The 54644-nt window shown below is 46.3% G+C and overlaps 1 protein-coding gene across 2 annotated transcripts; it reads right to left on the bottom strand.

The window, feature by feature from the left end:
• Positions 1-32527: 32527 nt before the first annotated feature.
• Positions 32528-48820, bottom strand: LOC114602690 (vesicle-associated membrane protein 8). 2 transcript variants are annotated; one of them, XM_028741209.2, is made up of 3 exons: positions 48711-48820; positions 37323-37484; positions 32528-33926 (listed from the first exon to the last, which is right to left on the bottom strand). In XM_028741209.2, the coding sequence occupies exons 2-3, from the start codon at positions 37461-37463 to the stop codon at positions 33783-33785; spliced, it is 285 nt and encodes a 94-aa protein (XP_028597042.1). In that variant the 5' UTR covers positions 37464-37484; positions 48711-48820; the 3' UTR covers positions 32528-33782. The 2 variants fall into 2 exon arrangements, with proteins under 2 accessions (XP_028597042.1, XP_028597041.1); XM_028741208.2 differs by having other exon boundaries at positions 48594-48752.
• Positions 48821-54644: the final 5824 nt, after the last annotated feature.

Here is a 54644-nt window from a genome sequence, read left to right as displayed (position 1 = left end):
TTTGTCTGTTTTCTGTACACCGTGCATAATTGTATATACAGTGGTACTCAGGGACGCGGACTTATAAAAAATATTGGGGGGGCCCGGGAAAGCTCATGAATAATAAATAAGCTCATGAATATGCAAATAAAGTGGCGCCGCCTCCTCGTGAGCGAATAGGGGAGAGCGTGCTGCGCCTATTAATCAGCTCCAAAGGAAATTGGGTGGAGCTTTTGCTCGGGAGGGAGGGCAGGAGGCATGCAGCCCGCCCCTCCCTGTGCATTTTGGGCTGGGGGAGGGGCGGCGATGGCGCTCTGCTGGAGGGGCGCCGGAGATTATTGGGGGGGCGGAGCCCCCCCAAACGAATTTTTGAGGGGGCTCGGGCCCCCTCAAGCCCCATGGAGTCGGCGCCTATGGTGGTACTGCACCTCGGTTTACGAACTTAATCTGTTCCGGAAATCCGTTCTTAAACCAAAGCTGTTCTTTTTTTAAAAAAAATAATATTTATTACCTTTCCAACAATTTAAACACTACAAAAAAAAAGAACAATACAATACAATACAGAAACACTACACAACACCAACACACCAAACTGACAAAACAAAACAAAAACAGTTTAAAACACATCAAACAATTTCAATATCCTATCCTTCATTCACTTATTTCAACGACCTCCTCACACCTCCCTTCTTGTATTCCACTTCTATTAATTGTTTCAGCAATTCCTTTCCATCTTCCTCTGTTTTCTATCCTATAATTATCTTAACACATTCTAACCTTATTTTTTCCTTTAATATTCTATAAATCTATTTATACTTAATTCCTTATAACATTTCTACTAAAGCCATATAACTTCATTCCAACATTCTTCTAACATTCATTAATTTTACAATATTTCTGTAAATAGTCTTTAAACTTTTTCCAGTCTTCTTCCACCGACGCTTCTCCCTGGTCTCGGATTCTGCCAGTCATTTCCGCCAGTTCCATATAGTCCATCAACTTCATCTGCCATTCTTCCCGGGTGGGTAAGTCTTGTGTCTTCCAATGCTTCTAGATCCAACACTTCAGTGTTTTCAAGAAGCAGCCATTCTCTCAGCCAGCAAAAAGCAGCTGATTCATAATAAAGTTTAAGGTCTGGCAGGGCAAATCCACCTCCTTCTTTGGCATCAGTTAATATCAGTTAATAAGGTAAAGTTCCCAAACCGGGACACTGCTTTCAGTTTTGCGGAGTTCATAAACCAAATAGTTCTTAAACAGGGCTGTTCTTAAACCGAGGTACCACTGTACCTCTGTCATGTCCCCTCTCCCTTGCCTTTTCTCTGAAGCCCCAAATGCCACAAGCCTTTCAAATGAGGAAATTGCTCCCTTCCCTTGATCATTTGGGTTGCCTTTTTCTGAACCATTTTCCAGCTCTGCAATGACCAGAAGTGGACACAGTATTCCCAGTGTGGCTGCAACATACCGTAGATTTGTATAAAAGCATTCTGATCATGCCAGCGTTATTTTAATCGTAAAGATCCCTAGCATGGAGTTTACGTTTTCACAGCTGTCACACTCTGAGTCAACATTTTAACGCAGCCTTCAGCCACAATACAAGTATATCTTTCCTGGCCGTCTCAGATCCCATCAAGTGTGTATGGGAAGTTAAGAGTCACTTTATTGCTTGCTTACATTGAATCACATTTGCTATGGTAATATCCGATAATCTGGTCTGGAGAGATCCTTTTGGAGCAACTTGCAAACCTGTTTTGCTTTGACCACCCTAAACAATTTGGTAGCAACAGCAAATATGGCTACTTCAATGCTCATTCCTCATGGGCATAGCGGGGGGGGGGGCGCAGCTGCTAACCAATAACTGACCAATCACATTGCAGATTGCTCGGTTCTGCCCTCACTAACATAAAGCCTACCCCCACCAACATAAATCCTGGCTATGCCCATGTCACCCCTAACTCCAAGTCACTTAGGAACCAGTAAAAAATCACCAGCCCCAATACAACTCATTGGAGAACCCCCACTTTTGAAAAAGAAAGTAGCTTGTGTTGGCTTGAAAAAGGGGTTCTGTCTCCCCTCTCTTTTATGACACATTGAGATCGGAAAGCCTGGTGGAGTTGGTGTGTGTGTGTGTGTGTGTGTGTGGAACAGACATTACTTTTTTAAGGTAAAAATTGAAGTGCCAATACTCTTACTTGATGCAAGCATAAAAGGTGCCAGCACAAAATGGCTGCTATGAGCAGCAAAAGAAAGAGGTGTTAGTACTCTGCTCCAGCATGAGTTGCTGTTGTTGGCATCGGTCTGTCTTGAGAGACAACGGAGGAGTGCGCCCTTGGGGGTGAAGTCAAACTCTGGAGGATTGCAGCACCTGCTGTGGCTGTGGAGACCAATATTGGAGACACATGTTTTATTGCAGCTGGGGCGGATGAAGGCATCCAGTGAGTACTGTCACCAAGAACAAGACCTGGGGACAGGGAAAGGGACAGTGGTGCAGCTTGGTGGCTCCATGCAAATACTGAGGCAACAAACACTTAGATTGGCACCCAGACTCAGAAAGTCGGTTGCTGTTTTAGAGGGTGCCTTTGGGTAAAAGGGGACGCGGGTGACGCTGTGGGTAAAACCTCAGCGCCTAGGGCTTGCCGATCGCATGGTCGGCGGTTCGAATCCCCGCGGTGGGGTGAGCTCCCGTCTTTCGGTCCCAGCTCCTGCCCACCTAGCAGTTCGAAAGCACGTCAAAGTGCAAGTAGATAAATAGGTACCGCTTTCTAGCGGGAAGGTAAACGGCGTTTCCGTGTGCTGCGCTGGTGCCGGCTCGCCAGAGCAGCTTCGTCACGCTGGCCACGTGACCCGGAAGTGTCTCCGGACAGTGCTGGCCCCTGGCCTCTCAAGTGAGATGGGTGCACAACCCTAGAGTCGGACACGACTGGCCTGCACGGGCAGGGGTACCTTTACCTTTACCTTTGGGTAAAAGGCCTTTGGGTAAGAGTCCCACTGTCATTGATAACTAGGAGTAAACGTTCAGACATATACATGTGCACACACTTGCACATAGACAGACACTAATAAACGCTGCCTCGCCTCCTGCCTACGTTGTTTAAGCACAAGCAATTATTTCCAAGCCGTGGTATTTTGGAGATGTTCCTGGATAGCAGGATGGTGGGACAGATTTCCTTGGCAGGTGGTGAGCTTTCCTTTGCTGGAGATACTCAAGCAGAGGCGATCTGACAGGGGCCAGCAAGGTTTACCTCGCTTGGGCCAGTTCACTCCAGCAGAGATCCCTCTGTGGGCCAGATTGCGCATGCACATGAGCGCTCACGCCTGCGATTTCCAGCATCTGTGCAGATGCAATTTCTGGCGTTTGCGCAGACGTGATTTCCAGCACTGAGGAAGTGAGTCCCAACACCGCGCTATGCCAGTTAAGCACAGTGCACAGGGACTCACCAAGCGGGCGGCTCGGTTTGGGGGCAACTTGTGGGCTGGTTAAATGGCCCCCGTGGGCCGCTTGTGGCCCATGGGCCTTAGGTTGCCAACCCCTGGGTGAGAGAGCTATCTGTTAGAGAAGCTGTGGTTGCATCCTGCATTGTGGGTCTTGGACTGAGCAAAAAGTTGGGGTAGATGACCTCCAGCGTCCCACCCATCCCTGTGGTTATAGGAGAGCAGGCAGGTGATACTGCTTTTAGGGATTTCTTTGATTTTACATAGAATGCAGCCTTATCTTGCCTTTGTTCTCCCGTTGTTTACTCTTTAAAGTTGCCCAGTTGAACAGTTGTGGACCACCGGTATGAAATTTACGGCATGTAATGCCTTAAAAGAAAATATTATGAAAATGATTTATAGGTGGTACATGACCCCAGTCAAGCTTGCAAAAATTTACCACTTGTCTGATAACAAATGTTGGAAATGTAAAGAGAATGAAGGCACATTTTTTCACCTTTGGTGGATGTGCCCAAAGATTAAGGCTTTCTGGGAGATGATATATAATGAAATGAAAAAGGTATTTAAATATACCTTCCTGAAGAAACCAGAGGCCTTTCTCTTGGGCATGGTCGGCCAATTGGTGCCAAAGAAGGATAGAACATTCTTTATGTATGCTACAACAGCAGCAAGAATACTCATCGCAAAGTACTGGAAGACACAAGATCTACCCACCTTGGAAGAATGGCAGATGAAGGTGATAGACTATATGGGACTGGCGGAGATGACTGGCAGAATCCGAGACCAGGGAAAAGAGACGGCGGAAGAAGATTGGAAGAAATTTAAGGACTATCTCAAGAAACATTGCAAAATTAATGAATGTTAGAATGATGTTGGTTTAGAAATTAAGTGGTTTTCAGCTGTAATGATTAAGTAAAAAGAAAAGAAAGGTTAAAAATTAAATGAAAATCAAGGGAGAGGATTTGCTGAATCAATAATTAGAAACTGGAATACAGAAAGGGGAGGTATGAGGAGGTCGGGGAAGTAAGTTATAAGAAAATAAGGGATTGAAATTATACTTGTTTTTTTGTTTGTGTTCTGTTTGTATTATTGTTTTTATTTTATATAATTTTTGAAACTTTAATAAATATCTTTTTTTAAAAAAAAGTAAAAAAAAAAAGTTGCCCAGTCTCCTGAGAGGGCAGATACCCAGAGGACCTTCTCGGGTCACCTGCAAGGGACTGATTCTGCATGGGAGCAAGCTAATCTGCGGTCTGTTTCAGTTGTGGTATTCAGCATCCTTTGTCTCCTCCCCCCTGCCCCCGACTTCCCTAAATGGCATGTGGCCAGCCGGGCAACTCAAAGCACACCCTTTCCCGAGGAAGCTTGACTTACGACATTGTACTCCCAAGTGACACAGCCAGTGGAAATTAGGTTGACGGCTATGGAGAGAGTTTTCTCTCCGTGGGGGGGGGGGGAGTATCCTCTCCCAACAGAAGCTTGCCTGACATGCTTTGAGCTGCATATACACCACACATTTAAAGCCCATTTCCCTCCACCGCCATAAAAAAAAGAATCCCAGTTTGTTAAGCATGCTGGGAACTGTAGCTCCGTGAGGGTCAAACTACAGTCCCTGGGATTCTTTTTTGGGTGGGGAATGTGCTTTAAATATAAGCTAGTTTCAACGAAATTTTATTGTTGATTCAAATCAACAATAGAAGCCGCTGCAGTACCTTGTCATGGACTGAAAAGCAAAGAGACATTTAAAAATGGAAAGCGTACTGCTGGTGGCCAACAAAAGAGGTTTAAAGACTGTCTCGAGGCAAATCTTTAAAAAAGTAGAATAAACACCAACAATTGGGAAACACCTGCCTGCAAGCGCTCCAATTGGGGAACAGCCTTTACCAAAGGTGTCATGGGCTTTGAAGACACTCGAACTCAGAACGCAAGGGAGAAATGTGCTAAGAGGAAGGCACCGTGATCAACTTCTTCCCGGAAACCAATGTCCCCACTGTGAAAGTGTAGCAGGAAACCGCACCCCCCATCATTCAGTTTGTACAAACTTCACACACACTCACACTCACACACTACATACGCTACGCTTCTGTTATAAATTCACAGAAAATCAACCATACATTGGATTTGCATTGTTCCACTTTTATTTTACTCTATGAAGGAAGGACTACAAAATGGGGAAGGTTTGATACAGCCCAGCCATAATCCCTTCACCGTCCCAGCACATCCACAGGAGCCCTGCCCAGTTGCTATGCCAACCCTGATGGTCCTAGACAGAAGACCACCAAGGTCACAAAGAACTTGCATATGGGAGTGGATTCAGCATGGACTGAAACAAAGGACAATGATAAGATCTTCCCTCAGGGGGCAGGAAACTGCGACTACCTTTTGTCATCAGAAAATGACTCATGGGGAGGGGGAAAGGAGGAACCAGCCAGGTGACAGGACACTCAGGTTACCACCACAACTCCTCCTCCCTCAACCCCTCCTTTCTGTAATGTATGCATGATGTTTCTGGGGGTGGGCTTGAGCTACAGGAGGGGTTTTTATAAGGTCTGGCACACCATCTTTCTGGGTCTTTCCTCTCTCTTGCAAGTGAGGGGAACACCCTGTTGCAACAGTTCAATAAAGGCCAAGCCTACAGGCTGCTGATTTGCTCCAATTTACTCTGGTTGGTGTCTTTACTTTTTGTCCAAGGGAACCCTCGGATTTTTCCGGTAACAAAAGGACGTGTGAATCCAGAATTGGCCTCCAAAGTTACTTACAGACTCATTGTTAAAACCGTGTTTATGGAAGACAATCTTACTTGGCTACGAGTGATCGCCGAAGAAGAAGAAGAAGAAGAAGAAGAAGAAGAAGAAGGAGGTATCAATGCCACAGTCCTTGTGGATAAGGCTTCCAGGGTTGTTTCCCCTGCCAGCCTTCTATCACACCCCCAGTCTCACTTTCAACACCCCCCCCCCCATGCAGAGCCTCCCACAGTGCAGGCAGCTATATAGTGGCGCAGTATGTTGGGGGCACAGTACTTTCATTAGGCCAGCCAAAATGCCTCAGAGTAGCAAGCCAAGCTTTCAAGTTCCCTAGGACACTTCATCAGGCTGGATGTTAAACAAAGCAGAGAAGGGAGAAGTTGACGGATGGTGAAGCCATGGATGGAGTCGCAGTCTTAAGATGGAATGCAGGAGAAAGGAGCAGACTTATTTTGATTAGGCTCTGCTAGATGCTATGCAGGTTTCAGGTTGCATCTGGCGCTGCTAAGAAACCTGAATTGTTGACCTTTGAAATACGAAATCAGGCTGTTGCTAGGATCTGTCTCCACTTTTTGGTGAAAGACACAACTTCCTTGGTAGCTGGAAAAATTTACACACACACACACACACACACACACACACACACACACTGTCAATTGGTCAATTCAGCTTCCATTGTTTTTCCCTTTCGTGTTAGGGCTTGCCAGCACTGGAGCTAAATGTGGATTCATCCTGGCCTGTCTTCCCTTTAATGCACATTTTGTCACCCTAGGTGCATCCCAGTGTTGTCCTGGACCTTTCCCTGGGAAAACTATGGGGCTTCTGGAGGCATGGATTCTTGGAAAGTCTGAATCAGAAAAACCCTGCATTTAAAGGGCTCACCTGTTGTTTAATGTGGACAATAAGCTTCCTGTGTTTCCATTAATTCTCTGTTGTCCATATGATGTTCTCCTCCCCATCATGGCCTTCCCCACTCCTCTCCTTGTTGGAAAAAGTGGGAAATGTCCTAGCCAACACTGGGATAGACACGGTTTGTTCTGGTGGTGAAAAAGCCTTTGTGTTTCCCACCAAAAACAACCAGGAACCTTGCAACACTTTGAAGACTAAGGGCCTGTCCATACCTTATCTTAATATGGACTGTGGACCCCTATGCTTCCTTTAATTCCCTCTTGTCCATGTGGCGTTCTCTTGCAAGAGATTTTGCAGTCAAACTCAACAATGCATGTCTATGCTCGTTAGGAAATGAAGGAGTACAGAGCTGTAAATTGCGAGAGAAAGCATGGCTCAGTCACACACCCTCACCTTCAGGGAGGGAGGAAGTAAGTAAGTAAGTAAGTAAGTAAGTAAGTAAGGCCAGTTTCCCATTCTTTTCTCTCCCTCTCTTCTCTTTGAATCATCTAACAGAACAGACATTTGAAGCTGGGGCTCCAGACTCATACCATGTATTTGAGACTAACTTCTGTATTTATAACTAAGAATACCTTACCTGTGTTGTTTCTGCTGCAGCACTGAATGATGCATGAGTGAGACCTCTAATTATTGTAAGGCATTTAAACTTACTTGAGGGTTGTAGTCTATTCTCTGTGAGAGGGATAGGCGCAGGGGAGCACAATTGTGAGCACTTAATAATGGAACATTTAAAAGGCTAACAACCTCTATTTCCTGGGCTTTGCGAACGCTGCACATATTCTTGCATTGCAGGGGTTTGGACTAAATGTCCCTTATGGCCCCTTCCAAATGTATAATTCTATAATTCTGTTATTTCTGTTTTAAACTTTGCTGGAGGTTCTTTTGACTAGAGCAGTGTTTTTCAATCTTTTTTGGGCAAAGGCACACTTGTTTCATGAAAAAAATCACGCGGCACACCACCATTAGAAAATGTTAAAAAATTTAACTCTGTGCCTATATTGACTATATATAAAGCAATTATCTTGAATAGGAATCAAATGAACACAAAGAAAGTAGTTTATAATTACTTTATTATGAATTAGTAAGTAAACAGAAATAGGAAAAATTATAAAATACTTTATTTTTAAATCTTTCGAATTTTTCAATTTTTCCCACGGCACACCAGGCAACATCTCGCGGCACACTAGTGTGCCGCGGAACAGTGGTTGAAAAACACTGGACTAGAGAGTGAGTCAAGTTTTAATTGACTCTTTTGACTAGAGAGTGAGTTTTAATTCAGCCAGTCATGTCTTTCTTTCTTTCTTTCTTTCTTTCTTTCTTTCTTTCTTTCTTTCTTTCTTTTTGCAGTGTCTCACACACGTGGGACTTCAGGATTAACTGGTATTGCCCAGTTATTTCCCAGCACCTCCAACTACTGCTATCCCACATTTCTTTCTCCCAAAATCTGGAGATTCCTAATGCGTTTGGTATATCTAAGTCAGATTTTCAAGGTGTAGGGAATATCCCGATTTAGGAAAGAGAAAGTCTGGGAGAGTGGTGGTTGGTGGAGAACGAGGCATGGATGAGGGGGGATTAAACGAGGCACCAAGGGATTTACAATCCACATTAAGCCAAGGTAGGGACAGGCCCTAAAAGATTTATCAACTTTCATGCATCAGATGAAGCATACTGCAGAAAGTTAATGCCGTGATAAACCTGTTCGTCTTTAAGGTGACTCAAGACTTTGTTGCATTTACTTTGCATGTGTGAGAAGATCCTGAGAGTTTCGGTTCCAGTCTCGCACCTGTCCCTGCTTATCTATGGTTGTGAAGCAGAAGATTGGTCCGCCAGGGTTCCACATTCAAACACATACATCACACCTCCCCCCCCGCCCCCGCCGAATGAAACACCACCAAGGATCAGTTTCACTGAGACCAACGTACTGCACAGCAGAAGTTGTTTACTATGCAATTACCCTCTCTAGCAAAACTTTCCACTTCTGGAGCCGAAATGGAAAGTGCCATCGAGGGAACATGAACAGGGAGGAAGACATTTACTTCTCTTCCTAAAAACGTGAAGGCAGTTTCCCGCAGCAACCCACTGGGAACTCAGGCACAGCCAGGCACAGCCCAGTGCCCAGGCTTGTTACAGATGCCAAGGTCAGAGTAGGGCAGCTCTCACTGGATTTGTGAGGGATTTCTGAGTACAGATGCAAAATCAGGCAAGGTGAGATCTTCTGCTTGAGCAGCTGGTGTTCGAAAGGCATACAACAGACAACAGACAAAACAATCTGGCTAACTTTACCCAACAAAGGTTTTTTTAAAAAAGGTAAAGGACCCCTGGACTGTTAAGTCCAGTCAAAGGCGAATATGGGGGTGGGGCGCTCATCTCGCTTTCAGGCCGAGGGAGCTGGCATTTGTCCACGGACAGCTTTCCAGGTTATGTGGCCAGAATGAGTAAACTGCTTCTGGCGTAATGGAACACCGTGGCGGAAGCCAGAGCGCACGGAAACGCCATTTACCTTCCCGCCACAGCGGTACCTCTTTATCTACTTGCACTGGTGTGCTTTCGAACTGCTAGGTAGGCAGGAGCTGGGACAGAGCAACAGGAGCTCACCCCGTTGCGGGGATTCGAACCGGCGTCCTTCCGATCGGCCAGCCCAAGAGGCTCAGTGGTTTAGACCACAGTGCCCCTCACACATGCAAACAAATCTAACTTCTGCCAATTAAACACAACCATGTCCTGCTCCCCCCCAAAGCTACTACCAAGGAAATATAATAAAACAAACAGAAAGATAACCTACCCAAATGACGCTGACATAAAAAACCCACATACTGTACACACTAAGTATAAAAATATAAATTTATTTTTTTATAGAGATATTTATTGAAGTTTCAAAAAAATAAAATAAAATAAAAAGAACCAAAAATACAAACACAGACGACAACAACAAGTATAATTTTGATCCCTTATTTTCTTAATTCCTTACTTTCCTGACCTCCTCATACCTCCCCTTTCTGTATTCCAATTTCTAATTATTTAATTCAGCAAATCCCCCCCAAAATTTCTATTATTTTCAACAATTCTTTTCTTAATAACATAATCATTACAGCTAGAAACCACTTAATTTCTAAACCAACATCGTTCTAGCATTCAATAATTTTACAATGTTTTTTAAGATAGTCCTTAAATTTCTTCCAATCTTCTTCCGCCGTAAAAATATAAATTTACCACTTCCTCCCCCCCCCTCTTTTTCTTCTTATCCAACTTTATTCTGTATACAACACTAATGTCTCACATTATATGTAACTGATATATGGAAAGACTTTACCTGAGAAAAGAGACGATGCACATACTTTTGTAAACAAAGAAAATATTTAATAAAAATTAGTATACAAAAACGGAAATGGCACACAGCATTTCTTCAGACATAGACATTGAACAGCAAACATCAGCAATGAAAATTAGGAGACGTCTTATTTTAAATTGGGCATTCTTTCCTGGAGGGACTTAGGGAAAGGTGGAAGGATGCATTTGAGTCTCCAGTTCACATTCAGCAGTGGGGAGCGGGGAGAGACTTCTGTCAGGCTGATTCCCACAGATACTTGATTGTGTTTGATACAGTGCAAAAAATATTTTCACAGTTTATTGAACTTAATGCCATACTTTGGGAGACACTTTAACTCGCACAGATGGAACATGTCTCAAATGCTTTGCTCTGTCACATGATCTGGCCCTGTCCTAGAGTCACAGTCTTTGGGTCAGAGGTCATCAGCTGCATAAATATGGTTTTGGACACTTCCTTGAGGTTTCCAGATGTCAATGTACTATTGAATTATGTACCAGTCCTTTGGAACCTGGCACAGGGACAATGCAAGTAGCTTCTAAGGATATTCAAGATGGTTAAAGCTATAACGCTTCAATATTGGAAGGGAAGGACAGGTCTACCCCACCCCCACTCTTCTTTAAGATGTGTGCATTTCTAACTTTGGACTTTTTGTTCAGACCGGTATCATTCTTCCACCCATCCAGAACACTGTGGCTTGTGTGTGTGTGTGTCTGTGTGTATGTATGAGAGTCACACAGACAGACAGACAGACAGACAGACAGACAGACAGACAGAGATGGTCCATCAACCTCATCCACAGAAAACAAAACTCTGGCTTTCTCTGGGAATGTTTGCAAATTGAAAAAAATGAAGAAATCTGAGAATGGTCTTTTTTTAATTGGTTGCAATATTATCAGATTAATGACTACTTTTAAAATTCAAAGGTTTCATGGATTGAAGTTCTGACTTTTAAAAGATTCTGCTTGAAGGAAGAGAAAAATGCATTTCAAAAATGTATAAATTGTCAGCTTCGCCTTTGAGCCAGTGCCACCGACCGGGCTCAACCACTTCTGCCCCGACTGGGCCAGGCGAGCTGGGGTAGCACTTCCAGAGACCTTCTTCCGCAGAAACAGGTCTAAGTGCTGTGGACTCACAACTCAGAGCTGTGAGCACTGAACTCACTTCCAGAAGACAGCCATGCACAGCAGAGTATAGCAGAGCATAAATCACTCGGACGACAGTGCTGAAGAATATCTTCTTTTATTCACTAACAGCTACTGTACTATACAAACTATATACAAATGGAGACGCTGGACTGCACTGAGTGTTACAGCTGCTTTCTGCAGCGACCTTATCTACACAGAGATAACACTCAGTCTCCCCTTTGAAGTGAGGCTGGAGCGGAATAAGTACAGTGGTGCCCCGCAAGACGAACGCCTCGCAAAACGAAAAACTCGCAAGACGAAAGAGTTTTCCGTTTTTGAGTCGTTCCGCAAGACGAATTTCCCTATGGGCTTGCTTCGCAAGAAGAAAGCCCATAGGGAAATCTCCGGGGACCTCTTTTAAAATGCTGGCGGTCAGGAGCAAAGACTTTCGCCCACCGCCGGCCTTCAGAAGAGGTCCTGGACCTCTTCTGAAGGCCGACGGGGCAAAAGTCTTTGCTCCCCCCCGCCTGCCTTCCCGGGATAGCGGAGAAGCGCAGCACGTTTCTCCGCTATCCTGACGGCTTTTGAAGGCAGGCGGGGGGGAGCAAAGACTTTCGCCCCCCGCCGGCCTTCAGAAGAGGTCCTGGACCTCTTCTGAAGGCCGGCGGGGGGGGAAAGTCTTTGCTCCCCCCCGCCTGCCTTCCCGGGACAGCGGAGACTTCTCCGCTGTCCCGGGGCGATCTTAAAATGCTGGCGGGTGGCAGCAATGGTTAAATCAGTAATGATACAACGGGCTAAGGATCCAGGACAGACCTTTCAAAATTGTGTGTCGTGACACATTAGTGTGTCGGCTGCAGTGTGTAGCTCCCCACGCTTCTACCAGGGATGGAAATGTTAACCTCTGGTTTGCTTGTAGAACTGAATTACTGTGTCTTGAAAAGTGTGTCACCCACATGAAAAATTTGGAAAGCTCTGATCTAGGCCATAACATAGAAACAAATGTGTAGTAAAGGCTGTGGAAAACAGAGATGAAATTTATGAAAATTATATGAAAATGATGTATAGATGGTGTTTAACACCTAACAAATTGTCTAAAATGTATAAGAAGGTTCCTAATAACTGCTGGAAGTGTAAACAAGTAGCTGGATCTTTTTTTCATATATGGTGGACTTGCAAGAAAGCAAAGGTATTTTGGGATATGATATATGATGAGATAAAAAAGATGTTTAAAGTGATTACACACCAAAACAAACACACACCCTGAAGCTTTTCTTTTAGGGATTGTAGGGACAGAAATTCCAAGAAAGATGATTAAGCTGTTTATACAGGATTTTATAGGATTATATAGCTAACAGCTAGGATGCTCTATGCACAAAAATGGAAAAAAGAAGTAAAGGTAAAGGGACCCCTGACCTTTAGGTCCAGTCGTGGCCGACTCTGGGGTTGCAGCGCTCATCTCGCTTTATTGGCCGAGGGAGCCGGCATAGAGCTTCTGGGTCAAAATGGAAAGAAGAAGTAAAAAGGTAAGGTAAAGGTACCCCTGCCCGTACGGGCCAGTCTTGACAGACTCTAGGGTTGTGCGCTCATCTCACTCAAGAGGCCAGGGGCCAGCGCTGTCCGGAGACACTTCCGGGTCACGTGGCCAGCGTGACAAAGCTGCATCTGGCGAGCCAGAGCAGCACACGGAACGCCGTTTACCTTCCCGCTAGTAAGCGGTCCCTATTTATCTACTTGCACCCGGGGGTGCTTTCGAACTGCTAGGTTGGCAGGCTCTGGGACCGAACAATGGGAGCGCACCCCACCGCGGGGATTCGAACCGCAGACCTTTCGATCGGCAAGCCCTAGGCGCTGAGGCTTTTACCCACAGCGCCACCCGTAGTTACCACCAAATAAGAATGGATAAGTAAAGCATTGGACTATGCGGAATTGGCAAAGCCCCAGAGACGTAGGAAGGTCAGGTGGTACCCGGTGCGGAAAATTTCTTGATTTATATATATTTTTTGCCTGCAAATATGGTTAGCGTTATTTCATATTTTCTTACAAAGGAATGTGGATTCTGAGCCTCTGATAACAAGTAGGTGACTATGGACTACAGGATGGATTGTGTTTTGGCTTGTGTTACTTTATTTATATGTATTGTTTATTTATTTCATAAAATTTATTTTTAAAAAACCTGCAAAGTGGTTAAACGAAACAAAAAACACAAAAACACCACAGCAGTAAAATCAAGAAAAATTAACAATCCTACTTTGAAACATACAAAAGCTAAAATATTAAGATTAAAATTACTTCAGCTTCCTAAGCATCTAGGTATGCTTGCCTAATGAAGAATGCTTTTAGCAGGTGCCCGAAAAGAGTCTAGCAAAGGCACATGCTTTGCTGAAATTTCAGCCTTCACGACATAGGAAAACGGCCAAGTAAACAGCTATTTTCATGGAGGAGGGTCAAGATATTAACTGATATGCATGAAATTTCATATGTAGCTATATAATCCCTAGTGTAGTAAGATAAGACCTTTGGAGCAGGCATGTTCAAAATTTTTTTTTTTTTAATGAACTGCCCTAGTAGGGCAGTAATTGTTCCTTGATAATTTGTCAAACCCCCCTCCCGTTATGGCACATGGGGCGGCCTGCCCCCGCCCCCCCTTTCCTACACCCCTGCAAATCCCATCTCTAGCAATGAGCAGACCACACTCTGTTAAGTAAGATTAAAATGCTTTACTTACTAAATCCAAAGGTCTGGTTCATGTTTTATTCCATACAGTAGCAAGGAGAACACAGGTAAATTACTATTGGGTGCAAAATACAGAATGTAATTTCAAACATGCAGTATGAACTTGGATCAAGTTAAGATATGTCTGTCCTGGTAGATTACAAGAGAGTGAGAGAAAGGGAAAAAAGCAGCTTCACTTTCCCTCTCGGGGAGGTAAGGGAGCATGACCTAGCCAAGTCTACTAACAGACCTCTCTTCATGCACTAACTAGCACAATTATGTTTGACTGCAATTTCCCACAGCTATGTTACTGGTTTGGCGGGGGTGGGTCAGTCTGGATGATGCCCTGAGTCCCCTCCAATTCTTGGGATCCAGCATGCAGTGAGGATTAGAATCTAACAGAGGATTCTAGGTTTGAAATTGCCCAAGAAAGATGTTAAATTATTTTTGTATGCCACAACGGCTGCCCGAATATTACTTGCTAAAAATTGGAAAACACAAGAACTACCAACAGTAGAAGATTGGCAGATGAAGATGATGGATTTTTTGGAGCTAGCTGATCTGACTGGAAGAATCCGCGACCAGAAAGAAGAGGAGTTTCAAGAGGACTGGAGGAAATTTAAGGACTATTTGAATAAATATTGTAATATAAAAAATTAGAAATTACTTGAAAGAAACAAATAGGCCTAGGATTAAACTAAGTTATAATTAAATAAATGGGATTTAGAATATTAAAGAAAGTGAATAAGATGGATCATAACTGGAAATTGTTTTAGTTTAATAATGATATTGGAAAGCTGTTACTTTCAACTACAAGGAATCTCAGAAGGGAGGGACTTGAGGAAGTCAGCCAAGATGTTTAAAAGGTTGGATTTGTAAAGAATTAAGTTTGTTGTTATTGTTTATCTGTTTATTGTTCCTTTTTTCATTCATTGATGCATTTTTCTTTTTTTGTGTGTGTGTTATTCTGCTTTGTGGTTTTTGTTATAATTGTGGAAAATCTAATAATTTTTTTTTAAAAAAGAATCTAACAGAGTATTCTATTGCTGAACCAGTGAGACATGTCCTTAAGTAAAAAGTAAAGGTACCCCTGCCCGTACGGGCCAGTCTTGACAGACTCTAGGGTTGTGCGCCCATCTCACTCAAGAGGCCGGGGGCCAGCGCCGTCCGCAGACACTTCCAGGTCACGTGGCCAGCGTGACATCGCTGCTCTGGCGAGCCAGCGCAGCACACGGAAATGCCATTTACCTTCCCGCTAGTAAACGGTCCCTATTTATCTACTTGCACCCGGGAGTGCTTTCAAACTGCTAGGTTGGCAGGCGCTGGGACCGAACAACGGGAGCACACCCCGCCGCGGGGATTCGAACCGCTGACCTTTCGATCGGCAAGCCCTAGGCGCTGAGGCTTTTACCCACAGCGCCACCCGCGTCCCCTAGCTGGCCACTTAAATGTCCTCATCAGCATCCAAAAAGAATGAGCTACATCTGATTGTGCCCTCCAGGCCAATGGGTGAATCCTTCCTTCCCTCTGTATCACCTAGTTGCTAGCGAAGAGAGCAATAGTGTTTGTAACCTGTGTGGGCTGAGCTGGAAGAAGCTGGGAGCTGGAGAAACAGGGACCTGCTTGCTCTGTGCTGGATCCAAAGCTGTGACTAATGGAGAAGCAAGATCCGTTGGGGTGTAAATCTGCGAGCCCCTCCATCTTACACTCAGGTTGTATATTTGTGTAAATAAAACCATATACGGTATCTAAAGACACCACAGGCTTTGGTGATCTTTATTCCAAGGAAACCAATCCTAGGGAAGCCCCCGGAGGCTATTACCAGTCAGAGATTAGGGTGGCATGTTACAGTTTAGTTCATTGGATCCATTTTTGAACTGCACAGAACTGTATTCATACAGCTTGTGTTTGGGATTCAGTTCAGCTTAACTATTTGTCAGCTGTAGGAGGAGAAAAGTTGGTTACATATGCGGCAGGATGCTTGCCCTATCACTGGGGCCAGAAAAGGCAAGGTTCCTTATTAATGCATTTTTTTTAATTAGACTGAGACCTAATTGCACCTCTTTACATGTCTGACAACCAGTGGCGTAGCGTGGGGGGTGCAGGGGGGCGGCCACACCGGGCACAACATCTGGGGTGGGCGCTCGCACTCGCAGCTCTCTGCCCCTACGAAAATCCACGGGTTAGGGGGCGCAAATTACTTGCCTTGCCCCGGGTGCTGACAACCCACGCTACGCCACTGCTGACAACCGCATGATCATATTGAGAGCTGGGAAATTCCAGTTGCCCAAGATAACTATTTGCTTTATAGTCAAAACTTCCTGCTGCCAATTAATATTGTTTTTAAGCCATGCTCTTTGGTTTTGATGCTGACCCACTGCCCAAACACAATGAATCATCATTTGCTCCCTTTTCATATGTAACAATTCTCTTTTCTTTGCCAAGCCTTGGTACTGTGCCAGACCTTCCATCCCACTTTTAATTTTATTTTTGCCTTTAAAATTTTCAGTCTGTTAGGATTCCACCCCCCCCCCCACTCCCCAATCAGTTCAAAACATTATTCAGAAAGATTGTTCCACGTTCCTCTTCGGAAGCACCACTTTCTGCTTCTCACACGGCTATTAGGGCACAGGAGTTCTGCCAGGGAAAAAACAATGGCATCCCTATTGCCCACAGGGCTTAATAGGTCCTGCACCATTGTGCGGGGGGGGGGGGGCGCAAGAGAAGCCAAGAGTGAGCCTCTCATTGCGTCTCCCTCCACCAAAGCTGGTCTGTGCCATGGTGTCATTTAATCTATTTTTGTTTTAAATAACAGTGTTCAAGCGGTATGATTTGTGGGGAGGGTGTTTGGGGCTGATGGGAGTCGCAGTCACAGTCCAAAACATCTTGAGTACCAGGTTGGTGAAGGCTGTCCTGAGCGTTTTAAAAAGACTTGTGAGCCATGACCACCACATAATGCAGCAGCAAAATTCCATAAATGAATTAAGTGCTGTCAGTCCCAGATCTAGTCAATTTCCCAGAGGTGCAATAATTTCATTTTTATTGCTTCAATTATTTTATCAGAGATTTTGATATAGTAACAGCAATTACAAAGAAAACATTTCAAAATACTAAAAAGAAAAAAGAAAGGGATAGCATTTGGCAGGCCGTGTTTAGCACAATTACTTTAAGAGGTCTTGTCTTGCTTATCTCTGTTGAATCTTCCAGATGCACCAGAAGGATAGTGAGAAAGTATTGAGAAAGATGGAAGAGGACAAAAAAAACCAGATCTCTCACATTCCTCCGATGTTCATTTTGATTGATGTAGCCAATAAAATCAAACCACATGACAAAGGAGGTGTCCCTTTCACTTTCACCTTGTGCCATCCACAGTTACTGAGACAGGTGCTTCAGAAGCCCAAGGCACTATGTAGCCTCATTTTCATTTTCATTTTCTTATGACATTGATATCCCACCTTTCCTCTAAGGGGCTCAAGCTGACATAGTTCTCCAGTGAGTAAGCAGTCCAAGGTCACCCACTGAACTTCAGGACTAAGTGGAGGGTTGAACCCTGCTCTCCCACGTCCCAATCTTACCTCGAAACCACATTTTGTCCTGATTCTGCTCCAAGTCAGTTTCATGAGGTGACCTTGAGGTATGTGAGAGAAAGAAAAACTTATCTTGGATCCACTTTCTTATTTTAATCTACAGCAGTTCTGTGAGGAGGCTGCCCATAGAATCACAGAATTGCAGGGCTAGGAGGGAGCCAAAGGGTCATCCAGCCCAACCCTTTGCAATCACAGCTAAAGAATCCATGACAGATGGTCATCAAATGAAGGCGAGTGCACCACTTTCCCAGGGAGTTTGCTCCACTATCAAACAGTTCTTCCTCATGTCGAAACAAAATTTAAAAAAAAATATTCCTTCCAGTAGCACCTTAGAGACCAGCTAAGCTTGTTATTGGTATGAGCTTTTGTGTGCATGCACACTTCTTAATCTCCTTTCTTATAAGGTATATCCATTGGTTCAGCCCCTCCCCCTGGAGCTACAGAAAACAAGCTCGCTCCATCTCCCATATTCTTCTTAATTTCCCTAGTTTATTGGACTTTATGCCCCTTTTCGTTGCAACACCTAGTGACCCAGAAGTTAAGCCGCACTGACAACAATGTGGTGCTTAACTTTGAGCACCGTACAACGTGCAGAAATAGCCCCCAACCAAAGCACCCTTCTCTCCCCCCAATAGAGCAACCTTCCCCAACCTGGCCGCTCCAGATGTTTTGGACTGTAACTTCCATCAACGCCAGCCATTCAGCCATATGATGCTGGTTCCAATAGGAGTTGCAGTCTTAAACATCTAGAGGTCAGGGTAGTGAAGCCTTATGTCGAGGGATACTCAGTCCAGTGATCTACAAGGTTTCTGAGGCAGTGGACATATCTATGTTCATCATTATTACATGAACATGTGTACATTGTGTTTCTCTCCAAATGTCTTTAGCGCATGTCCTTACCAGCCTCTTCTGCCCAGTCTAAAAGACGAGAACAGAAGAACTCCAGAGCTGGTGCCTCTCAAACCCTGCTTCTTGTTGCCTCGCTCCATAATATCTACACAGATTTCCATCTTTGGCAGAGATCAGACCAGCTGCTCAGAAGCAGGCTGACCCCTCCTCTTGACCTGACAGTTTCGTAACAGCATTCCCAGCAGAAAGTTGTTTCAAGGAAACTGGCTTATGGGAGGCCTGCAAGGGGGACAGGGACTGTGCAAGACAATTTCTGAAGAATCAACAAAGGGGCTTTCCCTAACATAAAATCCTGGATGCCTGGACTTCTAGTGCTAAAGGCAGGGTCAAAACTAGGCTTTATTTCACCCAGGTTAAAGACACAGTTTGGCACCCCTTACAGTTTGCCAACACACACACACACAGGCTGGGAGCCTCAATGGCACCCCTCTAGAGGCGGCACCTGGGGCAGCAAACCTGGCTAGCCCCCCCCCCCCCCGCCGCCGTAGCTGCAGCTCTGCTAAAGGTGCTAAGCATACTTTTCGAAGCATGCAAGCAGCCTCTGTGAAAGTCTTCAGTGGTCAATGGAAGAGCTGTTGGACTTTCTTCATATCTCCCAGTCAGATCCCCAGCAGCATACAAACGTTTTTATCCACACTTAATTCTACTTGTTTCTTTTCAATATTGTGCAAAAATGAAAATGGAATAAGTGTAAGGTACTTGTTGAGTGAACACCTCAAACTTTTTCTGTCCTAGGTCAGAAAGGTTCCTTTCTTTGTACAAAGTGTGCAGGAAGGTTTGAAAGGGTCTGCTATTTATTGTGCATTCATTTATTTGCTGGTGTGGTGGTGGTTAGACAATATTGTGTCAAGCAAGTGTTATCCCATAGTTTCTGGTGCACTTTCCCACCACTTTCCTGAATGCAAAAGTGTGGTTTTAAATGTAAGTGGGTTTGTTTCAAATTGACTTTAATTGTGGAATCTGAATTTGCTAGTTGTAATTGAATCCCATCCCAAAACAGCAGGAATGCCGCCCCCCCCCCCCGCAAGACAAAAAGATTCTAGGACATATGCCTCACTGCCAATTTTAATACCCAGAAGGTGGAAGAACCAACAAGGGGCTCATCTGTCTTGGACCTGGACCTCACCAGTAGGGAAGAACAGATAAATGAAGTGGAAGTACTGGGAAACTTGGGAGGAAGTGATCATGTGCTCCTGGGTTTCAGGAAAAAAAGGGGAAACTGAGTGTAAAAAAGTAAAGGTACCCCTGCCCGTACGGGCCAGTCTTGACAGACTCTAGGGTTGTGCGCCCATCTCACTCAAGAGGCCGGGGGCCAGCGCTGTCCGGAGACACTTCCGGGTCATGTGGCCAGCGTGACATCGCTGCTCTGGCAAGCCAGAGCCGCACACGGAAACGCCGTTTTCCTTCCCGCTAGTAAGCGGTCCCTATTTATCTACTTGCACCCGGGAGTGCTTTCGAACTGCTAGGTTGGCAAGCGCTGGGACCGAACAACGGGAGCGCACCCCGCCGCGGGGATTCGAACCGCCGACCTTTCGATCGGCAAGCCCTAGGTGTTGAGGCTTTTACCCACAGCACCACCCGCGTCCCTGAAACTGAGTGTAACCGGAGACAAACTCTGCACTTTAAAAAGGCCAGTTTCAAAAAGCTGTAGGAGCTACTGGATGTGATCACATGGTCAGAAACACTTAATGAGAAGGAAGTCCAAGAAGGATGGGAGTTTCTAAAAGGAGAAATACTGAATGCCCAAATGCAGGCAATACCAACAAGAAAGAAAAGTGGGAGGCATCTAAGAAGCTTACAGATGAGCTGGGAGTTAAGAAGAACATGTATAAGAAATGGAAGAAAGGGGAAATCACAAAGGAGGAGTATGCACGAGTAGCCAACAGTTGCAGGTTTCAGTAAGGCTTTTGACAAAGTTCCCCATGATATTCTCGTGAGGAGCTGGTAAAATGTGTGTTGGGCAAGGCAACTGTTAGGTGGATTTGTAGCTGGTTGACTGACCGAACCCAAATAGTACTCATTAATGGTTTCTTGTCATCCTGGAAAGAAGTGACAAGTGGGGTGCCGCAGGGTTCTGTCCTGGGCCCGTTGATGTTCATCGTATTTATAAATGACTTGGATGAAGGAATTGAGGGGGTGCTCATCAAATTTGCAGATGACACCAAACTGGGAGGGGTGGTCAATGCTGCAGAAGACGGAATCAGGATTCAAAATGACCTTAACATATTGGAGAACAAGCTCACAAAATGAATTTCTGTAGGGACTAATGTAAGGTTCTGCACTTTGGCAGGAAGAGCCAGGTTCACAAATATAGGATGGGGGTCACCTGGCTTAATAGCAGTTCATGTGAAAAGGATCTAGGGGTCTTGGTGGATCACAAGCTTAACACGAGTCCACAGTGTGATGCAACAGCAAAAAAAAAGAGCTAACATTCTAGGCTGCATCAACAGAAGTCTAGTGTCCAGATCAAGGGAAATAATAGTACCACCTGTATTCTGCCTGGGCCAGGCCACACCTGGAATACTGTGTCAAATTCTGGGCACCACAATTTAAGAAGGATTTTTTAAAATAACATTTTATTAATTTTCCAAAAATAACAACACAAACATCATCAAGAATTTTTTTAACCAAGTCAGGCACAATTTAAGAAGGATGTTGACAAGCTGGAAGGTGTGCAGAGGAGGGCAACCAATGTGGTCTGGAAACTAAGCCTTGTGAGGACCTCTTGAAGGAGCTGGGTATGTTTAGCCTGGAAAAGAGGAGACTGAGAGGAGATATGATGGCCACCTTCAATATCTTAAGGATTGTCACATGGAAGAGGAGACATGCTTGTTCCCTCCTGCTATGGAGGGTAGGACTACAGGCATTGGCTTTAAGTTACAAGAAAGGAGATTCTGACTAAACATTTGGAAAAACTTTCTGGCAGTCGGAGCTGTTCGGTGGTGGAACAGACTTCCATGAGAGGTGATGGACTCTCTTTCCTTGGAAGTTTTAATGCAGGCTTGCAAAAATCTATCATTTGCCCGATAATAAATGCTGGAAATGTAAAGAAACTGAAGGTACATTCTTTCACCTTTGGTGGACGTGCCCAAGAATTAAGGCTTTCTGGGAGATGATATATAATGAAATGAAAAAGGTATTTAAATATACCTTCTTGAAGAAACCAGAGGCCTTTCTCCTGGGCATGGTCGGCCAATTGGTGCCAAAGAAGGATAGAACTTTCTTTATGTATGCCACGACAGCAGCAAGAATACTTATTGCAAAGTATTGGAAGACACAAGATCTACCCACCCTGGAAGAATGGCAGATGAAGGTGATGGACTATATGGAACTGGCAGAAATGACCGGCAGAATCCGAGACCAGGGAGAAGAGTCGGTGGAAGAAGATTGGAAGAAATTTAAAGACTACCTACAGAAATATTGTAAAATTAATGAATGTTAGAATGATGTTGGATAAAAAGTTACAGTATGTGGTTTTTAGCTATTATTAACAGGTAAAAATTTAATGTTACAATATTTTAAGATTAAAGACTAGGATAAACAAAGAGGGAAAGGATTTGCTGAACTAACAAATTGAACTGGAATACAAAAAGGGAGGTGTGAGGAGGTCCAGGAAACAAGCAAATGAAAGATAAGTGATGGAAAGATGGAATTGTTTTTTAACTATTTTTATTTTGTATTTTTCTTTTTTCTTTTTTCATTTTGTAATATTTTGAAAATTTTAATAAATATCTTTTTTTTTTAAAAAAGGAAGTTTTAATGCAGAGGTTGTATAGCTATCTGTCATGGATTCCTTACCTGAAATTCCTACACTGCAGGGGGTTGGACTAGATGACTTTTGGGTCCCTTCCAACTCTAAGATTCTATGACTTTAAGAGCCCAGTCGCACAGAGTCAGTCTCAGCACTGCTGCCTGGCAAATGCCTGTGCCCACAGAACTCCTTCCCATTTAAAAACTTTTTGATATGTTAACAGACCAGCCTTAGAAATGCCAGCAGCACAATCAGGTGCCTTCACTTGCTCCAGCTGCAACAAAACATGTCTCTCCTGCACTGGCGCCACAGCCACTTCATTCCCAAAGGCACACTCCTCTGTTGTTTCCTGAGTCAGACAGATGCCAACAACAGAATAAAGAAACACAATGGGCCAGGTGGGTGGCTGCTGCCCCCACTGACATATTTCCTCATCTCCATCCATAAGGGATAGGAAATCTGAGCACGATGCTAGCAAGGGCTGTGCCTGCCTCAGCCAGACCCTCCCTTTATTATAAAGGTAAAGGTACCCCTGCCCGTACGGGCCAGTCTTGACAGACTCTAGGGTTGTGCGCCCATCTCACTCAAGAGGCCGGGGGCCAGCGCTGTCCGGAGACACTTCCGGGTCACGTGGCCAGTGTGACATCGCTGCTCTGGCGAGCCAGAGCCGCACACGGAAACGCCGTTTACCTTCCCGCTAGTAAGCGGTCCCTATTTATCTACTTGCACCCAGGGGTGCTTTCGAACTGCTAGGTTGGCAGGCACTGGGACCGAACAACGGGAGCGCACCCCGCCGCGGGGATTCAAACCGCCAACCTTTCGATCGGCAAGCCCTAGGCGCTGAGGCTTTTACCCACAGCGCCACCCGCGTCCCTCCCTTTATTATAAGGCTGGGCTATTATATGGGAGTCCCAGGTCGCTAGGTCAAAGGTGCTTTTGGACAATGGCATCTGTCTCCACCTGCCTTCCCCCCAGAGAAGCACTGGCTGCAGGGGGTGGGGGAAGGGGAAGAGGGCATCTTGATTTTGAGGATCCCATTTAAAACTCGTGCTGCCCCTGTGATAGGAATTTTGAGGTCTTAGAAATGACAGGAGAAAAACAACATTCAAATTTCTGTTTTAGACCGCCTTTTTGTGATGTAGGTATGATGTATCTGAGGGGTGGTCTTAGGTTACACCCCTTCTGTGATGTATGTATGATGTTTCTGTAGGGTGGTCTTGATCTAGAGGGTGGCAATTTCAAATGTCTTTATAAAGCCTTGTGCGCCATTGTTCTGGGTTCCTCCTCCCTTCTGTGTGTGGTGAGTGAGGACCCTGTTGCAGCAGATCAATAAAGATCAAGCTTACTAGCTGCTTTGCTTCTCCATATTCTCTGGTTGGCCTCTGTTATCTTCTCCTACCAATAGGGAACCTAACGTAAGGACTCTATATGGGCTCTTGGATACCCCATAAGGGAAAAGGGCAAATTTTGTTTACAACACCCCTATATAAAGTGACACCCTTAGCTACCATGTGAGTGAGTGTGAGTGAGTGAGTGGACTGTTAAAAGGTTGTAATAAAAAGCAATGAAAAGCACAGGCTGACAATTCAATTAGTTTAAATACTCATTTCGTATACTCAGTGATTGTTCCTGGTAACTGGTTCACATAATTGGCCTTAACAAGCCATCTTAGCATTGTAAGTGCACTGCAAATTGGAGTGATGGACACCAATTTGGATAGCTTTAGAAGAGCTGAGGCTCCAAGACTTTGGCCCCCTCATGAGAAGAGAAGACTCCCTGGAAAAGACCCTGATGTTGGGAAAGATGGAGGGCACAAGGAGAAGGGGACGACAGAGGACGAGATGGTTGGATAGTGTCTTTGAAGCTACCAGCATGAGTTTGACCAAACTGCGGGAGGCAGTGGAAGACAGGGGTGCCTGGCGTGCTCTGGTCCAGGGGGTCACGAAGAGTTGGACATGACTGAATGACTAAACAACAACAGAAGAGTCTCCCAGCCATGAGGGCTCTGCTCTGCCTCCATTGCCGAGGCAGCAATGCTTCGGAATACCAGTTGCTGGAAACCACAGGAGGAGAGAGTTGCTCTTGTGCTCAGAGTCTGCTTACTGGCTCGCCATAAGAGACATCTGGTTGGCTGCTGTCTTCTTGTGGGTCAAGAAACCACTGTCTCTATTCAGACCAAAATGACCAGAATCAAATGCACTACTGCTGTCTTAGCAACATCAAAGTGACCTCCCCAGGGTGCAAGCTTGGGCAGTGTGTATGGAGGTCCTGGGTTGCCCAGATTACAGGACCCCATCCTCAGCCCCGCTGATGTGGTCCACAAAGTAATACATTTGGCACCAGATTGGCTGCAGCAGTTGCCAGGAGGAGGCATACAAGACGCCACCCAACTGTCTTAGGGACTCCTCTCGTTTCCAAGCACAATTCAAAGTGTTGGTGCTGACCTTTAAAGCCCTAAATGGCCTCGGTCCAGTATACCTGAAGGAGCGTCTCCACCCCCATCGTTCTATCCAGACACTGAGGTCCAGCGCCGAGGGCCTTCTGGCGGTTCCCTCACTGCGAGAAGCCAAGTTACAGGGAACCAGGCAGAGGGCCTTCTCGGTAGTGGCGCCCGCCCTGTGGAATGCCCTCCCACCAGATGTCAAAGAGAACAACAACTACCAGACTTTTAGAAGACATCTGAAGGCAGCCCTGTTTAGGGAAGCTTTTAATGTTTGATGTATCACAGTATTTTAATATTCTTTTGGAAGCCGCCCAGAGTGGCTGGGGAAGCCCAGCCAGATGGGCGGGGTATAAATAATAAATTATTATTATTATCTGCCCCTCCCGTCTCTTGTTGTAAATAAAAAATATGCTCTTTTCCCTTATGGGGTATCCAAGAGCCCATATAGAGTCCTTACATAGGTTCCCTATTGGTAGGAGAAAATAACAGAGGCCAACCAGAGAATATTGAGAAGCAAAGCAGCTAGTAAGCTTGATCTTTATTGATCTGTTGCAACAGGGTGCTCCCCTCACACGCAGGAAAGGAGGAGGACCCACAAAAATGCTGTGCAAGGGCTTATAAAGACTTTTGAAATTCCCATTCTCTAGATCAAAACCACCCCCAGAAACATTATGCATACATCACAGAAGGGGTGTAACCTAAAACCACCCCTCAGATACATCCCACCTACATCACAGAAATTTAAATGTTGTTTTTCTCCTGTCACAGTTTATCTCCTGTCTGGCAAGTTACTTGATTGGATTGCCTGGGGAGCCTGGCCAGTCTTTTGTAGTGGTAAAATACTTATTTCCTGGGTCAGGTCACAGGCTCACACCCTATTCATATCTTAAATGTGTCCTTAAGACAGGATTTGTGAGGAAAGAGGAAAGAGACTGTTATGTACTGAAGTTCTCACCCTGGGCCAGCGGGGGGATACTGTAGATAGTTTTCACTCAGGTCCACGTCAGTTATTTTAGGCAGGAAACCCTGGGTTGTTGTTGCTACAATGTTGATAGCTGGCTGCCTATAAAAGCAGGCCGGCTGACCTGTTTGCTGTTCAGTTTTCTGTTCAGCTTACAAAATGAAGAGCTGCTTTGGAGAAATCGCTGTGTCGTCTGCCATGTCTACCCACTATTTAACAGAGACAATGGGGAGACTTTTCCAGTTTGACCTTGCAGAGAAAACATTTGGTCAGTTTAGGAATCAAAATGGTTCCAGGTTGGTCTTCCTGTGCTGACCTACGTATGTGCGGTTATGAACATTGCCATATATCTAAGACCATAAAACTCCTATCACACTCTGCATGTACAGAAACTGCTCCATCCACCAACAGCCTCTCTTTACATGTAGGAGAAGTTCCTTAGTCACAGAAGGTTTGAGACCCATCATCTGCCCCCACCTGGTTCAGCTGGCCAGTCAAAGCTATTTCTGGGGTGTGACCACTGCCGCACGCTGGCAGCTTCTAGGAGCCACAGGTGATAACTGAATGCGGGGTGTGGACAAACTACCCCAGAAGCAGCCCATGTGTCCCTCACCACAGTGAAGGGACAGGATACCCAAATCCTGTCTGTGAAATCACCCCAGGCTTCAATAATTCACACCAAGCCTCAAAACTGTCCAAAACTCCTTTTGTCTTCTAAAAATCCAAAACAGCTTTTCTCTGCTCTCCTCTGGTCTATCACAAGATGCTGTGCATAGGCAAAATGTTACTTTTAAAGGCTAATGAATAGGCTCTGTTCATAGCAGGCCTGAGAAACTGAACCTTATCTCATTCGGCTGCAACATCTTGGACATGCTGAACTACCAGGGCTCCTCGACCCACCCCCTCGGCTTCTCATTCCCCCTTTCCTGGGAAGGGTGCCAAGAGTCCCAAGACAGCTTTCTGTTCATGCTCTCTGTTCATGCTCAGGGGAACACATCATGGGGCAGGACTCCTGAGGGAGGAGAAAGGAGGAGGGAACTGGAATGGGTATATATAAACCCTGTGCACATGACTGTGAACCCATGCATGCTTTTGTGGACTATCACACTTGCTCCTTCTACCAGTTCGTGGGTGGTAGAAATAAAAGCTTTTTCTCCGAAACTATTCCTTGAGTGTCTGTTGACTCCCACTTCCCTTTCCCAGGGGCAATATTTTTCCCACCCGAGGGCAAAGCCTCATAAGGCTACAACAGGTACTACTGCTCCCCTAACATCCTGACAATTAGCTGCTTTTCTTTTAGGAGAAAGAACCTCCCTCTCAATATCTTGAGGAGCTGCAGATGGTTTTTTTAAAGGAAGGTTAGCATTGCAAACACTGAAACCCAGAGTTTAGCAGCAGCGTGGTGTGGCTTTCAGGACAGGCAGGTTCCGATCCACCCACTTGACCCATTTTCTCACTTGGTTAAGCAGGTTGCAGCTATGCACCAAAAACTGGTTAGGGTGGAGGTTAGCTAGTCAAAAAGACATACATGGAGGCCCAAGTGCACCTTTTCAATGGAAGGTACATTAATACTTGCAAGACACGTTCCCCTTCTTTGCAGGTTTGGGGAGATCCACAAGGCTTGCATTGAAGTACATCAGCCTGCTCCCCAGTGACTTTGCGGAAGGGGGTGGGATCCAGTTAACGTCTAATTCTGTCTTCTAGCAGAGTACAGCCTTCCCTGACAATCCACACCTTGCCAAGCTCTCTGGCAGAGAAGAGCATTTCCCAACTCTGAAACCTCAGATTCTTTAACTGGATAATTTCAAGGGCTAAGCCAGCAATCTTTTGTACACAGAGAGAATCTGCAACTGAGATAAAGGCTGAATCTGTCAGAAGTAAATCAGCATGGTCCTAAACAGATTGACTCAGGAGTGAGCAGGCCTGCTTTGGACCACAGACAACCATTAAGCCAAAGCAAACACAAGTTGTTTACAAGTTGGGCAAGACCCCACTCCCTGCTTATTTCTCAATTGCACATGACCCACCCAGTTTTCATTAGGCAGTGTGTGTGTGTGGGGGGGGGGGGATCTTCAAAGCAACCAGGAAAGGCAAAACAAAATCTAGTACTTTTCTTTAAAAGGAAAGAATGCCCTAACCAAAGCCAAACCTCAGTCTGTGTTCTACTTTACCAAAAAGGTTTTACAGTCAGAAGACTTAAGATGCAAGTGTAAGTTCACAGCTTTGCAAACAAGAATTTCCCCCCTTTAAATCTTTCATTCGCAATGTGATGTTCTTCAGATGTTTTGGAATAAAACTCCCATTGGTTCCAGCCAGCACCTTGCAGAAGGCTGCTTTAGATAACATGGTTTCAAACCATGGTCCTCCCAAGTGGTTTTCTTTTTAATAGAAAAAAAGGTGTCGGTGCTCAGCATGAAGTTGTTACAGTTAAGTGCTGTACTTCCACTGGCCTCCCCCTACGAAAACCCATTTCAAATTTTGATTTCTAAAACACCCACATTTAAAAAAAACCCCAACATTATGACGTTTTTCATTGGCAGTTCAGTTTAAGCAAGCTATTGACACAAACACAAAACATTATTCACTCCTGCCTAGAATGTTAACACAGAAACACTTTCATTTAGTACCGGTACTTTAAACCATCCTCACAATGTTTTTTTCAGAAACCATTTCCTTGGAGTTTTCATTCTTACCAGCAGGGGGCACTGCTGTCCTTTTAAGTTACAGATAGGTAGCCGTGTTGATCTGCCATAGTCAAAACAAATTTTTCCCCCCTTCCAGTAGCACCTTAAAGACCAACTAAGTTAGTTCTTGGTATGAGCTTTCGTGTGCATGCACACCAAGAACTAACTTAGTTGGTCTTTAAGGTGCTACTGGAAGGAATTTTTTTTTTGTTCTGTCCTTTTAAGTTAGCCAATGCTGGAATTTGTTCCCCAAACCATTATCCTTTCGTATTACATTTGAGATGTTTTCAAATTCTGCATTTAAAAAACAAGCCCCTGAATGCCTAGCATGCTCAACATCGCAATTTGATGGGAAAACATACCGGTAAGTGTTGTAAGAAAAATATAGCTCCCTTTCCCTTACAGGATATCCAAGACCCCATATAAAGTCCTTACAAAGGTTTCTTATCGGTAGGAGAAAATAACAGAGGCCAACCAGAAAATATTAAGAAGCAAAGCGGCTAGTAAGCCTGATCTTTATTAACTGTTGCAACAGGGTCCCCCACTGCCCCCCCCCACAGGGAAGGAAGAACCCAGAACATTGCTGTGCAAGCTCCTATATAGACTTTTGAAATTGCCTCCCCTGTAGCTCAAGACCACCCATCAAAACATCATACATACATCACAGAAAGAGGTGGTCCCCAGCCCAGCAGAAATTGGAGAGTGTTGCTTCAGTCCTGTCAGCCAGGATACCTGATAATACCTTATTTGATTGCTTTTTCTGGGTAGCCTGGCCATTCCTTTGAGATGGTAAATAGTTCCTTAATCTTTTACACATATCGATAGTGTGCTCAGCTTAACAGATACTTGCCAGACTGTATTTACAGGGAGGTGTAAGCCCCTACAGTCCAAAGACAACTAGAAAGCTTTCCCCATTTCCTTCCTCCTTGCAGAGAAATATTTGTTTTTTTAAATAATATTTTTATTAATTTTCATCACGAAAAATAGATATACATTACAACTTAATAATTTTTTTCATTTTTGGACTTCCATCAGCCTTTCTGACAATCATCCGAATTAATCTTTTTAATTACACATTTCCTAAATTTCTATTGCCTTTTAACCTACCCTTCCACCCGTTTTTCTTTCTTACAATATTTCTTGAGTTTTTACAGAGCTTCTTTAAATGCCACTAACGTTATTTCATTATCACTTATACATCCCCAGTACTCCTCTAGTTTTCCCCAGTCCTCGATAAACTTTTGATCTCGTAGGTATCTGATCTTCCCTGTCATTTTATCAAGCTCTGCATAGTCCATCAGCTTCATTCTCCATTCCATAGGTACTTGTTCCTGTTTCCATCTCTGGGCCAGTAATATTCTTGCCGTTGTTACTGCATACTGGAAAAGTTTACAATCCTTTCTATTTATTTCAATTCCTTGCAGAGAAATATTTGAGGTCAATTTGGGAGAGTCAAAATGGCTCAGGATTGTTCTCCCGTACTATTTCAGGCACATGGTTTATATATGCACCATATTTTTCGCTCTATAAGACCATAAGACGCACCTAGTTTTTAGAGGAGGAAAACAAGAAAAGCTTGGCACGGCTCTTTAAAGATAGAGCGGTTCTTGCTGGCTTTTCCGGGAGGTGGGAGAAGGGACTGATGGGCTGCCCTCCATCTCTTCTCCCACCACCTGGAAAAGTCAGAGCAAGCTGCGCAGCTATCTCCGAAGCCAGCACAGCAAGGGGAGAGCTGTGCGCCTCTAGTTGTGCTGGCTTCTCAGCAAAGCAGGATGAGGGACGGAAGGGAGCACAGCTCTTGCTCTTGCTGTGCTGGCTTCAGAGATAGCTGTGCAGCGCCTCTTCAGTGAAGCGGGAGGAGGAACGGAAGGGGCTCTGTGTAAGGGCTCCCTTCTGTTCCTCCTCCTGTTTTGCTGGGAAGCCAGCAGAACAAGAGGCGCTGCGCAGCTCTTGCTCTTCTGGCTTCAGCAAGAGCTGTGCAGCCTGCATTCGCTCCATAAGACGCACACACATTTCCCCTTACTTTTTAGGAGGAAAAAAGTGTGTCTTATGGAGCGAAAAATACGGTATGTGTTTGCCTTGTACATTTATGAGCATTTATTTTATATATATATGTGACCTTAGAATTCCTATAGGTAAAGGTAAAGGTACCCCTGCCCGTACGGGCCAGTCTTGACAGACTCTAGGGTTGTGCGCCCATCTCACTCAAGAGGCTGGGGGCCAGCGCTGTCCGGAGACACTTCCGGGTCACGTGGCCAGCGTGACGAAGCTGCTCTGGCGAGCCAGCGCAGCACACGGAAACGCCGTTTACCTTCCCGCTAGTAAGCGGTCCCTATTTATCTACTTGCACCCGGGGGTGCTTTCGAACTGCTAGGTTGGCAGGCGCTGGGACCGAACAACGGGAGTGCACCCCGCCGTGGGGATTCGAACCGCCAACCTTTTGATCGGCAAGCCCTAGGCGCTGAGGCTTTTACCCACAGCGCCACCCGCGTCCCCTAGAATTCCTATAGCAATAAGTAAACCCAAAGGTGAGTGCACATACATGAGAGACACAGATACAATTGCCACACGCAGGACCCATTCCAGTTTGGACACAAGGCGGAATTCGCTGACGTTTGGCATGGTGTGTGTGTTTATTGATTGATTTAAACAATTTATATATCGCTTAACTAAAATAGTCTCTAAGCCTCTGGGCCTGCCCCCCTCCCCTGAACAAGCCCAATGAAGTGTTCTGCAGTAGACAAAAGCTAGCACACTATTTTGTAAAATCTGTCATGTAATCAGTGCTTTTTGGGGGGGGGGTTACTCAATGATGGGGCGCAGGGGGCGCTGTGGGTAAAAGCCTCAGCGCCTAGGGCTTGCCGATCGAAAGGTCGGCGGTTCGAATCCCCGCGGCGGGGTGCGCTCCCGTTGTTCTGTCCCAGCGCCTGCCAACCTAGCAGTTCGAAAGCACCTCTGGGTGCAAGTAGATAAATAGGGACTGCTTACTAGCGGGAATGTAAACGGCGTTTCCGTGTGCGGCTCTGGCTCGCCAGAGCAGCGATGTCACGCTGGCCACGTGACCCGGAAGTGTCTCCAGACAGCGCTGGCCCCTGGCCTCTTGAGTGAGATGGGCGCACAACCCTAGAGTCTGTCAAGACTGGCCCGTACGGGCAGGGGTACCTTTACCTTTTTACTCAATGATACACAGTACTGGCACCTATGATTTCAAATGTTAAAAGCGTGGCACTTACTGTAACAACTTCATGGAGAGTACCGGCACCCTTTTTCAAAAAGAAAAAGAAAAAGAAAAAGTACTGGCCCTAATACAGATTTTGGGATCTGAGAGGCGTGTGGTGTAGAGGTTAGAGCAGTGTTTCTTGATCTTGGGCCACCAGCTCTTGTTTGACTACAACTCCCATCATCCCTGGCCACTGGTCCTGCTAGCTAGGGATGACAGGAGTTGTAGTCAAACAACAGCTGGGGACCCAAGATCCAGAAACACTGGGTTAGTGTGTTGGACTAAGACCTAGGAGACCAGTGTTCAAATCTCCAAAATGGAGAAAAGTCCTCCACAACGATGTGAGAGACTGATGAAGTCATACAGAAAACAAGAACCTTAAGTTATTGCTGCTAAAGGTGGTTCTACAAGCTGCTGAATCATAAGGCGTGCTTGGTTTTTCACACATGGCTTCTCTATTTTGGATTTATTTCTGTCAAATCATGACGTGGTGTAGTATGTCATTTGTTGTTGTTCATCAGAGGTTGTCTATACCTAAGACCTGCTAAGGAACAGCTTGTTGTTATTACACTGACATATGTAAAACCACAGAATTCAAAGAGGGTGTACTTTCCTTTTCCCATGACACACACAAAAATTACACACACACACATTTTTTTTTCTTACAGGCCTACACAGCTTCCTCTCCTTTTCTGTCAGACCCAAGGTCCATCCCACAGTGCTATGAAATGAGTCACAGAGGGAAGCTTCTTCTAAACGGATTTCTGTATTAGCCAATTACTTATAAATACATTTATTACAGTAAGCAAATCTGTGTATGCAGGGAGAAACAACGAAAACAAAACCATCAGCTACAGCGGAGACCCTGCAAAGATCCAAGGAACTTGATCAGGAAAGGCAGAAGCCTACAGGCCACAGTCAGGCAGAAGGCCTGGAGGGAGGGCCAGGGCAGGCAGAGGAACAGGGGCAGAGAGGCAGGTCCCCATGCTCTGCCATTCAGGGTGGCACACCCCAGGAGAAAGGCCTGTCTCAGAATCAAGCTCTAAGGCAGCCTGGGCCACCCGGGCATTCTCCAGATGTTTTGGACCACAAACCCGTACCAGCCCCAGTAGCGATGGGAGTTGTAACCTAAAACACCTGGAGGGTACTTGACTGGCAAAGGCTGTCAAAGGGAACTAAATACACAACAGTGAATGAAGCAGAAACTTAGAGCACCTTTAAAAAACAAACAAACCTGCCTCATAGTTTTGGGGTTTTTTAAAAGCCACTTATGGACAAACGTCTCCTCTCCAAAGTGTTCACAGGAGACTTGGATGCCTGGACAAGTCACAATGCCCACCCCTGCTTTTAAAGGGGAATACAGGCATTTCCCCACCCCAAACATTAATTACTAAGAAAATCTCTATACAAGGAGCATCCCCCATAGGGCTTCTGGGGCTCCCCAAACCCATTCTGGCCAACAGGGAACGCTGATCCCTTCCCCCAAGCAACGTTCGTCAACACTGTCACCTAATGGAGATGGGAGTGACCCAACCAGGTCCCTCAAGGAGGCTGTTTGGGAAGGAGCAGCTAAAGGCACATTGGGAATCAGAACCCTCCAGGGAGAGAGGAAGGGAATCTTAGCAGCTGCCAAGCACAGATAACAGGAGTTGCATCTCAAACAGTTGTTGGCACCAGTATCTGCAGGCTGGAGTGGGGGGTCAGCGAGTCCCAGGTGAATTTGGAAACGTAGGGAGTGTGGAAACGGAGCTCTTAAGGTCTGGTGGCAGAGATTCTTATTGCCCTGAGGCTAAAGAGAGAAGGAGCTGGTGAAGAAGGAAAGGGCAGTCTAGGGAGGGGAGTGTGTCTGTGTGTTCTGAAGGAGCAGTCAAGGACCCTGATGGCTGTGCTCAGCCAAGGGCCTTGTGGTTCCGATAGTAATTTTGAGGACTAAGAGAAGCAGGGGCAGACAGGAGCCAGGGTTGGAGTGAGCCGAGAAGATCCAATGCCAGGAGGAAGAGAGTTAGGTTGGGATGACACCCGTGGCAAAGAGAATGATCAAGATCAGGATGATGGCCACAATGACGCAGATGATGATGATCATCTTGGCATTCTTCCACCAGTACTTGCGTGCCACCTTCTGTGAGGTTGTCTTGAAGTGTTCCGACTACAATGGAGAGAGAGAGAGAACTGTGAACACAGGAGGAGAGAGACCCCCCTCAACCACACACCAACCCATGTGGGACGGGAAAGGTCTCCTCACAAAAAACAAACAAGAATTAAGAACGTGAGATGAGTCCTGCTGGATCAGGCCATGGTCCATCTAGTGCAGCATCCTTCTCACAGTGGCCAATTAGGTGCCTGTGGGAAACCTGCTAGCAGCACTCTCCAGGTGCCAGTTACAGCGCTATGAGAGACGGAGGACAACCTTCCTCCATGCCAGCATCATTTATACAATTCTATCGTGTCACCGTTTCGCTCAACTTAGAAGTCCCAAACACTGCAACCTTTTCCCCCAGGGGAGTTGCTCCATTCCCTTTATCAGTTGCTTGCCTTTTCCTGGAGCTTTTCCAACTCCGCAAAACCCTTTTTTGAGGAAAGGCAGCCGGAAGTGAACATAGTATTCCAAATGCAGTTGCACAACAGATTTGTGTAACTGCATCAAGTTACCAGCAGTTTTATTTTCAGTTCCTTTCCTAATTTCTCTAGCATGGTACTGGGGTCCCAATATAGGTCAAACCCAGCAGTTACAAATTTGGCACAGAAATGGGACTGGCAGCCAAGCTATAATCATTGTGATGTGTTCAGAACGCCTAGTCCCAGTTATTAAACTGGCCACCTCGCTGCGGTTTCCAGTCATCAAAGGCAGCCCAACACACAATGCATGGCAGTAATCTATCTGCTGTTTGCATCTTCTGCAGCTCTGTCAGGCCATCGATAGCAGCCATTCCATCAGGCTGCTGCAAGAGAGATGGAACTGCAGGGCCTCTCCATCAGCTCTGCTTGGCTCTGCTCCAAATTCTTTTCATTCCTGCTGCTCAAGACCTCCAAAACTAAGGATTAGTGCTTGTTTTCCCCTCCCCTCGACCTATTTCCTTTTGGGTTGTAAGCCTGAGGCAATCTTCTCGTTTATATTTGTAAGCTGAGCTTGAGAGCACTTTTTGTGTGTGTTGAAAACCGGGATAAAAATGCCAATAAAATAATAATTAGCAAGTGTGTCTCTGTGTTGAAAGTGTCTCTGGAATTCTGTAAATATTTTATAGTTAATATTTTTATTCTGCTGTTGTGTTACCCATCCTGGGAGCATTTGTTGAAGGGCTGGATAATAAATTGAAATAATTAATAATAATAATAATAATAATAATAATAATAATAATAATAATAATAATAACGGCAGCTCATGGCACCCTGTTTTGATCAGGTACCCCCAATTAAGGCTGCTGAGCAACTTTCCAGCCACCAAACCCAGGTGACAGATTCAAAAGTCAGCTAAAACCTTGCACATTCCTGTGCGCTAGTCTTAGGTGGTACGGCCAACTGCTCCGCCTCATTCCAGGAAACAGCTTAGCAAGTTGTAAATACCAAAGGTAGAATAAAGGGCAGAGGGTGGTTTGGGCCTTCCTGGGCTGCTCAGGGATTAATCAGCCACACTACAAACAGCTCCACCCTGTCCACTATGCTTCTTAGACACAGGACCTCTGGTGCGCTGCCTGAAAGGAGCTGGGCCTTGTGCCTCGCCCACCCTCTGCCTCAGCACCCACAGGCTGGTCACACAGACCAAATTGTGCCAGATTCTGACTTTTGAGTCAGAGGAGATCTCAGTTTAGAAGAGCCCAAATTGGCAATGATAAAAGGACAACTGCGATCAGCTGTGTACCATGGAGAAAACCTGCATGTTATTTTCAGAGCAGCTGGGAAGAAAATGTGCTGGGTGCAAGTCCCTCTCTGCGGTAAGGAGGGATTTTAAACCCCGTCCCAACAGGACAGGCGTGCAGGCTACTTGTAGGGAAAATCACACTTGAAAGCCAAAGGAGCTAAACATTTCGCCCGCTCTGAATTCTGAGCAGTGGTTGGGCTGAGGCACTGTTATCAGTGGATAAGGAGGAGGAGTTTTAATTTGCAGCAGAAACACTGTGAAGGCAAAGAATGCCTCCGTTGGCTGTACAGTGGGCTACAAACACACGTCTAAATACACCTATAGAGTTAGAACATGCTTGCCACTTGCAACATCCTTGAACTTGTGTGGAAAACCAGAGGATCATACCAGGTCACACCTTATGGTTCTGATGGCACTCTTGCCAGAGCCCCAGCAATGCTGAAAAAGCCCCTGCTCTATCCATGAGCAACTTCCCCTTCGAGCTGAAGCTCTCAAGCTCAGAGCAAGTTTGCTGAGGGCAGGGGGTCTGCACCCTCCAGATGCCTCCTCCCATCATCCTGAGGCAGCATGGCCAATGGTCAGGGATTATGGGAGCTGTAGTTCAGCAAAACTTAGACAGCCACAGGTTCCCTGTCCTTAGGCCTAGGTCTGTGTTTCTAACTGGAAAACATCTTTCCTTCCAATGGAAACTTGCAGATGTGGCACAAGCAGAGATAACCAGATGTACAAATGTAAGATGGGGGACACCAGGCTGGCACATGTGAAAGGGATCTAGGGGTCTTAGTAGACCACAAGCCTAACGTGAGTCTGCCCAGGAATGGAAGAGTACCACTTTACTCTGTCTTGGTCAGATCTCACTTGGAGTTTTGTGTCCTGTTCTTGACAGAAGTTTAAGAATTGTATTGACAAGCTGAAACATGTGCAGAGGGAGTGACCAAGAGGATCAAGGGTCTTGAAATCAAACCTTATGAGGAACAGTTAAGGTAGCTGGGTATCTCTAGCCTGGAGAAGAGAACATTGAATCGAATCATAACATTGTGGCATTGGAAGCGACCAAGAGTCCAACCCCACAATAACCAGGAATAGCCATCTTCAAATATTTAAGGGGCTGTCCCATGTTAGATGGGACTGGTGCAGAATGAAGGACCAAGACCAGTGGACCCAAATTACAAGAAAGGAGATTCTAACTAAACATTAGGAATAACTTTCTCTCTCTTTTTTTTATTAGATAGAATACGCGATGTTATAACTATATGATACTTACCGAAGAGACGGAGGTGGATGGATAAATGTATAATGAGTGTATGTATTCTATGTGTATATATAATAATGAAAATCAATAAAAACTGAATAGGAATAACTTTCTCACGGTAAGAGCTGCCTGACAGTGAACAGACTCCCTCGGAAGATGGTGGACTCTCCTTCACTGGTTTTGAAACGGAGACTGGATGGCCATCTGTCAGAGATTCTTTAACTGTGATTTCTGCATTGCAGGGGATTGATCTAGATGACCCTTGGGATTCTAGGAACTACCATCACTTTCCCCAATGCTTGCTTGGGGACTCTGCTCTTCTCTACCAAGTCACTAGGCAAGTCCCCTCACTCTTCAATGAAAGGAGCTTGGTGGCCTCCCGTGAAAACCTCACCCCCTTCAACTCTGCTCAGAGCACAAGTCTCAGAACCTACCGTCGCTTCCAGGTCCTCCGTCTTGTTGCGCAGGTGGTCCAGGTTCTCTCCCCTTGCCAGCATACGCTCCACGTTCTGCGTCATGATGTTCTTGACGCCCTCCACCTCACTCTGGAGGTTCTTCACCTTGTCGCTTGCCATCCCAGGGGCGCTTCCACCCTCCTGGAGGGAAGAGAAGGAAGGAAGGGGGCTTAGGATGGAAGACCTGGGTCAGCCACGGATGTTGGCAACCGGAAGAAGGAAATCCAAATGGAGCTCCCAGCGTCCCACACACCAACAAATATGGGACGGGGAAGGTCTTCTGCACAACCCTCACAAAACATAAACAAGAATGCACTTGAGAAACCCACAAGGAGGACCCAAGCACAAGAGCAACTCTCCCTTCCTGTGGCTTCCAGCAACTGGTCTTCAGAAGCATTGCTGCCTCCAATCGTGGATGCAGAGCAGTCATCCTGGCTAGTGCCCATCGATAGCCCTCTCCTCCATGAATTTGTCCAATCCTATTTTTAAGCCATCGAGGTTGGTAGCCATCACCGCCTCCATTGACAGACTGTGCAAGGTTGATCCAGGGGATTGTGAATGAAGGAGCTGCTGACTACCTAGGCCCCTGTTCAGAAAAGATCTCTGTTCCACAACTGCCAATATCATAATGCCTTTATACATATCTATGGTTTGACTGCCCTTAGAATACTGTAAACAGCTCTGGTTGCCACACCTCAAAAAGGGACATTGTAGAACTGGGTAAGGTGAAGAAAGGGGCAACCTGATGATCAGGGGGCTGCAGCAAATTTAACTTCCCAAGGAAGAAAGGGAACATTTTAGGAGTTTTAGTTTAGGACTAAAAAAAATGTGAGTAAGGGGCAGGGGGACAGGACAGAGGCACATAAGATCATGCATAGTGTGTGGAGAAAGTAGACTCTGTTAGAACCCAAAGAAATCATCTAATGAAATGGAATATTGGAAGATCCAGGACAGAAAGAAAAAGAAGAAGAAGTAGCACTTATCACAGAATCCGCAGTATGCAAGGATGGCTACCACCTCATATGGCTTTAAAAGGGGTCCAGACAAATAAATATAGGATAAGGGTATCAACAGCTACTAGCCATGATGGCAACGTGCTTCCTCCACTGTCCAAGGCAGAATGACAGTTCCTGGGAGTCTGAAGTGGCGAGAGTACGGCTGTAGCACTCAGGTTCTGGTCGCAGTCTTCACATTGGGCCATCTGGCTGGCCAATGCAAGAACAGGATGCTGGACTAGACCCTTTGGCCTGCTCCATCAGCCAGGCTCTCCTCCTATTCTTAACAGGGCACGCAATTTGCCACTACAGTGGCTGCTCATGCAAATGCCACTTGTGCAAGGGCAAAACAAGAACCAACAGACCAAAGAGGAAGAGAGCTCAAATTAATCCATTGGCCTTGCACCAAGACACATTCTGAAAATAGGAACCAAGTCTGATCAGGCTTTGGTCGCACAAGAGAGGCCACTTTCACCCTGCCTGCCTGCCTGCCTGGGAGTGACGCGGCGGCTTGGGCGCCCACGGACTCCGCACTGCCCCAAACAGCCCGCCCGCCACCTCCCCCTCAGCTGTAGGACGGCTGAGTGGGAAGAGGCAGGCAGGCTCCTCGAAGGCCCCGCGGAGCGTCCTGCCCCGGCTCGCACCGCCCATGGGCACAGGGCATGCCCACCACCCCAGGTGCCCGATCGGCTTGCTCCACCGCTGTCTTCAGCCCAAGCATCGCATTTCCTCGAGGGCAACTTTTTGCACCATACAGGTGCTATGACATTAAGATTGTTAAAACCATAATGTATTTTTACATTATTAGAACATTACAAAGAGCTGGGCTGCTGGATGAGGCCAAAGGCCCATCTAATCCAGCACCCTGTTTTCAGTTGGTCAACAAGATGCCCCAATGGAAAGCTTGCAAGCAGGACCTGGTTGCCACAGCGCTCTAGCCACAGCGCTCTAACCCAGCGGCCAGTATTCAGAGGAACATTACCTCTGAAAGTGGGGAGAACATAGGAATTGTGACTGGGAGCCATCGCTCGCCTAATCCTCTTTGAAAGCCATCCAAGTTGCTGGCCATTACTGCACCTTGTGGGAGCAAATCCCATAGTTTAACTATGGACTATGTGAAGAAGTACTTTATTATATATTACCGTATTTTTTGCTCTATAAGACTCACTTTTTCCCTCCTAAAAAGTAAGGGGAAATGTGTGCGCGTCATATGGAGCGAATGCAGGCTGTGCAGCTATCCCAGAAGCCAGAACAGCAAGAGGGATTGCTGCTTTCACAGCGCAACGATCTCTCTTGCTGTTATGGCTTCTGAGATTCCTAATCCCCCCCCCCTTCTCCAAAAACTAGGTGCGTCTTATGCTCTGGTGAGTCTCATAGAGCGAAAAATACGGTAATTATGCTATATTATGTACAATTCATATTAATTAAAGCACAGGAGGAGCTCAGCATTATTAGAAACCCCACGAAAATGCCAGGAGTGTTAGACAAGGCCAAACAGATAAAAAATACTTGTCTCAAGGAAGAGAAACCATTCGTCATCCTTGTTCACATAGATGTTGCAATCCCGGTATCACCAGATTCACGCAAGAGTTCCACAGAGTTGTTTCCTCAGAAATTATCAGAGTCAGATGACTAAACTTGGGGATAAGAAAGCAAAGACAGCGAACCTCCAGAAGTGGAGATTGCAGTCACCCAGGGGTGCCATCTCACCCTCAGGATTGTGGGTGCTCACCACCATAACGAGGACGTGCGACATCACACACACAGACACACACTGGCACGCAAGCACAATGCACAAAGTTGCATTGCGCTTTTGGTGGGGGGCTCCTCCTCCTCGCAGCCAGTGAGGCCCCCTTTTCCGTAGGGAGGGGCTCAGACATGGAGGCAGAGTTTCTGCCTCTGCGTCCCACCTCCCTGGAAAAGGGGGCCTCACTTGCTGGCTGCAGAGGGTGGGGCTGAACTGCTTCTTTCTCAGAGGCAGAGCCGCAGAGGCTGGTTGGCTGCCTCCCTCTGGTTTTGCTCACTGACTTTGTGGGTGCCCAGCCCCCAAAATTATATTATTGTGGGTGCCCAAGCACCCACAGCCCCTGGAGTTGGCTCCTGTGCAGTCACCGGAGCCACAATTTCTGGACACCACAACATACGTCTTCTCAACTAATGCAGAGATACAATGGGCAGCCTCCACTGACCTGGTAATTACTGATTCTATTTTATTTCATTACAATTGTATAAAAGAACCAATTACCAGTTACGACAGACCGTGCAATGATCAGTGCGGAAATCACAGCTGTACTCAGGATGCCACCTTTCCTATTAACCACTGTGTCACTTTTATATAAAAAATAATAACCATTTTAGGGAATAGAAGCCTATTATATTATTTGAGGCTCAGTTTTTCTAACTGTAATTGCTGCCTTCAATATACTTGTTGTGGGACTGACTCATCAGTGTCTTGCTTTGGGGGCTGTATCCCACCAAGTTATAGCAGACCCACAGAACTTAGTGGAGCTTAGTCATGTGCATTTCTTTCAATAGGCCTACTCTGAGTAGAGCTAACATTGGCTGAAACCATTTAGTAGGAAGTCAGATAAAACAAATGTGGACAGATTTTATTTCAGATGTCATAGAGTCACTGGAATTTGGCCTGAAGTCTTTTAAAAACAGGTTGTACCACCTGTTGGCAGGCAAGAAGGCTTGGGGACAGCCAGGTTTGGTGGCGAATTCTATAGCAAAGAGCGAAAACGCCACAGCTTAAGGACAGCAAACGCCTGCTTCAACACATGAAACCATTCTGTATCTTCTGAAACCAATCCTGAAAAGCAGAGACCAAAGAACTCCAGCTCACGGTCCAGACACATCTAAGGATGTTGGCAGCCGGAGACACTCAAACGGTGCTCCATCCTACCTGCCCCTGAGCCTGCTGCCAAGTCAGTGCTTCTGGAGAAGCTGCAGCGAAGAACCAGGAATGCTGTGCAGGAAGGCACCAGAGGTCTTGAGCAAGTCCCCAGCAGAAGTGACACATACTTTCCACTGGGAATGCAGAATATGCCAAGCATCCCCCAGAACCAGCAGAGCCACTCTGCGGTCAACAGCCTGGCATCACAAACACAGCTTAGACCAGGTCTGAGAAGGGTCTCTCTCTCTCTCTCTCTCTCTCTCTCTCTCTCTCTCTCTCACACACACACACACACAGAGAGAGAGAGAGAGAGAGAGAGAGAGAGAGAGAGAGAGAGAGAGACTTCTCCAACCTGGGGCCCTCTAGATGTTCTGGACTGTTGTTTCGTTCATCCCCAGCCCAGAGTTGCTTTAGTGGGAAGTAACAGAATCACAGAGTTGGAAGGGACCCAAAAGTCACCTAGTCCAGCCCCCTGCAATGCAGGAATCTCAGCTACAGCATCCATGACAGATGGCCACCCTACCTCTGTTTGAAAACCTCCAAGGAAGGTGAGTCCACAGTCTCCCGAGGGAGACCGTTCCACTGCCAAACAGCTCTTACGGTCAGAAAGTTTTTTCGAATGTTTAGTTGGAATCTCCTTTCTTGTAACTTGAAGCTATTGGTTTGAGTCCTACACTCTAGAGCAGAAGAAAACAAGCATGCTACCGCTCTCCATGTGACAATCCTTAAGATATTTGAAGATGGCCATCATATCTCCTCTCAGTCTCCTCTTTTCCAGGCTAAACATACCCAGCTCCTTCAAGAGGTCCTCACAAGGCTTAGTTTCCAGACCACATTGGTTGCCCTCCTCTGCACACCTTCCAGCTTGTCAACATCCTTCTTAAATTGTGCCTGACTTGGTTAAAAAACTTCTTGATGATGTTTGTGTTGTTATTTTTGGAAAATTAATAAAATGTTATTTTAAAAAAATCCTTCTTAAATTGTGGTGCCCAGAATTTGACACAGTATTCCAGGTATGGCCTGGCCCAGGCAGAATACAGGTGGTACTATTATTTCCCTTGATCTGGACACTAGACTTCTGTTGATGCAGCCTAGAATGTTAGCTTTTTTTTGCTGCTGCATCACACTGTGGACTCGTGTTAAGCTTGTGATCCACCAAGACCCCTAGATCCTTTTCACATGAACTGCTATTAAGCCAGGTGACCCCCATCCTATATTTGTGAACCTGGTTCTTCCTGCCAAAGTGCAGAACCTTACATTAGTCCCTACAGAAATTCATTTTGTTAGCTTGTTCTCCAATATGTTAAGGTCATTTTGAATCCTGATTCCGTCTTCTGCAGCATTGGCCACCCCTCCCAGTTTGGTGTCATCTGCAAATTTGATGAGCACCCCCTCAATTCCTTCATCCAAGTCATTTATAAATACGATGAACATCAACGGGCCCAGGACAGAACCCTGCGGCACCCCACTTGTCACTTCTTTCCAGGATGACAAGAAACCATTAATGAGTACTCTTTGGGTTTGGTCAGTCAGTTGAATCCACCGAACAGTTACGTTGCTCAATGCACATTTTACCAGCTCCTCGCGAGAATATCATGTGGGGTTTTGTCAAAAGCCTTACTCTGGGGTTGTGCACCCATCTCACTTAAGAGGCCGGGAGCCAGCGCTGTCCGGAGACACTTCCGGGTCACGTGGCCAGCGTGAGAAAGCTGCTCTGGTGAGGCAGCGCAGCACACGGAAACGCCGTTTACCTTCTTGCTATGTATTTACTGGCAGGCAATGTATAACTCCTCAAAAAATTAGTAAGGGAATAAAGGGACTTTTCCTGTCTCTGGTGGAAATGACCACAGGCTGCTGTATTCTCAAATGAAATCTTTCAGGAGATATAAAAAAATATTAATAAACATATTAAAATTTATCCTTTGTTATTATGATAGCCATGTTCAAATATATAAAATGATGTCATATAGAGAGGGAGAAAGGTTGTTTTCTGCTGCTCCAGAGAAGCGGACACGGAGCAATGGATCCAAACTACAAGAAAGAAGATTCCACCTAAACATTAGGAAGAACTTCCTGACCTTAAGAGCTGTTCGACAGTGGAATTTGCTGCCAAGGAGTGTGGTGGAGTCTCCTTCTTTGGAGGTCTTTAAGCAGAGGCTTGACAACCATATGTCAGGAGTGCTCTGATGGTGTTTCCTGCTTGGCAGGGGGTTGGACTCGATGGCCCTTGTGGTCTATTCCAACTCTATGATTCTATGATTCTATCCTTACTAAATATGTGGAAATATACCATGAAGACATTTTGCCAAAAGGAAATTTTGACATGGATGCTGTCAGCTGTCAGGATTTTTACAGCACAACAGCGGAAATGACTTAAAAAAATATGTCTATATCCTTATGGTATAAAAATATATGGAAGTTGGTTATTGCAGGAAAAAATAGAACGTACGTTACAGGTCTCTAAAGGGCTGGAAGATTCCAGTGATTTCTACTCAGTATGGTGGGATTTTATTTTACATAGTTTAGCTTCAGATTCACAGAGAAATATGGATGCCATGATCTTAGATTAGATGTTGGGGTATTTAACTTTCTCCCTGCACATGCCAGGCCTCTTCTGTGACACACTTCCAGCTCCAGAGGTTGGAAGGGTGATCTCACTAGGGGGGTCTTTCACCTCCAAGTTGCCATAATGGCATTTTGTGGGTCTGGGGGGGCCAGGTCTTCTCTTCCCATGCCCCAAGGTATGTGCCTAGATGCACATACCGCTTATGTGCCTTGAAATGTTTTTCCTCACTCACTGCCCCAAAGAGGCTCCAAGCCCCAAACCCTTTGACTCAGGGCTCCTTTTCGCCACACAGATGTCCAAACCCACAACTGTGATTTCTTTTCCTTACTAGAAAATTGTATACTCCCAAATGCATTTGCAAAAGGATTGATTCCATTTGTCTTAGGGATTTGTAATCAGAACTCCATAAGCAAGCTCTAATACTTTAATTTGGCTGCCAAGGAACAAAGGACTATTGGGTTCAATTCTTTCACAGTCATATTCTTAACCTTGTAAACCATACCCAGGTTTTCTCGTTCCCACAATTTTTACTCTAATGCAGGGCTGGTTCAAAGGCTTGGCTTCAGCCATTATAGTCTCTGGGCAGCTCCAGATGCACTTTTCCATTTGCATTCATCATTCTTTGTGTTTGCGATGGTATTGGGCCAGTTATAAGCAGGTCCCACTTTCAATACGGTTTGAGCCTACCAACAGTTTCAGGGTGGACACACTGCTTCATTTCTGGTCAGTGCATGTCCTGTAACTTCCTACTGAAATCCTTTAACTCCTCATTCCACAAACGTTCTGGTTTACTTTTTTTTTGTCTCACCTTTGTTGCAAGACAATAAGACAATAACACTGGGGAAGTGGAACGATGTGTGTATGGTCCAGGATAAATACACCACTAATGTTCTGGGAGATGATATATAATGAAATGAAAAAGGTATTTAAATATACCTTCCTGAAGAAACCAGAGGCCTTTCTCCTGGGCATGGTCGGCCAACTGGTGCCAAAGAAGGACAGAACTTTCTTTATGTATGCTACGACAGCAGCAAGAATACTTATTGCAAAGTATTGGAAGACACAAGATCTACCCACCCTGGAAGAATGGCAGATGAAGGTGATGGACTACATGGAACTGGCAGAAATGACCGGCAGAATCCGAGACCAGGGAGAAGAGTCGGTGGAAGAAGATTGGAAGAAATTTAAAGACTACTTACAGAAATATTGTAAAATTAATGAGTGTTAAAATGATGTTGGATGAAAGTTATGTGGTTTTTAGCTATAACGCTATAAGGAGTATGGGGGGAAAATGGACTATTAACAGACAAAAATGTAATGTTATATTATTTTAAGATTAAAGATTAGGATAAACAAAGAGGGGAAGGATTTGCTGAACTAACAAATTGAACTGGAATACAAAAAAGGGAGGTGTGAGGAGGTCCGGGAAATAAGCAAACGAAAGAAAGTGATGGAAAGATGGAATTGTTTGTTTTTTATCTATTTTTGCTTTGTATTTTCCTTTTTTCTTTTTTCATTTTGTAAAATTCTAATAAATATCTTTTTTTTTAAAAAAAGATAAATACACCACTAATGCACAATGATTGTGTCAATGGCATGTTATGGTACACCCCCCCCCCCAAACAAACAAAGCAATCTGGAGGGGCCCTCTGTGCTCTAGCATTCTACTTATAGCTGCTAGAGTCTGAACGAGGTCAATTTTTACAGAACCACAAATACAAGCAAGCAGTAACAGAAATTCAGTAATATATTCAGCTAAAGGTAGGGCATAGGGAATCTAATTTTGAATAAATGTGCAATTAATGGTTTTGAATTTTATTATGTTATTATGGATTCATGGATTGTGCAAGCCTCTATTCTGAATATTTTTTTTTTTTTTTTTGTTATGTGTAGCGGGCAAATTTGGAGTAAGACGGTTGGATGGCACCTGGTATGCCTCCTTCCGGCAACTCCTGCAGTCAAGCTGGTGCCAAATGTCTTGCTCTGCTTTCCTTTGGACCACATCAGTGAGGCCAAGACAGGGGTCTTGTAGTCTGGACAGCCTAGGACAGGGGTCTGCAACCTTTAAGACAAAAAGAGCCACTTGGACCCGTTTCCGAAGGGGGGAAAAAACTGGGAGCCGCAAAACCGGGAAGGTGACGTCGGGACGGTGCGTGACTAACGCACGCACCGCCCCCATGCGACATCACAGCCAGTACAGCGCCCGCCACAGTGGTGAGTGCCGGGGCGCACAATGCGCCTCCTCCCCTGGCTAGTATCCGCCCCGGAGCCGCGGCAAAGGTGTCAAAGAGCCACATGCGGCTCCGGAGCCGCGGGTTGCAGACCCCTGGCCTAGGACCTCCATACACATTGCCCAGGCCTGCACCCCAGAAAAGTCACAGTCACTGCAGCCACAGCAGGTGCTGCCATTCTCTAACGGTTTGCCTCTAGAGACAGACGGATGCCAACAACAGGGGTAAGGGGCACAGGGGGTGAGTACATGAAACCAGGGGCCTGTGGCTGAAAAAGTTTCAGATCCACTGATCTAAACTGTGTACAAGGACGACCTTAGAGGGGTGAGAAGTGGCTTTCCTGGACAGCAAGCAATTTCAAAATCCAACATTCCACAGAACAAAGAAGCTGGGCTTTTCCTTGAACATTCTTTTGGCAGCTCTGACATCAGAACTGGAGCAAAACACACTGCCAGGGCTGGAATTAATAGCTGTCTTATCTTCAGACCTATTCCTGGAAGCTGTTTGCTAGGAAATGCAAAGCGGGAGTCCGAAAGTCTGAACCAGGGCAGGTCTGCTATACCCTGTGCTTGCTTCCCTAAACAAACCACCACCACCATTTACAGTCACCCTGAGGCAGCTAAGTGCACCCTCCGTGCAAGACCCAGCACAGCTCAGGGGATACAGGGCTGAGGTTACACCAGGAGGGGTCAAAACCCAGTGCCGTCCTGGGCTCACACCCAAGTCATGGGATAGGGGCACTCACTCTCTGCTATCACTCACTTTTGCACAAGGAACCCACTGACCTCACACAGCTGTTGTGATGACAGTCAATAACAGACCATAAAAGCTATTTCCATGTAGAAAAACCGCTACACAGCTAATGCGCAACCAGTGTAGGTCAAGAGTAATGAGAAGCTGGAATTGAACATGTCAGCCTCTCCCAACAAAATGCTCTGCAGATGTTTTGGACTACAACTCCCATCGGTCCCATCATCAAACTTGGGTGGAGGTGACAGGAAATGTAGTCTAGAAACAGATTCTGGGCTCATCCACACTGACCTTTTGCAGCACTCTTTCCAGGCACAGATCCGTACTTAAATGCTCCGTGTCAGAATGTTTTCTCTCTCTCTCTCTCTCTCTTTTTTTGCCCCAGTGAAATCTTGCTCTTTAGCACTCAGTCAGAGCAAACGTCAATTCAGGTTTTCTACAGATTGCCATTTGCTCCAAGCGAGCTTTAAAGAGTGGGTTTTTGTGGTGAAAGCTCTGAGGCAAAAATAAAAATAAAAAAGGGTGTTTGTACTCAGACACAGAGCTTTAAAGTGCAGACGTTGCCTGGAGGAAAGGCAAGTGTGGATAAACCCTCACACTATCTATTTAAAGCGCATGACTTCCCCCAGAGAATTCTGGGAGCTGTGGTTTGTAAAGGGTGCTGCAAATGGCAGCTCTGTGGGGAGGAAACTACCATTCCCAGGATTCTCTGGGAGGAAGTCATGTGCTTTAAATGTGCATTGAATATGCTGTAATTGTACAGCGTGGATTTGACAGCTGGACGGCTTATGGCTCAAGAATGCTGGACTGGTGTATGAAAAATCCAGAGGAGGAAAGAGCAACATAATAAAGTTTCAGTGATGAGATTAACAGAAGAAATATCCTAGCAGTGGGACGGACTCTGGACTCTCCTTTCTTAAGAGGTTCCTGAGCACGGATCCAGCAGCGATGGGCTTCTGGCATTGGCGGGGGTAGGGCTGGATGACATTTGGGGCAAGATCTCAGTGCCCCCCACAGAGTGCTAAGCTGCAGCCAGGGGTGACAACTTGAATAAAAAATGGGGCGGGGCATAATTGATCATATGACACGGTGCACTATTTGAAGGCAAGGCCCATCAACTTTGGGGGGCGCTGGTCCCACAAATGTTATTGGGATGCCGAAGACCCCACAACCCCTAGGAGTTGGCTCCTCTCTGGCTGCAGCGGTTCAAGTGTCGGCTTGGGGTCAAGGCGGGCGGTGTTCAGATCCCCGCTCAGCCACGGCCAGTTCCACCTCTCCCAGCCTAACCAGCCTCGCAGGGTTGTTGGGAAGACAAAGAGCGGGCGGGGACTCGGGGAAAGCCGCGAACTGTTGCCCGAGCTTGCAAAAAGGGCCACTTGTTGGTTTCTAGAGGGCGTCTGCAAAGGCCGGAAAGGTTTCGAGGAGAAGCCCGGAAGGAGGAGCCCAACTCGCCCCAGCAGCCCAGACCAGGAAGAGCGCCAAGCCCCGCAAAAGAGGTTTCCCGCGGGGGCCGGAGCCTCGTCCCGGGGCCTCCGAAACCCCCCCCCCGCCGCCACCACTCCTGCCCAGCGCCCCTGCGCGCCGCCTCGACGCCGGTCGAGCCCGAGGGTGGAAGGAAGGCGCGCCAGAGCCGGGGGAACCCCGAGCCCGCGCCAGAGGGGGAGCCGGCGCTGGGGGCGCCCTGGTCCAGGGACGCGGCCTCGAGAGGCAGCCCCCGCCCTCCCCTGGCCAAGCGCCCGCTCCGCGTCCCCCGCCCAGCCACGTCGAGGGGCGGCGAGAAGGCAGCGAACTCGGCGCGGCTGGAAAGCTCACCATCAGCCCGTCGAATGGGTTCCCCGAGCAGCCGCTTCCCGGTCCTCGGCCAGCTCCCCAAAACTTCCTGCTTCTCTCTCGCTCCCCGCCGGCGGCCGCCCCTTCCTGCCCGCCTACCTTCTGGGCTCAGGTGGCCCGGGGCGGGTCCTCTCCTCCGACGCCGCGCCTCCTTCCGAGAGAGCGGCCCCAGGAGGAGCCCCACCCCCGCGGCTGCTTTGTGTTTCCTGGACGTGGCTCGAGGCCCAGCGGAGGCCGGTGTCTTCAAGAAAGAGGGTTTATTAACAGGGGTGGCCATGGGCGTTGCCAAGGGGGGGGGCAGTTGCCCCTCCCTGCCCCCCTAAATCAATAAAATCAGTAAAAATACAGTGCAAACTCAGGTTCTGTCATCCCCAACAAAAGGCCTGCCCCCCCAACAAAAATCTTGGCTACACCCATGTACCTAGGGGTTGTAGTTACAGGGAGGCCATGTTGGTCTGCTGTAGTCGAAACAAATTTTTTAAAAATCCTTCCAGTAGCACCTTGGAGACCAGCTAAGTTTGTTATTGGTATGAGCTTTCGTGTATCTGAGGAAGTGTGCATGCACACAAAAAGCTCATACCAATAACATACTTAGCTGATCTTAAGGTGCTACTGGAAGGAATTTTTTATTTTGTTTAGACCTAGGGGTTGGTTAGGTTTGCCCCCACCAAGGGCGTAGGCCCAGTGGGCGCAGAAATCTCTCCACACTGGCTTGGAGTGGCTAGGAGCCTTCCTGCCCCGTCCGCACTCTCCCTGCCAAGGGCACAAGAAAGCCTAGGTACGCTTCTTTTAACACGTCTTTACACTTGGAAGTTTGCAATGGAGGAGGTGCAGAACATTATATCTGAATAAAAGACCTGCACAGAGCTTGTCTGAGGCTCAGGAGTGGGACTGTTTTGTTGTTTCTCAAACCGGACTAGAGTTCTTTAGCCCCTGTTGGCCAAGGTGTGAACATCTCTGTTATGTACTACAGTTCTCACCCTGGGCCAGCAGGGGGATACTGTAGATAGTTTTCACTCAGGGCCACATATGCAAATAAGGGATGGAAAGTGATGTTCAGTGATTGGATAGTTACAGAAAGTTGTTACAGTTGCGTTGTGCTGGAGCTCTATATAAGCAGGCTGACAACCCTTCAGTTCACTTCTGTTCTGGCCTGTGAATAAACAAGAGCTGTTTGAAGAATCACTGTGTTGTCTGATATGTTCACCCACAACTTAACAATCTCCGTCAATGGTAAAGACACCCCACCCTCCTCCTCAGTGCCTCCCCGTTGTGAACTCCAGCAGATTGGAATCTGGCTGACATGGAGCTGTGCTGGGGTGGGGGGAGAGAGATGTGAAACTTAGCAGGAAGGGACGGGTCACCTTCATTGTGCTCTAAGGCAATACAGTGGTACCTCGGGTTAAGTACTTAATTCGTTCGGGAGGTCCGCTCTTAACCTGAAACTGTTCTTAACCTGAAGCACCACTTTAGCTAATGGGGCCTCCTGCTGACACCGTGCCGCCAGAGCACAATTTCTGTTCTCATCCTGCATCCTGAAGCAAAGTTCTTAACCCGAGATACTATTTCTGGGTTAGCGGAGTCTGTAACCTGAAGCGTATGTAACCTGAAGTGTATGTAACCTGAGGTACCACTGTAATGTGAACCCAGCTGCCCTCAACTCCCTACAGCCTCCACCCTATCCCATAGCAATCCAGAAGCCAAGGACTAGAGTGGGACCCTAGTTCAAATCCCCACTGAATCCTAAAGCTCACTTAGTGGCCTGGAGCCAGCTGGTACCTTTCAGCCTAACTTGCTGTTGTTGTGAGGGGTAAAATTAGTGGAAGGGAGAACTGTCAACACAACCTGAGCTCTTTGGTGTAAGGTCTTGGGTCAAAAATGTGGCAGGCCTCCAGGGATAGCGAAGACTCCACTTTTCCTGAATACTGCTGCCTGAAAGTCAGAAATGGCTGGATGAGGAAGAGCAGGCTTTGAAGACTGGCATTTTTGGTAAAGCGCTTCACCAAAGGCCCCTTAGATAAGAATACAGATCCTCTTATGGATCATAACTGGTTGAAGAAGATGAGGTGTAGAGTAGAAATAAATGGACAAATTAAGAAATGGGGTTCTCCAAGGATCAATATTGGGCGCTGTGCTTCTGAACTTGTTTGTAAGTGTCCTGGAGTGTCCAAGATGGTTAAAACCTTGGTTCTGGCTGCCTCAGTGGGAGACAAGGGAGGCAGAAGGCTCACTGCATCCGCTTTGCTGAAAGCCCAGCTCCATTGGAACCTCCTACCCCTGCACTGCGCCTGTGTATGAGGTTTATTTCCCTCCTCTTCCTTCCTGTCCCCCTTTCCTTGTGTATTGCTAGATTGTAAGTCTGCAGGCAGGGACGCGGGTGGCGCTGTGGTCTAAACCACAGAGCCTAGGGCAGGGGTCTGCAACCCGCGGCTCCGGAGCCGTATGTGGCTCTTTTACACCTTTGCCGCGGCTCCGGGGCGGATACTAGCGAGGGGAGGAGGCGCATTGTGCGCCCCGACACTCCCCACTGTGGCGGGCGCTGTACTGGCTGTGACGTCGCATGGGGGCGGTGCGTGCGTTAGTCACCCACCGTCCCGGCGTCACCTTCCCGGTTTTGCGGCTCCCAGTCCCCCCCCCCCTTCGGAAACGGGTCCAAGTGGCTCTTTTTGTCTTAAAGGTTGCAGACCCCTGGCCTAGGGCTTGCCGATCAGAAGGTCAGCGGTTCCAAACCACACGACGGGGTGAGCGAGCTCCTGTTGCTCAGTCCCTGCTCCTCGGTCCCTGCTCCTGCCAACCTAGCAGTTTGAAAGCATGCCAAAAAGTGCAAGTAGATAAATAGGTATCGCTCCAGTGGGAAGGTAAATGGCGTTTCCGTGCTCTGCTCTGGTTTGCGAGAAGCGGCTTAGTCATGCTGGCCACATGACCCGGAAGCTGTACGGCGGCTCCCTCGGCCAATAAAGCGAGATGAGCGCCGCAACCCCAGAGTCGGCCACGACTGGACCTAACGGTCAGGGGTCCCTTTACCTTTAAGTCTGCAAGCAGGGACTGCCTTCCTCTAATAGTATGTAAGCCACTCTCCGGGAGCCCTTTTGGCTGAAGGGTAGGGTACAGCTGCTCTAAATAAATACCAAATAAATAATAAAATGCTGCTTGCCTACCAAATAAATATCAACATGCTGCCACTTTAATGTGCCTTTGCTGCACTGTGGCCATCTATGCACCTCACTGCACTGTTACACATATGGGGTGGCAGCAGCCACAAGACTGCCCAGTCTCTCTGTGTGTCTGTGAGCCAAAAGGCCTGCCTTGTGGGCTCAGTCTTTCCTCGAGTTGTTTGCAAGAACCTCTGCTCCTAGAAACTGACCCTTGACCATATATATATGTAATTTCTATACCGCCCTTCACCTGAGGATCACAGAGCAGAATGCAGTATAACAACACAAAGATACATAACATAGTTATGCTTTGAACCATCCCGAGATGAATGGTGGTGTACAAATGTAATAAATTAAAACCAAACAAGCGTGTCCCCCCCCCCCCCAGTTTAAAAGGCCATAGATTGTTTAATTAGCCAAAGGCCTTAAATACACAACTGATCCCCTCCCCCTTTGGCTGGTGTTGCGTGTGTGACTGTGCCCAGTGAAGCAAAATTATCCCCATTCCCCCCACCCCACATTGCACTCATAAACAAGCCCCCACACCTGCCCCCAGTCTACAGGGAAGAGAGTGAACTGATTTTCCTTGCCCCTGCCCAAGTGTTGTTCTTCCAGAAAAAGAGGCAATGGTGCCCACCTGAGAGGTGCCAGAGCTGAGTTCCTGCAAGTTCTGGCTGAAGAAAAGCCCTGCCCCTGCCTGAGACCCTTCTAAGGAGAAGCTCCTCCTAAGGGTTGTCTCCTGCACTCTCTGACATTTTTGTGGGGGCTGGACGCCAGTGTGGTGTAGTGGTTAAGAGCTGTGGACTCGTATTCTGGTGAACCGGGTTCGCTTCCCTACTCCTCCACATGCAGCTGCTGGGTGACCTTGGGCTAGTCACACTTCTCTGAAATCTCTCAGCCCCACTCACCTCACAGAGTGTTTGTTGTGGGGGAGGAAGGGAAAGGAAAATGTGAGCCGCTTTGAGACACCTTCGGGTAGTGATAAAGCGGGATATCAAATCCAAACTCTTCTTCCTCTTCCTCTTCCTCTTCCTCTTCCTCTTCACCTTTGATCAGGAACATGGAAAGAACTGACTGGTAGTCTTTTAAAAAGCATTTGGCGCTTGTCACCTTTAATTTTTGTAAACTGGTTTGTTCGTTTTTTACTTGAATGTCAGATCCTGTCAGATTGTGTCAGATCCTGGCCAAAGCACTAACACTCATTGGATCCTTCCATCCAGATGGGATCAAATTTGCTCAGCTACAACCCAGTGGAACAGGAAGTAAAGCGTAAACAGTTAAAACCACAAGAAACTGAAACAAATTGCTCAGTTTATTAGCGTAAAACGCTTAATGGTGTTATGAAATGATAACATGAAAACGTATGGAATTTACAGGAAATAAAATTGCATAAGACAAAATGTTTGAAAATAAAGCAACTTAAATATGATGAAATTTGAAGCAAAGCAATTATATATAATTTGTATATACTAAATGGTGTAAACTAATAATTAACATCAACAAAGCAATTAATATGAGTAAATAACAATCTCCCCAAATTTGGCCATACATGTCATGCTTTCACTTTTGTTTTGGCTTCATATTGGTTTTCTGGGACTTCATATCTGTTTTCTGAAGCCAAAGTCTCAACCAGTAGCACTGAAAGCAGAAGAGTTACACAAGGTTCAAGCAGCTTACAGAAAAACAATACAGACATGTCATAGTGTTATCCATCTTAATCCATTAGGGCTTCTCTGCTGTGTGCAATAAACTTTAGCGCAGGGTATGCAGGCACAATAAAGGTACCCCTGCCCGTAAGGGCCAGTCTTGACAGACTCTAGGGTTGTGCGCCCATCTCACTCAAGAGGCCGAGGGCCAGCGCTGTCCGCAGACACTTCCGGGTCATGTGGCCAGCATGACAAGCTGCATCTGGCGAGCCAGCGCAGCACACGGAACGCCGTTTACCTTCCCGCTGGTAAGCGGTCCCTATTTATCTACTTGCACCCGGGGGTGCTTTCAAACTGCTAGGTTGGCAGGCACTGGGACCGAGCAGCGGGAGCGCACCCCGCCGCGGGGATCCGGTTAAGTTGTCAAGGGCTGATTTCTTTTCCTGTGATAAAAAGCCTTCTGTTTCGACCGCCAAAGCCCTCAGGGGAGCATTTGCAACCGTTTGGCACAATTTTTGAGTGAATTACCGAAAGTCAGATTTTTTCTGAAATTGTGACCCCGGGGCTTAGGGATTTTTTCAAAACAATCTTTGTGTGCCGGTTAAGTTGTCGAGGGCTGATTTATTTTCCTGTGATTAAATGCCTTCTGTTTCGACCGCCAAACCTCTCAGGGGAGCATTTGCAACCGTTTGGCACCATTTTTGAGTGAATTACCGAAAGTCAGATTTTTGATGAAATTGTGACCCCGGGGCTTAGGATTTTTTCAAAAAAATCTTTTTCTGCCGGTTAAGTTGTCGAGGGCTGATTTCCTTTCCTGTGATTAAATGCCTTCTGTTTCGACCGCCAAATCTCTCAGGGGAGGATTTGCAACCGTTTGGCACCATTTTTGAGTGAATTGCCGAAAGCCAGATTTTTTATGAAATTGTGACCCCGGGGCTTAGGATTTTTTCAAAAAAATCTTTTACTGTCGGTTAAGTTGTCGAGGGCTGATTTCTTTTCCTGTGATAAAAAGCCTTCTGTTTCGACCGCCAAACGTTTCAGGGGAGCATTTGCAACCGTTTGGCACAATTTTTGAGTGAATTACCGAAAGTCATATTTTTTATGAAATTGTGATTTCAAAAAACCGTTTGGCACCATTTTTGAGTGAATTGCCGAAAGCCAGATTTTTTATGAAATTGTGACCCCGGGGCTTAGGATTTTTTCAAAAAAATCTTTTTCTGCCGGTTAAGTTG

This window comes from Podarcis muralis, chromosome 7, assembly GCF_964188315.1.
Source record: "Podarcis muralis chromosome 7, rPodMur119.hap1.1, whole genome shotgun sequence".
Lineage (NCBI taxonomy): Eukaryota > Metazoa > Chordata > Lepidosauria > Squamata > Lacertidae > Podarcis > Podarcis muralis.
This window is presented reverse-complemented; position numbering and strand designations above follow the sequence as displayed.

Excerpts from the sequence above, each read along its gene's own strand:
- LOC114602690 (XM_028741208.2), bottom strand. Across the intron at positions 33,927-37,322 it reads CGGAGGACCTGGAAGCGACG|TCGGAACACTTCAAGACAAC; the intron begins GTAGGTTCTGAG and ends TCTCCATTGTAG.